Raw genomic sequence first — 72,089 nt, forward strand, 5'->3', positions numbered from 1 at the left:
ACATGGCATGCAGCTCTACGTAAATGGGGCTCTCCCGGGTTGCCTCCTCCTGGTTTCCAAGGAAGCCACTATTAAACAGGGTGGCTATGAGGTTGTGCGTTGCTGCATCCTGTTAGCCATGAACCTGAGAGATCCAGCCATGTCCTTCTCTGTGCCTTGATCTGAACTTCTCTAGAAGTAACTGGGAAGACAGAGTGGGTGGGGGCTTGAGCAGTAGGGTGACAGTGAGTCTCATACCCAGCAAATGCTCAGCCTTTGCAGGAGTATTCCAGGCGCTGCCAAACTTTTGCAGGCAGCGCCTGGACTATTCTGTCAGATTCCTTCCCAAATTGGCCCTTCATTCTTTGCAAACAGTTATTCATCACTTCTTTCATCCATCTTACTCTTGTATCTTAGACATTTTTTAAAGGCTATGCCAACCACTTTCCCAGAATATCCCCCAGTCAGCCTCTATCTTTTCCCATTATTCATAGAGTTCCTGAAACCACCTCTTCCAGGAAGTCTTCCTTGATTAACTAGAACAATGAAACTTGTGGCCTCCATCCACATGAACCCCTGATGAACTTCCCCTTTGTTTCCACAGAATGTAAATGCTGCAATTTATTTATTGTCTGATGTGTGTTTTGAATAGATTCTCAGGAAGGATGTAATAATAGTGATGTCTTTTGAGAAGCAGGATGATGTTTCACTGATATGCAAATGACTTCAACACATCAGAGCAGCAAACAAGTGTTGCTGCTATACATGTGACTTTGCAGGTAGCTGCTCAGACTTTGCCTTCAGAACCTGAACTTCTGCATCTCAGTGGTGCTGCTTATATGTGCAGCATTAGCCAGATGCTTCAGGAGTATTCATTCAACAGATGTTTACTGAGAACCTGCTATGGGCCAAGCACTGTGTCAGATACCGGGATATAGTGTCCATTGAAAACTTTCAAGACTGCTATGGAGGCCCATCAGTTTGGTGGCCCACAGTGAACCACGCCTCTCAGCATTCATGCCCTTGTATAGCCCCTGCCGGCACCCATTCTTGAATCTAAGTTGGCCTGGGACCTGCTTTAATTAATAGAATAGAGTACAGGTGATGTGCCAGACCAAGACTTAAGCCTAAGAAGACCTGGAAACTTTTGCTTTTGTGGTTTGGAGAGCCCTGAGCTATGTGTAAGGAATCCAGCTACCCTGCTGGATAAATCATGTGGAAAGGCCACTTGGAAAGGGAGAGGCACTGAGACTACAGGGTAAGAGAGAGAAACTCAGCCATCCCAAGTGCCAGCTGAACCTATCCTCCAGCCAACCTGCCAGCTGGATGCAGCCACACAAGTAACCACCAGCAAGAACGGCAGAAGAACCATCCAGCTGAGTCCAGCTCAGATTGCAGAACTGTGAGCAAGTAACCATTTGGCTGTGACTTAAAGCCACTATTTGGGGGATGATCTGTTATACAGCAATTGATAACAACACAACAACAATAACAAAATACCACACACACCATAACACCCCATAATTTCTGAAAACAAGAGAGGAGTATATGACCTTCCAAAGTGGCTTTAAGATACTTTAATAGACCAAATGCTTAGAAATTTAATACTCAAGCAGAGTTATAGTAGCAAAAGGCTTTTTTAAAAAAACTATACCATATCAAGTTCTTAGATAAGAATTAACCTGTCCCTCTTCCTTAAAAATAAGCTATAAAATTGATGCAATCCTCAAAAATTATCAACAGTTTTTTGTTTGTTTGTTTGTTTGTTTTTGGCATTTGATGCTAAAGCTCATGTCGTCTGATGCTAAAATAGCCAGGAACTTTCTGGAAAAATAACAATAATAAGTGGCAAAGGAATAGTCTTAACAGAAAATAAATATATTATAAAACTATAAATATTAAAGTGGCTTGATATGGCCATAAGAATAGAACAGTATAGAAATAGACATAAATATATATCAGATTTTATTAAATGAAAAACATGACATCTCAAATCAGTAGGGGAAAAGAGGTATTCTTAAATAAATATTATTGCAGCATGTAGTTAGTCATCTGGAAGAAAACAAAGAAATCAAATTCTCCCCCCTGAACTATTGCTCTATGGGATAGTAGGAGAAAAAAATAAACACTAACGTTAGTCCAGCTCAGAAAATCCTGTTCATTCCAATTATTTAAACAGATTTTAGAAACTAAGTCTGGCTCCTTTGGATGAGTTGGTATCTTTCAGATTTCCTTGTTCCTTACCAAGATTGCTTCTTGCACCCTAGGGCCATCTGTACGGGTTGTTGTACAATCTGTGACCCCCCTGGTTTCCATGGTAATGCTCCCCTCCACCTGGTCTCTGGGCACATCTGATATTATGGTTTATGGGATTTGGTCCAGGCTTGTGCCACACCCTCCCCCACTCCATCTCAGGTCACTTGGCTCACCTCCGCTCCCAGTGGCACTGCATTATCCCCAGGGTGACTATGACTCCTCTCCAATGTGAAGACCAATGTAGGATGATCGAATCACTCCCTGGTATCCCCCGATAGGCTGTCAGCCACCTCCATCTACTCCTCCCACAACCCCCCACATGGCAGGCCTTCTGCGAAAGAGCAGAGCTAGGACATGCTCAGGGGCTGGATTGTGGAGCGCCTCCCCAGCACTGATTTTACGCTTCTGTCTTATCATGGGGAGTGAGGAGCACAGGGACAGCGGGCTTCAAGGCTGTGTCCACTTGGAGTCCCTTCAATCTACTCTAGTCTGAGACCACTGCCCAGAGAGGGGAAGTCAGGCTCTGAGCCTACCAGCTTCCTTCTCATCTTCCCACAGCTCACTGGGGATGGGATGGGCAGTTTCCTTGTCTCCCTTCTCTTCTAGACTGTGCTGATAACCAGTCCCCAAGACTTGACTCTTCATATGTTACATGGAGGCTAATGAAATTTGGAAAACCCTTTTTTCTACAAACAAACTGTGGTATTCAGAGACTGATAGCTGATGCAGGTGGGGCCAGTGCTCCCCTCCTCATGACTGGTGGGCGGGAAGCCTCAGCCCTCAGCCTTAGACATGGAAAGCTGGGAGGAAACAAGGTTTAACTAGGGAAATAAAAGTCAGTTTAATGTTTTCAGAACATTATCCTTGTAACAGACAATACATACACTTGGAAAATGGATACAATTTTGAGCAGCAGTCAACTAAAATGATTTCTTTTATAATTTAGATTAATGTATAAACATGCCAGCAAAGAGAACAACGAATTAAATGTGTGCCACATAATTCTCTGAAAAACTTGATGGCTCAGTTGTCTGAAAGTTGCTTTGAAACCTTTCTAATTCACAGCTTGCCAATTCAGAAGTTTTTATAACTGTAATCCTGAAGAGGCAGGGCTGGTAAGGTCCCACCAGGAAGAGATGCTGGCTATGATGATTTGTATTTCCTAAGCAATTAACAGCAAAAGTACATACTGAATCTCCTTAAGATAATCAACCGCTTTAAACTGCTTTGAGTAATTTCTTAGATGCTGATCTTACCTAGGAATATTAGCTATTCATTAACTCTTGGGAAATTAAATATTTGTTGTTACCACATGTTACTATATGTCATCGAAAAAAAAAAAGAAGAGAGAGAGAGAAAGCCAGTCATTGGAAAAAAAAAAAAAAAGAGAGAAAGAGAGAGAGCCAGTGAGGGAGCAGTGGTGTAGTGGTGAGGACATCTGTGACCCAGGGCAAGGGGCCTTTGATGTGTGCCATGGGGAGGGACTGGAGGTGGAGCTCGGAGTCACACCACCTCGCTACAGTCCGCATAGCCTGCAGACCCTTAGGACAGTGGCTGGGCAGGTAGCTCCCTCACTTCTAGCTCTGCAACATGAGAATGGAGATGATAACATCTCCAACCTCATGCATTGCCTTGAGGATTAAATGCGACAATGCGTGTTCTTGGCATGTATGAAGCACTCAATACGTAGTGACTGTTAGTATTTTATTACTCTTACCTTCAGCAAATAAGTTGATTAAGATTATATTTAAACATTTACAGGGAAGTATTTTTGTACAATTCTGGGAATATAGTAGATTCTTTATATGCTTGTTTTGAAAACATGTTGCTTCCAAAAATTTTATAATTCTCTCTATTCATGGCCTTTCACCCAATTTTGCTGCACTGTTACCATTGTGGCTTCATTTAATCTCTTCCTTTACTTTGAGTAATCTTTTATCTTGAACTACCAAGAGGGGAATAAATTGTGACCTTACGTGGCTAGAATAAATCTGACATCATGGGTTTGTTTAAATTTTTTTCAAATCAGATTTAAGGGGAGATATGAAAGAGAGAAATAGTTGGGTTGGGGAAAAAAAAAAAAAACTGGTTTCTGAGAATTCTGAGACTCCGACCTGATGTATTAAATAGTGAAGGGAACCACAGGCTTATCTGCACATCGCATACGCCATTCAACGAGATCTCCGGAGAGTGTAATACCTTCACAGACAACAAATTGATCATGGTCCCTTTGTTGCCACATCTCAGCTTGTGCCTCCTCTGTGTCTTCTCTATCTGACTCTAATAACAGCTGGGGGGGGGGGGGGGGTCCTGGGCAGTGTCCCTAGCAGATTAAGTCCTATGTTTCAGGGAGGGCGAGCTTGAGAGTGTTGGACATTGAGGGGTTGGGGGGGCTACCCAGGCAGAGAGAACACAACATAAATTTATATTTTTAGCTTTTGTTCCTTTTGATTGTGAAAGACAAAACAAATGAGGATTCGTTTTAGTAAGGATTTCTAGAGAAGCAATCATTTGTCATATCTGAAAAGTTCCTTTAAAAGAATTCTTGGGTTGTGTTTATAACAAAGAGCAATTGCAGCAATTATGAAGATTTGCCAGTAAATTATAGGAATTTCTTAGGGCTCCACCATAGTTTCCGAAACCAAACAAAACAATTTCTTGCAAGCAGCTAATTCCACAGAAGTCTCAAAACCCAAGAGTTTTACTTTCATCTTCCCTCCAGGAGCCTGGAAACCTGACAGCAGTACAAGCTTACCCCCATTGCTGGCCCCTTCTTTCTGCTCCTCTTTTGTCACCCTATTGGGGTCCCAGCTGCCACTGACATCTCTTGTGACCAATGGCAGATTGCTTGTGCACAGTGTCTGTGCCTTACACATGTATATCCACACACCCTAGCACATTGTTTGGATTCACTGAGTGTTTGTAAAATAACAGAAGGAGTGATTATGAAAAGTGATTTTAAAACATTGTTTGGAATGTGATTATGAAAGATCTTAAGGCTCTGGAGCTGGGATGTGTGGGACCTGGCACAGAGGTATCCTACAAGGTGGCCAAATGTTATTATTCTACTCCCATCATCCCCTAATTTCCACATACTCTCAGGGTCAGAGGTGGGCATACGTGGCACACACAGAATATGACAAATCAGAAAGAATTCACACCGACGCGTATTTTAGCCTGCTTCCCAACACAGTTTTTCCACAAGGAAGGAAATGAAGCAAGACACACAGGTCAAACCTCCTCTTCTCCTTTTTCCCACTTACGTGTCTGGTGGAGAGACTCAGGTGTAAAGTGGTTCAAAGGAAAAGGCGCTTCAAATGTAGGAATGAAGGAACAAGGGAACTCTAGCCCAGGAAAAGCCGCTGAAGTAGCTGGTGCTGCGAAGGGCAGGGGTGGGAGGGCCCAGGGGCTGTTGGGGTGGCGCAGGCAGCAAGGGCCCTGAAGAGCCAGGGTGACCAGTGGCTACTTCATGGAAGAACTAACCTTTGGAAGAGTCTGAAGGAATGAAAGGGAGGAAGGAAGGGAGGGAGGGAGGGAGGGAAGGAATGAAAGGGAGGAAGGAAGGGAGGGAGGGAAGGAAAGAAGGAAGGAAGGGAGGGAGGGAGGGAGGGTAGGGAAGGAGGGAGGAAGGAAGGAAGGAAGGAAGGAGGAAGGAAGGGAGGGAGGGAGGGAGGGAGGCAGGGAGGAAGGAAGGAAGGAAGGAAGGGAGGGAGGGAGGGTAGGGAGGGAGGGAGGAAGGAAGGAAGGAAGGGAGGGAGGGAGGGAGGGAGGAAGGGAAGGAAGGAAGGAAGGAAGAAAGAAAGAAAGACATGCTCAAGGCTCAGATACTTACAGACTGGTGAAGGGGGGCATGGAGTGATTCCCATCCAGGTGACATCAGGGGCAGAAATGGACAGAGAACTCCAGTGCCATGTGGGCCACAGAGCCAGACATATGGGCAGCAATGAAGGCCTTAAAATCCATGACTAGTTATGAGCTCAATGGCTTGGGAGCCATTCTCTGAAATGAAGCTAGTCAAGGTGGTAATACCAACAGCCTGATCCTTCAGTCACAGGAATCAGCTCTGTTGGAGGACCCCGATGAGCCAGGTTTTCTTATCTGGCTCTCCCAGGCCTCCTAGAAGTCAAAGGAATGTAGCCAAAGGAAAAGAGGGCCAGCAGACAAATATACTTGCTAGCACCATGGAGGCAATCTGAGAGGCAAGAATGCCTTCCTCTGCTCTGATATCCTCAGAGATACAGAGTCTAGATTTCAATGTTAGTAGCCAGAAGTCTAGAGTTCTTATTCAGGGAAGTTTCCCTGTGATTTGCCCTCCGTACTTTAAGTCCCACTCCCTCGCTACCTACTCCCCACCCTACTCCCCCACCTCCTGCGATCTAACCCCATGTTCTAAGCTCAATTAATAAAGAATATGAATGCTACAAGTCATTAATGCATGAGATTTGTGATCTAGGGAAACTGACAAGTTAGAAATTTGCAATATGCAATCATTCATTCATTCAACTAATGTTAGTGGAGGGCCTGCAGGGTACAAGCAATGTAGAGATACAGCAACGAATTATAGGAGGACTCTTCAACCCTGAAGCTTCAAATGAATATAATATTAATTTCCCCAAATCCTTTCATATAAAATCCCCAGTAACCCTTTAGTGGTTCACTAGAAAGTTTTTTTCTTCATTTTTGTACACAGAGGCTTAATAATAGAATCCTTTTGCAAAATAGTCAAGGGGAGGAAAAAAAAAACTCCAAAGAAACCAAAACTAAAACTCTCAGCTGAAAACAGGCTTCAAGTCTTATCTGAAATATACTGAGATAATGGAACTGAAACCCTGGGAGAGACTCTGGGGTATAATTTGTTTCTTAATTCTCAATAATATGAAGAATAGAAGATAGTGCCAAAGAAAATTCACATTCACTTGGGTTTGTGTTACAGTTTTAAAATCATTAAAAATCAAATCTGTTTTTACGCAAGTATTACATGCACATAATTTAAAGAATGAAATCTATAGGACTTGCAACAAGAAATATCTGTCCCTTCGCCCACTTCTCCCACCTAGAGTCATCCACAAAATAAACCACTTTCCACTCTCTTAGCTGTGGTTTTCTGGCACTTACTTAATAATATCCATATTGTGCTATCTCCTGATTCAACTATTTTAGATATTTTGCCCTGACTTTCAACTGTGGTGAAGATTTCACTCTCTAACATTCCCACTTCATGGCTGATATTCAGATGGTCAGAGGTACAGCCATACATATGAGTTGTCTCATTACTGCAAAAGGAACTTCTGTACTGGTTGGTACAGAAGCTTCTGCAGTGTCCCATCTCTGCCACCCTGGGCTGCTCCAGTTCCTGTCCTGGAAAACCCCGGACTTCTTTAGGACCCAGCAGCTAAAGGGGCCCTCCAGACCCCCTGCTGCAGCCCTCTGACCACTGTCTGTCCGGACTGTCCCGTACTCGTGCTGTACTCATTGTTAATCCCCAGTTCTCTTGCCTTTCCCGTGTCACTATTCCACTTTTCTATGGAATACAGATTTGGGGTGTCCGTGATTATGTCTGTATAAATGTTGTTCACTGTGGAGCCAGTTTGTAACTAGGATCACACTCCTTTTCTTGTACAACTTTCTGCTTTTACTGTAGTAGATGATTGCCTGATACTTTATCTGGTTTGTTTCGTTGAACATCTGAATACTGTAAAATGTCTTCTTTGTTACAGTTTCCAGGTGGTTAAGACGATCACTTACGTTGTCAGTTGTATTTTCTCCTCCTGAATATGTCTCTTTTGGAGCCTTATATAGTCATATTCCAGCTTGTCTTACTGGACCTTTCAGATCTCCGGAGCAGTGACCTGCAGACTTGAATTTGCTGCTATCTTGGGGCCTCTCCTTCCTGGATCCCGTGGGCTGCTTCCATTAGGTCCAAATTATTGTGTAAACATGTCTTCAATTTTCTTAGGTTTAGACCTCAGAATTGAATTGCTGGGACATATGGTACCTGTATTTTTTCTTTGGTGATTTTGACTCTTTGTTTTTTTCCTGCACTTTCTTTCTGGGAAGGATATCAGTTAGATATTAGCCCTCTGAATTTTTTCTCTTTCTTCTCTTTTCTTTCTAATTTGCCATCTCCTAGTCTTTTTGTTTTACTCTTGGCAAAATTCATATTATCTTCCAGTTGTCCTACTGAATTTATTTCAACTTTTTCACTTTTTAATTTTCAAGAACTCTTTCTTGTTTATTAAATTCTTTAATAGATTTTTTTAATGGATACAGTATCTTATTTCATCTCTGGGAGGGCAGTAATTATTCTGGAGCTTTGCTTTGTATTTATCTCTCTGGTGTTTGTTTTTTGTTTGTTTGTTTGTTTTCTAGGTCCTAATTTCCCTTTGGGTTTTGTGTGCTTAATATTGTTTTCATGAATTCAGTTAACTAATAGGCATTGAGAAACTATCATGTGCCCTACAGGCTCTGTTTCAGGTGCATGGGATGCATCACAGCAAAGATTTCTGCCTTTGTGAGACACAGTCTTTTGGTATCTGCATCGGGAGGCTCCCTTCAAATGTCTGATGAATCTCTATTTACGTGTTTATTTTTCAAAATAAAACTTACATAAAATAAAATGCAGAAATTTTAAGTGTCTAGCTGTGGGATGTATGTATACATATGTATACAGCTGTGGGAGAACCACTCAGCTTAAGATATAGAACATTTCTGTCAGCCAAAACTATTCCCTGTGCCCATTCCCAGTTACTGTCTCCTCTCTCCCCATAGGTAACCACCATAGATTAGTTTTGTCAATTCTGTGATTTACTCTTTTGAGCCTGGCTCCTTTCATTCCGTATAATGTCTTTGGGATTCATCCATGTTACATCTATCTGTAGTTTAGTTTATTTTAATTCCTGTTTAGTATTTTTCTGTGTGTATATGCCACAATTTATTTTTTCATTCTACTATTGATGGATATTTGAGTTGCTTTCCTATTATGTCTATTCATTTTTGAGAGTGAATGTCATACAAAAATGTTTCTGGAAGCTCTGTGTGAGTGGGGCTTAGAGACTAAATGGCTCCAGAGTGGGGCAATTGGATTGGCCATTTGGATGTGTGGTTTGGGACCTCCAAATATCACTCTCTCTAGCTTTTTTCTCTGGGGGTTGTTCAGTTTCTCTAAAGAAGGATCATCAAAGATGTGCGAGCCAGGCTGCCAGTATTCTGGAACTTCAAGTCTTACCATCGCAGTGTAGAAATTCATATGCCCATTTTTTGTTCTGAGCTTCACCCTTCTCTCCAGGGCCTCTTTATTTCAATTTTTCCAGAAAACAAGCTCCTTTGGCCGGGATAATTACTGACAGTGAGTGTAGGGGAGAAGAACACAATCTCATTTTCAGGCTCTTCCATCTTATCTCAGCCTTTTGTCATGTCCTCCATTCTTCAGCTGTGCAGAGATTCTGGGGGAAAACTGGATTTTTCTTATCAATGTATCTTTCCGAAGACACTTAGGTTTGATCTCCCTCTGATCTGCTAATAATTCATTTCTCTTTCCTCCATATACTTTCTTTCTTCATATGCTATGGTTTGGGGCAATATACCTTCCGGTTTCACTTAATGAGTGTGTTTCTTTTATTCCTGCTATTTGGGGGTAAATGCTACAATAGGAAGAAAGTGGATTCGATGGATTTCCACTTCCTTTCCCCTCCTTTGCTGAAGTTAATGGCTCATCAACACAAATTCTAAGAGGTACAAAATTCTTAAGAGCTGACCCTGTCTCTCTTTACATTCACCTGTAGCAAGTCTCTTTAGACAAGACCCACATAGAGACTTACTTGATGGTCCTCCAGTACACAATGCTCTCTCACAACCACCTGCCTTGTTAAATTCTCTTCACACTGCCAGGAATCTTCCTCCCTGATTATTTACCTAAAATAGTCAAGGCTGTTCAAATGTCATCTCTTCCACAAAGACTCCCATGACCTTTCCCCAAAGTTCCCCACACATATGTCCGTGCAGCATTTGCTGCAAGCACAATCATTGTCCACATGCTTGTTCTCCTCACTAGAATATGAGATTCTTGAAGACACGTTTTGTCCTGTTTTCATTTCCTTTACTAAGCAGATAACAATAGTGCTTATGGAACACTTGCTATGTGTACTATGTGCCAAGTACTAGTCTAATGACTTTATCCTATGAACTCACTTCTCACAGCAACACTATAAGGTGGGTATTACATAACATCACCCCATGTTACATAATGAGAAAACTGCAGCACAGAGAGGTTAAGAAACTGTCCCAATTCTGTTTAACTAATAGTGGTAGAGCAGAAACCTGAACCCAGATGATCTGGCTCAGAGACTTTGCTCTGGGCCTCTCTGACTTTTGAACTAAGTAGCACCTAACATGAATTTACTTGTTGAATGGGTTATTAAATGAATGACAGTGGGTAGTTGAAACTAAGGCTTTCAACAGAAGTCAAGCAAACTCATTCTTAGAGGTAGCTACATTTTGAAGCAAATTTAACTGATTTTATTGTCTTTGTTCTCTATGCAGCTCAAGCCATAAAGACCCAAGGAAAGAGGTCTAGGAAAGTATGTCTGTTGTCTAGTGTCATGGACTGAATGTTTGTATCCCCTCAAATCCATATATTGAAGCCCTAACCCAAACCCCCTCTGCCCCCAGCGTGGCTGTACTTGAAGATGGGGCCTCTAAGGAAGTTATTAAGGTTAAATGAGCTCATATGGGTGGGGCCCTGGTATTAATGTCTTAATGTCCTTATAAGAAAACATCAGCACATCCCTACCCATAAACCCCCAAGGCAAGCATGAAAGAAGAGAAATCTCACCAGAAAGCAAAGGTCAACATTTTACTTTCTATTTTTTCTTTCAACATCCCCTGCAAATATAGACTTTCTTAGCTTTCATCGTCTTAGCTAGCTAGCTCTCAGCCTATGCAGAAATTCAATTTCTCTTCTTAAAAATGTATACTGATCAATATTATTACTGGTATCAGCCATGTATATCTTAGTTAATAATGCTACTATATTTTCTTTCCCATTTGGAACTCTGCTATAATTGTGGAGTGAAACTTTGGGGTCTCTGAAAGATTTCAAGTTTCAGCTGTCTGGGGGCTTTAAAATAAAACAAAATTTTTTTAACTATAAAAATTTCCAAACAGACACAAGAGTAGAGAGATTATAGCCTCACAAAGATGCAACATTATCAAGATTTTTGCTACATCTGCTTAGTTTATTCCTTTTCCTCTTTTTTCTTTGCTGACATATTTCAGAGCAAATCTAAGACATCAAGTCATTAGACTCTTTTCTCTTTAAAAAGGGAGACATTTTCTTATGTAATCATAATGCACTTATATCTAGAATTAACAATAATTCTTTTGTTTGCAGGCTTTTGAAGTGAAACAACTCATACAAAATTTCATACTATGAAAAAGTTAGTACTGCATTAGAATAGTAATATTCTGTAAACTCAAAAGTTTTAAAGTGAAATTGAATATGTTCTGAAATGCGAGGTGCTGACCTACCATCCAACTAAAACTGAGCTCAAGAATGCCTGAGACAACTCTTAAAAATACACAGTATCAAGATTTCAGTCTTTTATATTATTTTAATAAAAAACACACTGCTGTGTACAAATATACAGATCCCAAGTTGTAACATTAAAATACAGAGTGCCATAAAGTAGTTTTGTAAGTTTTCTTCACTGAAAGACTTTCTGTCACATTTAGACTTTTATGATTACTAAGACATAGTGAATAAAAGAAGTACAGATTTTCCAACCTCATGATTATTAAATTTTCTGCAAAGGAATGAAAGTATACAGTTATTAAAAGGGAAACAGCTAGCAAATTAGATGGCCCTGCCTATGTTGTATTAATGTAACTAAGAGACACAATAAGAGCTATAAGAAACTGTAGTTAAATGTCAGAAGTATAGGCAACATAGCTTTCTCAGACTTCTACCAATGATTCTATACTTGATATATAAACATCCTTAAATGTAAAATACTTTAGTATGATTGCATCTGTATTTGTTCCAGAATGACAATTTGTTTAATGTATTAATCTGATATATATTTTTGAACCGGAATCATCTACCAAAAAAATGAGAAATCCTGAAAAGAAACTATTAGTTCCAAGTCAAATTATGTTTAAAAGTTGAAAGGTCTATTGAAAACAAAAGTGTGGCTAAAAAAACATTGGCTACGTGCCAAGTTTTATTTCTAAGAGAAATTCTTACACAAATAATAATCTTCTTTATCTTACAAAACAAAACCAAAATATCCTAAAATCAATCCCACAAATCCAAATTAGCAGAACTTAGCATAACAAGTCAAAGCCATTCTTGCCATCCGCACATTAATTTGATAAATCAAACTGCATCCAAAAAAACCCCCCCAAACAAAAATCAACTTCATTTGCTCCTATGCAGAACTGATGACAACTTCCAGCCCTTAAATAAAGACAAATGTTACAGAGCTTTTTTTTTTTTTTTTAAAGAAAGATGTATATCCAGGAAACCCACTAGAACGTGTTACTTATGAAACACCATAAAGGCTATTAGGCAGCCAAGTGCTGATGGTATTTAAAGACAATAAAAGTTTCCATTCTTAATGCCCTTTGACGGGCTCTGTGCCAATATGCAAAAAATATGCTTTTCATTGGCTATAGATGATGAAAAGGTGAGGAAAGAAATATAATATTCCATCATACCCAAGCACAGAGCTACAATATTTGTATAAAGGAATCGCTAATTATTTGTGTTTTAAATGGAGTCCCATCTAGGTATTAGGCTATAATCTAAATGTCAATAGTGCCTAATTTTAACTCCCAAGATAAACAAAAAGAGTTTATGTATCAAGATTAATTCTCTTTGGCCTCAATGGATACCATTCTCTCTGCGGGCAGTCTTTAGTTCGCTTTCTCCTCAGCACCAAGTCAGTGGTTTTCCCAGTAGAAGTCTCTGCTGGTGTGGTTTCAATTTGTGTTATAAAGCTCTCAGGTTTAACATCTGGTTTCATGCAACAACCGGAAAAGACTTCTTGATGGACTCTCTGAAGCTGAATAATAGGCTGCATCTTTAAAACTTGGGAAAACCCATCTCCTTGTTCAATTAATGCAGGCAAGGACTTAAAAAGCAAACAGAAATACTCAACATTAATCTCAGGTTGAAACACAAACAGAGACAGACACAAAACTCGAGTATTTCAATTCTTCAGGTCAAGGTTTTTTCTAAAACCTAAGTTTTTCAGTCATGGATATTTGACTTTGCCTTAAAAATACCAATTTTAGCTGAGGAATTTTAATGAAAAGCTAAAACTTTCTTCCTTCCTTCCTTCCTTCCTCCTTCCTTCCTTCCTTCCTTCCTTCCTTCCTTCCTTTCTTTCTCTCTCTCTCTCTCTCTTTCTTTTTCTTTTCTTTTCTTTTCTTTTCTTTTCTTTTCTTTTCTTTTCTTTTCTATTCTATTCTATTCTATTCTATTCTATTCTATTCTATTCTATTCTATTCTATTCCTACAATGCCTGGTAATAAAATAAAACTTTAGCAAAACAGGAGGTAACAGAATCTCAGACCTAAAAATTTAATGTATGAAAGTCCACATTTTAGGACAGTATTTTAGAAATCTTAATCATCAAGAACAGGGATCAGCACATTTTCCAGTAAAGGGCCACAGAGTAAATATTTTAGGCTCTAAGGGCCTTACATCTCTGTCACAATTATTCAACTTTACATTCACTGTAATGTAAAGAAGCCATAGACAATAAGTAAATGAATGTACATGGCTAGGTTCCAATATAGTTGTATTTTCAAAAACAGGCAGCAGGTTGGATTTTAGCCTGGACCACCACAGTCTGCTGATTCCTGATTAAGAACCTGCTATGAGAGAAGTATAAATACCAGAAAATCATGCGATCAATACAAAGTACAAAAGAATGTTATAGAATATGATCAAAACAGGGGAAATTCTGGAGGAATTTAAAAATAATTTTCATATACTAGCAATCCAAATGTTTTCTGTTTGGATAAAATAAATGTCAAGAATATAAATAATTTTATTATAATATCAAAGCTCCAAGTTGGATATGCGGTTGATGGAAGAAATTTTTACAAACAGAGATAAGAGGGAAGTCACTCTGATTTAGCCATGATTTGGCTTAAACTGTCTGCTAACTGAAACAGCTTGTCATGGCCTATCAAATATACACTGTACATCTGCTTTAACCATTAAAGAAAAGAATGTTGCTCATCACCCAGTTACACAAAGGGTTAAGTCACAACCCTATTGATTATTTGTGTCAATACAGTATAATATAATGGCTAAGAGTATAGGCTTTGGAGCCAAATATCCAGGGTTTAAATCCTGGCACAGTTATTTATTCAGGCAATCTACTTAGACCCTCTCTGCCTTAGTTTCCTTCCTTAAAATAGGAAAATAAGAGTACTATCTCACAGGGTTACTGTAAGGATCAAATAAGGTTATATAATACATAGAGCCATTAGATGGTGGGCCTCATCCATACTAACTGCTGACTAAATGTTAGCTGGTATTAAACTGCTTGATGGATTGCTAACTCTCAGAATTAAAAATTATAGCCAGACTTTAAAGAAGCCAGCTATAATACTGGTGCTGAACAAATGGTAGTTATTCTGAATGTTACTGTCACTTAATAAATTCATTAAAGGTCTATATAAAAGACTACTGAGAATTGCTGTTATAACAGACTAAAACACATAGGAATGTTGAAAACAAATTCCAAGCTACACATGTTGTTCACTTTACAATTTAGCAGGTAGCTTTTACCTTCATGGTTTCACTCATCTCCTTAGCTATTGTTTCTCCTCTGTATATCAGGTTTTCTATACGAGCGGCTGCAAAGAAACCACCAAACAGTGTTTTAGGTTTTTTATCTACCACCACGTCATAAAAGGTATGCAGATGCTATCTGGACAACAATCTATTAGGACTATTCACCTTAGCTCAGTCTTTCTTGGAATACTTTGTAATCTATTAAATTAAGTGTCCTATTAAGTTTATCTAAATAAAAAGACTGTGAAAATGTTAGCACAGAAGAGAAAAACTAATAATTATATGTATAAAGCGACAGACAACAAAAGTTGTGCTATGAGTAGTCTTAACACTGTGTGCCCTTAAAAGAGAAGCAAATGTTTGTTCTATGTATTATCTGCCACTGTTTACTATCCTCAAGCACTATCATCATGTTTTCAAATAAATTAATATTTGTATTACTCTGAATTTTCTAAAACTAAAACATATTTGAACTTAAAGTATATAATCACACTACATCGAGAATACCTAGATGGAATTTCTGAAAAAGAAATCTGGAATAATTGTCAGTAATACTCATTTTTCTTTCCTTACATCCTCAATGCTATTCTGATTCCTAATACATTTTATTTTCTGCCAATCTTTGTTGTAAATGTTCATGGCTACTTCATAACAGAACTGCACATTTAATGATATAGGGGGATAAAAATCCTACTAAAACTCCAAGTGAAACTAGAGATAATAAAAATCACTCTATTATGAAGTAATCTACAAATTAGTTTTGCAAAGAGTGGTTCTCACCAGAAATTTCTTAAAGCCTAAGCAAGTAAGGCCACAGCTTTTACTGGCTTCAAGAGATTGGCAAATAAGCCAAGCGAAGAATTTTACAGCTGCAATTTTTCTTTTCTGACTACTTAGCTCAAAAAAGTGAGAACACATTTAGGAAAAAAAAAAAAAAGGAAATGCACAGCAAAAGCAACTGAGAGAAAGTGGGCACTCAAAGGAGAAAGGCAAAGGCAACATGATGGCTTCAGCAAAAGGGTTCTTCACCTTTTCTCTTCCCACAGATTCCTTTGGCAATTTGGTTAAGCCTGTGGACCTCTTCTCAGAATTATTTTTTAACATGTTTATTTTTTAAATTGAGGTATAATTTACATACAGTGAAATGTAGGTCTTACATGTAGCATTCAATCACCTCTGACAAATGTATACCAAAGACATGGGACATTTCCATCACCCCATAGTGTCCTTGTGCCCACTTCCAGTCAATCTTCTACACAAGAAGCAACCATTTGTCTGATTTCTATCATTATACATTAGTTTTGCTTATTCTCAACATCCAGAACAATATTTTAAAATATAATTACTTAAAAATTCTGATAGGTAATACAAGTGCTTCTTCATTAAGTTAAATAACAAGATCAAGCATCAGGTCTAATTACCATCATAAGAAAATCATGATTATAAGTAATATTGTTAGGCATCTGCAACAACTGAAACTGAAAATATCTCTGGCTTCCAGTAGCAAAAAAAAAAAAAAAAAAAAAAAAAAATTACAGGTATTGCTACTACCACCATTACCTGCATTCAAAATCGAAGGAAATGCTAGATTGCAGTTTGAGGTTAAGAAAAACAACAATGTAGTTTTTTTTTTTCCCTATCCAAGTTCATAGCCCCCTATATAAGGACCCTTACCTTAGAATAATATGCTATTTTAATTTCTTTTAAGATTTGGGGAGATCCCTCAAGAGTACTCAGGCAATTATTAAGTTTTCTCCTGGGTATGGCAAATAAATGATCCAACCTTCGGTACCCTTGTGGTATTTTGGCTTCCAGTCAGACCCACACTTATGCTCTCCTCATCAAACCTGCACACCTGTGTGGAGTTGCCCATTCTTTTAATATTTATTATGTATCTTCCACGAACAAGTACCAGCATTAGGTACTCAGAGTAAGGAAAAATGGTCTCTGCCCCTTAAAGAACTTTCAGTTTAAATGACAGAAATGCACAGAAACACACAGAAACAAACTACTTTTTCAAAATCAGCTCAACCTCAAATTCTCAAGTAAAATTTTAAGCAATGGGTCCAAGTGCTAATATGTAAAAAATGTAGTAAATATTTGCCTCATGTTTCCAAATTTGGGGGACACTGTGGACTGTATTTATTGTACATATGAAAGCATAATGGGCACATTATTTGAAAATGTAACATACTATTTAAAAATAAGTTTATCCTATGTTTCCCAACTACACGGACACTCTATCTAGATCAAGGTGGCAGGTATATATCTTTTATGTGTATGTGTGTGTACAAATTTATTAAGCTGCGCACCGTATGTTGTATTTTAATAGACACACATACACACAACAGTGAACAAAATCTTTAACATTTTCTCTAGAACATTATCTTACTTTTATGTATAGAGTAAGGCAATCATTTTCTTCTTCATTGCTATTGTATGACTCTATCATCCAAGGGATTCTTAATTTTTTTTATAAACACATGGTACTTAAAAATTTTTTTCTTCTGTAAACCCACATTGATGGGCAATAGCTGTTTTCTGTCTGTTGCACAAGCAATGACAATGTAAAAAGTGCTGAGTAGTTTGGGTTTGTGTGTAAAATGGAGTTAGGTCCCAGGCTTGGATAATTATGAACAGATTTTCTCACGTGAATGTTTGGTGGAATATTCTAAAGTTGTGCTGGACTTACAGACAGTTAGTATTCCTGGCCCCTGACTACAAAATACCAGCTGTACCCTCCCATTACTGTGGTAACTAAAAACTTCCCTCTGCTTTTTCAAAGGGCCGCTAGGGGGCAGCACTGCCTCCAGTGGGAACCTTGGTGTTCTCAGGCATCTTTCAGAACTTCCCTGGGAAGAAGAACCTCATTCTCTTCATCTTGGACTCTCTAGCGCTGAACACAGTGCCTGACACGCAGAGTAGGTGCTTGATAAGCATGATGGACCAAGGCTATGATAAAGTGTGCCACGGAGGCAGAGGAGGGTGAGGTCAATCCAATAGGTGAACTGAAAGGAGAGTAGAGCTTCACAGATGTTGTAAGAGAGCTGCCTTAAGAGGAATTGGTGCTGGATGGCAGGGGGGTGAGGGGGAATAGGAGGTGGGTGGTAGAGGATGTGCTTTATCAAAACAAGGGAATAAATCAAGAAAGGAGAAAACACAGGAACCAAGAAACATGATCCAAAACAGAAAAGAAGTAAAGGAAATTCCCAGGATGGTGAGGAAAGGAACAGACAGGATGAAAGCTTTGCAGCAGGCCTAGAGAGAACCCAGTCCAGATTAGGAGAGGAAGACAAAAGGTTCCCAGAGGAATAACCCAAGAAAAAGGAAAGGGTTTTAAAAAATGGTTTGTTGGACAACCTTAAGTGTTTACTATAGTGAGAGGAATTTTATAGTTCTGTTGAAGTGTTTGGGAAAGAATTAGTGATCGACACAACAGCAAATAAAGCAAACAGAAAAATAGAGCATTCTGAAGGGGGATGGGAAGATGTTCAAGAAAGAAAGTCCTTTCTGTCTCCTACTGAAGAACATTTACATAGTCGTAACAATATAAATGTTAAATAATACTGATTTTTTTTATAAAAATGAGAGATAAAAAGTAAAGCTGATGAGTGTAGATCATCCTTCTGAGAAACCTGGCTATGAAAAAAAAGAGTTCAGGGAAAAGAAATGATGCATGAAAGCTTTCCCTCCTTGAAACTCTGACAGCCCATTTCTGTAGTATTATGGGTGGTCACACATTGCCAAGCAATCCTATGTAATAACTTCAGCAACCCTGTGAGGGAAGCAGGTTTCATCACCCTCCTTTTTTTTTTTTTTAATTGAAGTATAGTCAGTTTACAATGTGTCAATTTCTTGTGTACAGCATAATATTTCAGTCATACATATACAAACATATATTTGTTTTCATTTTTTTTCATTATAGGTTACAAGATATTGAATATAGTTCCCTGTGCTATGCAGAAGAGCCTCCTTTTATAAAGAAACAGAAGCTGTGAGAGCTGAGAAATGTATCTGAATTGAATGAATAACTGATTAAACATTGAAAATAATTAGAACCCATAGCACATGCTCTTCTATATTCTATACTATACTCCTAAGAATATAAGTTAATGAATGGTAAAAATTAGCTTCTATATAATGAAAATCTCTTGAAATAAATTATGCCTGGTAAAGAATTAAAAATGGAACAAGTCTAGAGTTAAATTTGTTTCAACTATTAACATTACAGTACCTTCTTTTTTTAGTTAAGTGAATTAAATTCCTTTCTTTGAAAACTAAGGAGCATCAGTAATTTTAGAAATAAAACCAAACACACAAAGACTTAAAAAAATCCACAAAGGTGGGAAAACAAACACACAATTAAAAATAATCACTAAATATGTAAATATGCTGTCTGTGAATGTATCAAAAAAGCATTTACCAACATTAGGATCTGCTTAGGAAATTTCAAAATATATAAACTTTTCAATCCCTTACTTAAGATTATTTTAAATGTATTTTTCACTTTTTGTAACTAGTAAGAGCATACAGGTTCTCCTGATATAGAAACATTTGACTTAAGAAGGTCTCACCAGAAGATGGCCTGTCCCTGCCATCCAGGAGGTGGGAATGGGCTTCCCCCACAAGGGTTCCCAATGGCGCTCTCCATAGCCTTGATGGAAACATCTTCATGGCAGCGCTATTTACCTTCTCACCACAAAGGTGTTTAGGAACCCAAACTATTCTCCCCAAATCCCATTTAAACATCATGTAGTGGAACTTAATGGGCATCTGAAATGTTACTTTTATAATATTTTTCATCATAAATGTGTAGTATTTCAGCTACATTATGGGTTACACAGGTCTCTAAAGGGCAGCCTAGAAACTTACCCATTTATAATACCATTTGGAAATTTTTTTCAGGGGGGAAATGCATTTCAAGTTCCAAAGCCTGGATTAAATATCAATTTTTGAAACATAACCACTTGTAAGTGGGTGACTACCTGTAACTATTCTGACAGAGGCTTAAGCAAGTCGTCATTATTAGGAAAAAAAGGAACTAGATCTCAGTCTTCGGTTTGTAGGGTCAGCAGAAGAACTGGAATTATCATAAAGTCTACTACAGAGAAACTTAAAATAGCTCCTTGTCATCACTACATATTTAGTGAAGGACAAAAAATAATAAAAAGGGAGTCTCTTCAATTAACTTCAAAAAGCTTTTTGAAAAAGAAGATCATATGGAAGAATGATTAGTTTTACTAATAGGATCACAAAAGGTGACAAATGAAAATTCATCCTATTGGTAGACAGTTAATCAGAAGATTGCTGCAAAGTTATTAAAAAAAAATAAAGTTTGCTCTTAAAAATGTGGAAGTTAGGCACCCTTGAGTACACTGCCTTCCCTAGTTACTTGCTTTCTAAAACATAGGGAAATGAAAAAGTGGAAATGAAAGATTGAGTAATCAATCTTGTTTTGCTTTCAGGTCACTGCACTGACTAAACCAGGAAACATGAAATTCCAAAAGCCTGCACAAAATCAGAAATTCAGCAAAAAAGCATTAGCTGAGTGCTTCCTATTTCCACTCTACTTTATGAGCATGAAGGAGCAAGCAGGTGTACTATAGGATGTCTGGTTTGTACTAGTTTCTAAAAGGGTAGCTAAGGGTATGTATAAGAACCACAAATTGAAAAGTAGCATCCTTGTAGAAAATGAAACAAAAAACTAAGCAGTGATTTATGACTTTCTGGAAGATAACCTTTGCTACAAATTTAAACGGGTCTGTTTAACACACCTGCCAGGTAGCAGGTATATAATCCTCTGCATCCAATCCCACCTGCACCTCACCACCTCCTACGGTACTGAGAGCTGCATCTCGCTTAAGGTACCACATACTTTCAAACTCCTAGCTTGTGTTATCCGGCCTCAGCCAAGTCTCTAACCTCATCCTGTAATGCTCTTTCCCTCTATTCCTTCCACTACAGCCTTAGTGGTCTTTTGTTCTATAAATACTCAAGCCCATTCTTAACTTAGGAACCTTGTTCTAGCTCTTCTCTCCAGTCAAAAAAAGCTCTTCCTCTTTATTGTCACAAGACAAATTCCTTCTTGCTGCTTGCTCAGAAAAGTGTTTCCAAGCACCTAAACACATCACCCTAGCACTGATGTTACTTATTTATTTTTATAATTGTTCATACTTTTCTTTTCCCACTAGAAGGTAAATTCCATAGAGCAAGGACCTTGTCTGTGTCGCTCACCGTTAAATCCTCCACATTGAGAACAGTTCTGGCATACAGTAGACATTCAGTAAGTATGCTGAATGCATGGGTGAATAATGGTCACGCAGAAAGTATTTAGTGAGCATGGTGCTATATGCTGGCTACATGCAATGCAAACACAAAGTAAAAAAAAAAAGCTCATGGAGCTTTCAGTTCTGTGAGAAACCATAAAGAAATACACAAATACATACTGTAACAAATGTCATTAAGGAAATAAACAGGTTTTATAGTAGAAAACTGGGGAGAGGCTATTTTAACTAGGGTGGTTAGGGAAGATCTCTCTGAGGAGGTAGCATTTAACTGAGAAAGAAAAATTGAGAGACGCCAACTTCAGAAGTACTCGGGAAAAGCATGTGTGAAAGTGAGGTACTTGTAAAGAACTGAAAGATGGAACATGGGGTGAGAGCAGAAAGGAAAGTGCCTGAAATGAAGTTGGAGGGACCAGATCATGTAAGGGAATGATGAGAAGTTTGAAGTTTATTATATATATTTTTAATTGGAAGATTTTAGGATTTTAAGCAACAGAATGAAAGTTGGTTTGTGTTTTTAAGAGTAGCTATGAAAGTTCTACATGTCAAGACTTGAGGATGTGGCTAAAGCAGGACTAAAGAGAGAAATCTAAGAGATAAATCTGTACCCTTAAATGCATTTACTAAAAAATAAGACTGAAGTAAACTATCAAGCATTAAACTCAAGAAGCTAAAAATAACAGAGAAAATTCAAGAAAGCAGGAAGACCACACTAAAGATAAGATCAGAACTCAAGGAACCAGAAAATTGAAAAACAATAGAGAAACTCAATAAAACTAAAAAATGACTCTTTGGAAAGACCAATAAAAACACAGAAACCTAGAACAAAATATCAAGAAAAAAGAGAAAGCAAAAATAATATTAAGAAATAAGCATATGCGGAGTAGAGATTTTTTAAATTATAAGCAACTACTATAGTTTCATACCAATGGATTGAACACATGGATGAAAAAGACTATTTTCCAAACAAGTAGAACCAAAATTTATTCAAGAAAAAAATAAAAACCTGAAGAAATCAATAACCATTAAGTATACTAAATCAGTTAAATCAAACTTCCCCCCAATACACTAAGCTCAGACAGTTGTAAAGAAGAATCTTAACAACTTTTCAAAGAACAAATAATCCCTAATGTTTAGAAACTATTTTATGAGGGCAGCATAACCTTCATAACAAAACTGGAAAGGAACAGCATATTTTATATTTTAAAATATCACGTTCTTTTTTTTGTGACTAGAGATGCAAATTTACTATAGGTAAATATACTAAATATAAAGTATAGGTAACTTTAATTCAAATATATGAAAGAAAAAAATATACTGAGTAAAGTGGGGTTCTCTCTATGAACGCAAAGATAACAAACAGAAAAAAAAAATCTGTCAACGTTAATTCACCATACTAACAGAGTTAGAGACAAAAAGCATATGATCTAAGAGCACAAGGGAACTTTATGAGTGATGAAAAAATGTTCTATATCTGAACTGTGGTCATGGTTACATAGTTATATACATATGTCAAAACTCAAACTGTACACATAAAATGGATGTATTTTATTACATGTAAATTATACCTCAATAAAGTTGGTTAAAGAAGTATATGATCTCAGTTCATGCAAGAGAAGTGTTCAATAAAATTAAACATTTATTCATAATTTTTAAGTATCATGACCACTATCATCACTATTATTCAACATTATACTGGATATACAAAGTTAGGAAAAAGACAAAACCTAGCATTACTTGTAAATGATGTAATTATCGACAATTTTAAAAGATCTAATTGAAACTAGGTAAACCATTAAAACTAATAAGAATCCAGAAAACAAAAATCAATAGTGTTCCTAAACATGAGGAATATTCAATTATAATATGTAACCCCAAAATGTTACCATTTATAATAGCTACAAAAAGATATCTAGGAATAACAACAACAAAAAAAGATATGTAAAAATCTATGTAGAGAAATTTACAAAACACTATTTTTTTCTTATAATCATCTTTATTACATGTTTTTAAATACTTCTCTAGATGCATAACAGAGTATCTATCATATCCATTTCCTTAAATAATACTGTTCTCAATGTAGCAAGCAGGCAGCACTATAACCATCTTTATTACATGTATTTATAGAAACTATTGGGGGACATTTTGAAAACTGAAAACATTTTGAAAAACTCAAAATGACACATGTTTATAAATGGGAAGACATATATTGTTAATGTGACACTTCTTTCCAAATTTATCTACAAATTAAATGAAATTCCAATCAAATCCCAGTAAGATTATTCAAGCAATTTAACAAGTTGATTTTAACAATTCCTATGGAAGAATAAAGGGCCAAAAATAGGCAACAAAATTCGAAAGAAATTGCAAGATATCAAGACTTCTTATAAAACTAGAGAAACTTAAAAAGTGTGGTAATGGTTCAGAGACAGCAAAGTCAACCAACAAAATTAAAAAGAGAGCCCAGACATATATCTGGAGAAAACTCTAATTCAAAAAGATACTTGCACCCCAATATTCATAGCAGCACTATTTACCATAGCCAAGACATGGAAGCAACCTAAATGTTCACCAACAGATGACTGGATAAAGAAGATGTGGTATATATATGCAGTGGAATACTACTCAGCCATAAAAAATGAAATAATGCCACTTGCAGCAAGATGGATGGACCTAGTGATTATCATACTAAGTGAAGTAAGTCAGACACAGAAAGATAAATATCATATATCACGTATATGTAGAATCTAAAAAAAATGATACAAATGAACTTATTTACAAAACAGATAGATCCATGGCATGGAAAACAAACTTACGGTTACCAAAGGGGAAAGGGAGGAAGGGAGGGATAAATTAGGAGTCTGGGATCAGCAGATACAAAGTACTGCATATAAATAGGTAAACAACAATGTCTTAATGTATAACACAGGGAACTACATTCAATATCTTATAATAACCTATAATGAAAAAGAATATATATATATATATGTGTATCACTGAATCACTGTGCTGTACACCAGAAACCAACACAACATTGTAAGTCAAAGAAAGAGAGGAAAGAAAGAAAGAAAGAAAGAAAGAAAGAAAGAAAGAAAGAAAGAAAGAAAGAAAGAAAGAAAAAGAAAGAAAAGAAAAGAAAAGAAAAGAAAAGAAAAGAAAAGAAAAAGAAAAGAAAGGAAAGGAAAGGGAAGGAAAGGGAAGGAAAGGAAGGAAGGAAGGAAGGAAGGAAGAAAGGAAGAAAGAAAAAGAAAGAAAGAAAGAGGAAAGAAAGGAGAGGAGAGGGGAGGAGAGGAGAGGAAGGAAGGAAGGAAGGAAGGAAGGAAGAAAGAAAGGAAAGCAAGCCCGCCAGCCTGCCCAGCAAAGATTTTTAAACAAATGCCATTCATTGTTTATGTATACATATCTGTAAAGTAAAAGCATAAAAACATTGATAGGAAGGATACACTCAGCTTGAAGACAGTAGTTATTTCTGAAATAAGAGGAAGTGGAATGGGATGGTGGAGGGTACAAAGTTTCAACTGTATCCATAACCTTTAGTTCCTAAAAAGGTCTGATTCAAGTTTGGCAAAATGTGAAAAACTCTTAAAAATGAGTAGGTACAAAGATGTTCATCATGTTATAATCCATGCTTTCTATATGTTTGAAATATTTCAAAGAATTTTTAAAAATTCACCTCTGCCTGATGGATATGCAATGGAATGGAAGAGAACAAGAGTGAAACAGAAGACCTTCTATAAAGCATGTCTAGAAGTCCTGGCAAGAGTGAGGGTGACCTAGATTAGAGGTGATAATCGCAAGATGAAGAGGAGTGGATGAATGTGAGCTTGTATTTCAAAGGAATAATTTGTAGGATTTTCTAATGGATTGTGTGTAAGGAGTTCAGAAGAGGAAAGAACAAAGGTTGACTTCCAGCTAAAGCAAATGTAGGTGAAGGTGCCAGTTACTCAGCTGGGGAAAACTGGGAAAGGAACTAGTTGGAGGCATCAAGAATCCTGTTTTATGTTCATCTGATTTCTTCTACTCAGACATAAGCTCTTTATGTGGAGAATCTGTCTTCTTTATCTCCATATCCTGCAAAGTTCTTAACATAACCATACAAAATCATTGTTACACACATTGCCTAAGTAATGCATTTTGAAAACCAGACTGTCTTCTTATTTGAAAGTGTCAGCTTTCAAATAAACTTGATATCACTTAATACTCTAATAATAAAAGGAAAAAAATTTCTCAAGACATTCCCACAAAAATTTTACATGCAGCTTATTCAGATTTTCAGCTTCTATACAAATTTATGCTTTCTACTTTCCTCCTAAGCCATTTTAGTTTCATATGATTTTATCAGTTAAATGTATTATAAGTTATGCAGTATTATAATGTGTACCATTGTAAATGAGATAGAATTTATAATAGGGTTATTATTACATAGCATCTACTTATAAACTACTACTTTGTATTTTAGTTACAGTTTATAAAGCCCCTTATCACATGTGATTCATAACACAATCTTGATAAGTAGGCAGGACATTTCTATAAAATTTAGTGGCAAATCTGGAATTCACACCTAAAACATCAGGCTCAAAATCTAGAATTTGCCATAAAGAAACAGGCTTGAGGAAGTCAAGTGACTTGTCCAAGGACATGCAGCTAACAGAACTGTAAGTTAATTTTGTTATGTTTAAACAGCTGATGCTATTCTAAGCTTATAAACATTCTAAAAATGTACAATGACAAAAATCTCAAAATTTATCCAAAAGATAGATTTCCAGTTACTCCTTTGCGTACTTGTGAAATCAGAATCATATGATAAAGATTTTCCACTAATACTATAAAACTGTAATGGAAGGACTAAAACCATGTAGACCTTCAAAGGCCCATTTAAGTAAATCTGTTTTCCCTCCTAAGATAAAAAGGTTACCAAGTTTCTTTAGAAGATAAGTAACAATACCTAAAGAGTAATACTTCAGTATACTATGATATAAGTTTCAGTTATTATTTTTATGTTGTTCAAAATTAGAACAAGCATGTATCAATCACTGCATTTTGGCAACCATCCCTTTTTACTGAACCATGACAATTAAGTGTGAGGTCCTAGGTCCATTTTTATCGTCAAACACAGTGAATGCTGTGAATTTCACAATACCTTTATGCTTGTACTTCCTTCTCTCAGTTTATCCTGCTGGCTTGGGACATTTCGCAAAGGGCAAGGGGACGTGTTAGAAAGCAGTTCAGAATTCGACAAAGGTAAGGTATTCAAAGCCTTAAGTATAAATGTCCAATACAAATAAATCAAGGTCTTAACTGTTTTTCTAATAGTTCAGAAATGGCACTTGAGTACCAAAGGCAAATTCCAAATGCTCTCTTAGGAAGAGTGTTACAAATTTTTAAATGCGAGAATAGACTCATTTAAAAATATATATGACCCACATTTTCAGCAATGCCAGTTCTGTTGCTGGATTTACATAAGTCTGTATTAATTTTACTTCTCTGTGTTTTAGAGGATGCACCTCAAGGGAAACAGAATTGAGTTCAAAGGCATAACAAGTGTGCATATCTCTTAAGTTCAACATTGTATTTTTACTGGATTTTATTCTGTAAATGATGAGAAACCAATGAAGGTTATCACGCTGAGGAGTGACACCATGAGTGCTTTAATAGTATAACTTTGGCTGTAATGCAAAGAATGATAGCATAATAAAAAAAAATAGCAGTTACAGATGGGTAGGTGTAATAATAGACATTAGAGATTGGGATGGTGTTATAATAGTTTTAGGTCAGGAGAGAGCTTTATAAAAGTCCAGATTCCTGGGTCCCAGTCCTAGAGATTCTGAGTCAGTAGGTTCAGAGCAAGTTCTCAAAATCCTAAGTGAAAAGGGAGCTAAACACTGATAACTCTTAGTGAATTAGAACACCAAAGGGAAGAGACCTTCAAATGAGTATCAGGAACTCATAAAAATTACAAGCTCATGCTTCATTTTTACCGCAAATGAACACTGACTCACCTGGATCAGGGTCATATTTTAGGTCCAATGGATGTACAACAGGGTGGTACTGCTTCTAAACATAATATAAATTAAAACAGATTTAATGTAACCACTTAATACCTTATATAAACATTTTCTTCAGCTAATATAAGCAAATATACTATTAGTACTAGCATTCTTTTGCAAAAAAAAAACCCAAAAAACAAAACTTAGATCCCGAAATCTGTAGGGAAGAGAGAAGAAAAGAAAAAAAGACCAAACTAAGCCTGAATTATGCCTTTTGCAGTATTGTCACTTACTGCATACACTAAGAAAGAGCACCACTAAAAAGCATAAGAAAAGCAATCAAGCAAATAAAAGACACAGAGACTGAATCTTGTATTTATAAAGTACAAGGTAGTTTCCAAATTATGAATAGACTGTTTTTTAAAAGTTCACTTTAAAACAAGTGTTTGGAACTCAGAACTCATACTCCCCTAGAAACTCTATTTTAAAAAGTGGCACAACCACTAGCATGCTGGCGTTCTGAGGCTTATATACCCTGTGACACATTGGGACCACAGCAGCAGAACTATAAGAACAGGAGCCACAATTCAGGCAAAAAGAAAGAGGAAAATGTCCCTCCTTTCTCTTGCCCAAAGTAGCAGGAGCCAGAAAGTTTGTTTTTTTTTTTAAGTCGTCTTTAGTATCCTCACCTCATCCATTTTGTATCACTTTTTAAATTTCCACAGCAGTACTTCACCTAGGCCTGCCAACTTACTTTTATGCAATACAGATTACTAGGAGTTTTTTAGGGGAGGGAGAGGTAGTAATAGGGAGGGGGACACTTGAAAGAAATACATTTTGATTGTATTTCCTGAGGAAATTTTAAAAATGGCAAGGGTGGGGGTGATGGAGTGGGTTATTTCTGGGAGGACTGGCTTCTATGGAAGAAAAAAATGAAAAATTCTGCTTATAATTATTTTTTCTCATGGAATGATGGCTAAAATGCTTTAGATAAAGTACCTACCTTTACTGTCTAGAACAATTCCTGGAAGGAAAGCAACTGGAAGATTCACATGTGAAAGTATGCTAATTTCATAAACTAAGGACCAACAGTATAGCCTAATCTAAAGCAGCATGGATTTCTCATTCCAGAGGCAATGCCATTGCTAGCAAACCTACTTTTCCACCTTATCGCGATTTGGGGAGCAAAACAAATTACTCACAATCCATACAGCAAATTTTGATGTTATGAACAGGTACTCAATCTTCATCATAGATTAAACTAAAGGCTCTTCCAAAATATATTAACATAAATAATGTGCCAAAAACAAGTGACAAACAGGAGGAAAACGCTTAAAAGATAAATTTCTTTTTCCTTCCTCGTCTCAAAATTAGGTTATTAAGTCAACTTCCATCTTCAAATTCTATTTCAATACCAGCTTACTCAAAACCTACAGTGACTTAGAAGAGGAAAAATTTTTACAACAGACGAACAGTAGTAATTGAGGCAGGAAAGACAAAGAAAACAAAATGTCATTTATCCCCACTTGGATCTTATACTCTAATTTTTTTATTGTAGTAAAATAGACATTACATAATATTTACTACTTTAAAGGTAAATCGTCTTACCAGAATTTCTTGCTTTGCTTTTATGGTTTTGATGACACTTTCAAGGATCTTTCTGGGATATTGCTTACGTTTTGTGGCTATGTCTACTATGATTTCATCAAACTGGTCTTCAAGTACTTTGATATCAGAATCTATTTCAAGAGGAAAAAATAATACCAAAAAATTCCTTAAACACATTGTTTATATTCTATATGAAAATGTAATATAAAATAAACTAAATTTAGCAAACACAAAGTCTAAGGGAAACAAATATGACAAGTTAATAGATGCCCCACTTTGGTGATGGATTCATTTATTCATTGAACAATCAGTTACTGAGCACCTATGGGAAACCAGGCCTAAATCAGAGAAATACAAAAATGAACATAACATAATTCCTGCTCTCTAAGAGCTCATGGTTCAGTGGAAGAAACAGATTAACTGAAAAATAATTTAAACGCAATAGAGGTATGAACAAAATGCTATCAGGACAAAAACAATGGAACACTAACTCTGCCTTGGGAATTTAAGATTTTAAAGAGAAAGTAATACTTGAGTGGGACCTTGAAATATAAGTATAGAGCCACTGGATTAAAAAAAAAGTAGGGAAAAAAATAAAAGCGAGAAGCATTTTATGCAGAGGAAACGTATCTGTAAGATCACAGAGTCTTTGAAAAACAGAAAAAGTTCTAACTGGTTACAGGATAAAGTACAAGGAAAGAAGGGTGACAAATATAAAAGAACCACATTGTAAAGAGCATTTAACATCAGGGATGCTAACAAGTTTTGGCTTTATTACGTGCTGAACCAAAGCCGTGACAGCAGCAGTCAGGAGAGTAGCTAGATTTGAAATAGGCACAATGAATAAACGGCAGGAAAATGTAAAAGATGTGGTGACTTTACAGTTTCTCTGCTTTAGCAACAGCTTTCTTACCAGTTGCTTTCCTATGTTTTGAAACACAGTTGACCCTTGAACAACTTGGGGGTTAGGGCTGTTGACCCTCCACGCTGTCAAAAATCCAAATATAATTTCATAGTCTGCCCTCTTTATCCACAGTCTGCACCCGTGGATCCAACCAACTATAGATGATGTAGTACAGCAGCATGCGTTTAGTGAGAGGAAATAAAAAGAAAACCCGTATAAGTGGACCCTTGCAGTTAAACTCTGTGTTGTTCAACAGTCAACTGTACTGATTCTTAAACTCTAGGAGAATAATCAAGTGGGGAACTTGTCAGAAGTGCAGAAATTTTGATTCAGTAGAGGTCTCTGGAATGGGGCCCAGAAACTAAGCATCCCAGATGAAATGAATGCAGGTGATATATCAACTTTATTTTGAAAATCATTTTAAAGAGTAGCAAATATTAAGTATTAAAAATACTAAAGAGCTAGATCCTCGGCTTAACTGGTCTTATATCATACGTGTTCTGCTATGTCAAAGTCTATGCTAGAATGGATCTACTTATTTTATTGAGTAGAGCTTCCTAGGAAGAAGCCTGAAACATGTTATATATTTTGGAAACATCTTGAGACACTGCTGACATACATCAGCAGAAACATATATACCAGGTAAAGGCTGATGGGGTACATCATGTATGGATTTTCATTCGTGAAACAAGTATTTACTAAGTGCAACTAAATTACTTCTTCTGAAAGCATTATGAGATATAATCATGTCTTACTTTGAATACTCATTTAAATAAGCAGCCCCCTCCCTATATTTTGATTTATTATTTAAAAGTTCAATCCCTAGCCTGAAAGGAATATTGTTACTATTTCACAATCAGTTTTTTTAAAAAAAGTCTCCCAGCTAAAAAGCTTCTTTGTATCATGGAAAATGGTTTCTTAGCGCCACCTAATGATAAAGCTACAAAACTGAAATGTATAAATTTGAGCAGGGAACAATTAGTCATTAATTTAACAAATATGTACTGTGCACCAAGCCAAGTATTAAAAACACAGCAAAGAGGAAAAAATATATAATCCCTGCTCTCAAGGAAATTATCTTTTAATTCTTAAATGTGCCTGATCCAACCTTCTGAATTCAAGTCCTTTCAGGGTAGAGGGGCAGGGAAAGAGTTGGTTTCACTTGTGTATTCATTTTTTCACTTGTTCACTCACTTGTACAGTGATCTTGGTGAACAAAACAGACAAAAACCTCCCCCCTTGTGACGCTTACTTATTGATTCTCTGTATTAGATCAGACACAAATCTTATTAATTCTACCAGCTGAACATCTCTCGAGCCCGTCTGTTTCTCTCCTTTCCCACTGTCTTAGGGTAGGTCTTCACCATCTTTCGTTGTATTATGGCAATAATCTCCTAAGGTATGCCTGCCTTGAACTTCTCCCTTCTCCAATCCATCCCCCACCACACAGCTAGCAGGTAGCTCTCTAAAACACAAACTTTTTGTTATAGTAGTGCACCCTTATCTATGGTTTCACTTTCTACAGTTTCAGTTACCCGTGGTCAACCACAGTCTGAAAATATTAAATGGAAAATTCCAGAGATAAACAATTTGTAAGTTTTAAATTATGCGCCATTCTGAGTAGCATGATGAAATCTCATGCCATCCTGCTCTGTTCCACTTGGGACACGAATCATCCTGTTGTCCAGCATACCCTGCCCATTAATCACTTGGCAGCCACTTCGGTTAACAGATCCACTGTCACAGTATCACAGTGCTTGTGTTCAAGTAACCTTTATTTTACTTAAAAATAGCCCCAAAGCACAAGAATAGCGATTCTGGCAATTCAAATATGGCAAAGAGAAGCTGTAAAATGCTTCCACTAAGTGAAAAGATGAAAGTTTTCAACGTATTAGGAAAGGAAAAAAATTGTATGAAGAGATCTACAATAAGAATAAATCTTCTATCCATGAAATTGTGAAGAAGGAAAAAAGAAACTTGTGCTAGCTTTGCTGTCACACCTCAAACTGCAAAAGTTACAGCTGCAGTCGGTGATAAGTGCTTAGTTAAGATGGAAAAGGCATTAAATTTATACAATAATTTGAGAGTGAGGGAGAGAGATCACATACATGTAACTTTCATTACAGTATATTATTATAATTGTTCTATTTTATTTTAGTTATTGTCATTTATCTCTTCCCATGCCTAATTTCTAAACTAAAGTTTATCAAGGGTACGTATGTTTAAGAAAAAACATAGTGTACATAGGGCTTGGAGCTATCTGAGATTTCAGGGAACCACTGGACGTCCTGGACAAAATCTCCCTCAGATAAGAGGAGACAACTGTAACTGCACTTTAAAAACCTTCACCAGTATCCCCTTACCTACAAGATAAGTAAAAACTCCTTAGCATATCCTACAGGACTTTTTGTGATCTGGCCCCAGCTTCTCTCTCTGGTCACATCTGCCATTAGTTTTCCCAATTCACTTCTGACATTTTCCAAACATACCACTCCTCTGTGCCTTTGCACACGCTCTCTTCTTTGCTTCAAATGTTCTTCTTACCTCCTTTCTGTCTAGTACACTCTCATTTATTAAACCTACTCCATTAGGTCTTTCCCCACTTCCCAAAGAGAAACAGTGATTCCTTGTCCATGTCCTTCCATTAACATAGAGTTCCTAAAAGGTAAGGGCCATGTTTTTTCATCTATTTCCCGGAATTTGGCCTAGTGTCTGGCATTTATCAAGTGCCCAGGAAAGAAGGTAAAAGTATAGTTTTCTTAACTATTTCCCCTCAGAGTTATAAGGGGAAAAGGGGACAGAGAATAGCCACACTTCAGCCATCCACCCAGGCTGCCAACCTGTCAGAAAATACTTATGTTAATCTATAAATTGATGAATCAGATTGCTAAAGGCAGTCTGAACCAAACAATAAAGTGACTTCACAGAAAAAGTCAGATAAAGACACAGTAAAGGCTGTGCAGTTTGAAAATACTCCTAGGTGATGCAGATACACTCTGTCTCTCCTACTAAGTGGCAATCACTCTGATATTTTGGAAAATCCTATTTTTTTTTTTCCATCTTAATATATAAACCAGAAAGTGAAATTTGGTGGCTTTGAAGAGATAATTATAATAATCCCAAGGATTAGGTAGTAAAGAACTATCTTAATGTTGAAGAGAATAATTATAACCACAGAGAATTACTTGATAGGCTTGGAATAAGCTCAAGGATATAACTGGATAACCTGAACAGCTAGCAGTGATATCCATCTTTAGTGGTCAGATCTCTGTAATATCACCATGGGGACTGACAAAACACTCTGGTCCTCTTGTCAGGGTATCCTTTCTCCTGGACACTGCTGGAGAATTCTGCCTCTCTTTACACACTGGTCATTCTTTTTCTATTAAATTTTTTCCTTCCCACATGGACCATTTTCTTTCTATCAAAACTTTGATTTCTTTAGATATGTCAACATTATTAGTTAGGGTACAATCTAGTCTTCTCTGGACCAAAAAGAAATATTCTGTCTTTCTAAGGAGGTTTCTCCAAATACGGACCTCACCCTTTACACGGTACTTTTATAGTTTAACCTCACACTTCTAAGGGTACTTCACTATCTACTCTAAGGATTGCCAGTAAAACTACAACTTGATTTATAAAGTATTAATCATAGGAATCCTCTGGGCCTGTGTCTTCATCTGGGGATAGTTCTACAGCATTTTCCAATAAACTATTGACAACGGTGCTTTTGATTAACTAATCAGATGAAAGTCCTGCTGGGAATACCAGATAGCATATATAAAGGATCAAGGTGACCACTGTTACCTTGACTCAGCCTATGACTTCAATAGTCTTCTAGATTAGTTTTCTCTTTTTTCCAGTGAAGGAACTCCTCAAGCAAAGGACTTTAAAAAGAAGTGACACTGAAAATGGGGATTAAGAATTAGCATTCAGAGGGAGGGTATAGCTCAAGTGGTAGAGCGCATGCGTAACATGCATGAGGTCCTGGGTTCAATCCTCAGTACCTCCTCTAAAAATAAATAAAATAAACCTAATTACCCCCACTTTAAATAAATAAAATTTTAATTAATTAATTATATTAAATTTTTTAAAATTAGCATTCAAAATAATATTAACTACAAAATAACACAGAAATTAATGACAGACGGGAAAAGTTAAATCATACCCATAAAGCAACTGTCTGAAGCTTCCTGCCATGCTTGCCCATTAATGCTGACATTCTCTTGCACAGCTGATTCAAAAGTCTGCAACACATTCACAATAGTCAAGTCACTAAAAATAACTTTAAATACTGAATTAAACATTTTGGCAAAATAACAATTTCAGATTTGTGATAGAGAATACAAAGAAAAGTAACACAATAACCTATTAGTGTATTTATTATTTTCAGTAAAGGAAGGTTTCACTTCGACCACTGATTCTACCTACACTCTAGCTCTGACAGCCATTATGCTACCTATGGGAAAATGTGCCGCAAAATTTCAAAATATTATTGTATACAACAACAAAAAGTACTCCTTAAATGAAAAAAAAGAAAAGCTAACAAATTTGGACTCAGTTGAATCTCAAGGGTATTAAGTACTACGAATACACTGAATGAGTGTCAGTGTTAACAAGAGGGAAAATATACATGCTTAAAAGAAAGTGAAATTACTTTCTACTTTACATAGGATTGTACTTTTTTGAGCTGTACACTGAAGTATGTAGGAACAAAATGACACAAGATATGCAATTTGCTTTACAATAGGAAGTATAATAAATTTTTGATAACTTAAATTTTGTGATGATATGGGGTGTCCACTGAACTAGTCTACTTTTTGGTCTACTTTTTGTAAGGTTAAACATGTTCATAATACATTAAAAAATAAAAGACTAAAGGAATTTGGTAGTATCATCCAAATTTTAAATGTGTATTCCCTACAACCTAGTAATTTCACTTCTAGCAATGTATCCTAAAGGACTAGTCTCATAAAAACATAGAGGATGTGCTGGGTACGTTTATTTCAGCAGTTTGAAATTATGAAATATCGAGGGAAAAATAACAAAATCTAAATTCAAAATTAGGTAGGAATGGTTAGACATACAATATATCCATATCACACAATACTTAAAAAGAATGAAGCATTTCTCTACATAATATTGACAAACAAATAGTCAAAGCCATATTTCATTTTAAAAAAAGCAACTTGCTAACAATACAGTAGCATGACACTATTAATGTAAAAAACAAAACAAAAAAAAATTTTAAAAACAGAGAGAGAAGCCAAGAAAAAAAAAGGATTACACCTTCCAAGAGCCCTTCAAAACAGTAAGTTATTTCCAGGAAGGAAGAGGGATAGGAGAGGGAAATTCAAATACTTTTGCTTTATGTTATTCTTTATAGTGAGAATGTATTTTGTACATTTTGTATAATTAAAAATAAGCTTAAATCAAATGATAACTAATAATTATGAGATAAAGTACATATTCTACACTTTAAAGGTTTTACAAGGTAAAATCTGACTTTATATATATACTTTCAAGAATTATCTGAGAATATAAATTGTCTTTGTAATATTCTTTGCACAGTGGTACCAATACTACTTCTTTTAGAATACGCTACTATACTATATGGTTTTAGATAAAGAAGTCTCAACATAATTAAAGCCTCTGCCTTTTATCTGCTTTAATTAAAATAAAACAAGTGAATTTTTTGGTAGTTTAAGTGTATACACCTTTTATCTTCTAATTCACTTTATCATCTACTAAATAGGGTGTAACAGATTAAGCTAAGCTCCTTTTTTTCTGTAAGGTAATTAAATGTTCTAAGTACTTTAGCACTTCCTAGAAAGGGGTAAGTTCTAAGATCATTACACAACAAAACAGTCTTCTCCCAAAAAACTACGAAAAATGTCCTCAAGTATGCCTCTTACTCTTCCCTTGCTTGCAAGGAGGGAATGACTTAAGAGCCAGTGCATACAAAACTGGAATACAGAATCACAACCCAAGGAGTGTTCCTTCATTCTTCCACTTAACCTTTACTTTCTTTACACTGTGGTCATTCACACTCAGAAGCGTTCCACATTTTAATTTTTTCCTACATATAAACAGATTGTGTGCTTTCTTTTCACAGGCACCAATCCCTCAAATTTGTTATGTCTCTTCCCAAAAAACTATCTTCTTCGGGACTCTGCAAAATATTTGAGAAAGGAAGGGGAAATATATTACAAGGGTCAATGTGTGATTCTTAGTGAAGTTTATAATCAAGACAGCGTCTTTCTCTACTTCAGGCATATAGAGAAAATGTTTTCGTTGTCTTTACCAGATGTTCTAAAATAAGCAAAAGGAAAGGCTAAAAGCAAGCCTGGTGACTGACTTCCAGGACTACCCTTTCCTGGAGAATTTCTCAAGAGTCTCTAGACTAGCCACTTTGTGGCTAGTCCCAAAGGAGATGAGCTGTAAATTTAAGACATCACATATGAAAAGCTCAGTATATGAACAAAAGAATGTAAAATATCTCCTTCATTTTCCAACTATTACAAGTTAAAACGGTATCTTGGATATAGTGGGTTAAACAAAATACATTCTTAAAATTAATTTCACCCATTGTTTCTTATTTTTATGTCAAATTACATACGTGGCTCGCCTTGCATTTTTCTATCTGACAGCAGCGGTCTAGGTAATTAACAATGATACCCCACTGCCTCTAGCATCTATTTCCTTCCCTCGCGTTTCTCGGGCTGCTTTCTAACGGAGCAAGCGGCACCGTTCACTCTGTCAAAGCCTGGCGTAGGCGCTTTTTCTGACTCTTGAAACCTGGGGTGTGGAGAAAAGGGGTGATAAGACAAGAGATGGCTACTGGGCCCGTACCCACTGCGCATCTCGCAGCACGGGCTCCCGAATCTCCTCTGGCAGCGCGTCCCCGAGCTTTTGCACGAAGCGGCCGCACAGCTCTAGCATTTCCGTCACGGCCCGCTTCGAGGTGCAGCGCACCCGGAAGTCTTTTCGGGAGGTGGCAGGGACCGAGACCCTGTCGTCTATCCCGGCCACTCGTCCCACGTCCCGCGGAGGGGAAAGATCCACCAACTCAAGAGCCCTCTCCATTTTTCCAGCTTGAACTGTGGGCGGGAACTCTGGGAGCGGAAGAGCGGGTGTCCCGGGAGGAAGGAGCAAGCGTCCGGCCGGAAACTCGGCCCGCCGCGGCAGCAGCGTTCCGGCTGGGACTCCGCGGACGAGAGGAGAGCTTCAGTGGCTGCGGCCATGGGGGCGGCGGGCGTAGGGCTGGTGGACTGTCACTGCCACCTCTCCGCTCCGGACTTTGACCGCGTACGTGAGGGCGAGGCCGGGCCCGTGGGAGAGGGGAGGCCCCCGTTCTTCCCTTCAGGTTATCTTGCTCTCCTCCTTTAGGACGAAGCCTCAAATCCTCCCAGGCCTCTGTCTATGGCCCTGTGCAATTTGCTCCTTACTCCCTATTTAATCTTAGTCGCACTGATTTTTCTTTCTGATCCTGAATAAAGATAAACTTCTATCTCCACGTGGCTTTTATTTGCTGTTCCCTGCTACTGGAGTCTTTCTGCCTGCTTTGGCCCGGCTGTTTATCCACTGGCCTCACAGGTCCTGGCTGAGAATCCACTTTCCCCAGGACGCGGTCCTCAAAACACCGGCTCGCTCCGACACGCCGCATGCTCCAGTTCTAATTGGGAGAGAAGCAAACAGAAAGAACCACATACACACAAAATCGGGGTTTCAAAGTGTTTTACCCACTACATTGAAAACTAAAGGCTAATAATATAGAAGGAAGAGTGGAGTCTATTTTAGACGGAAACGTCTCAAGAAGTGACACTTAAGTTGGGGCTAGAAAGAGCCAGCCAAGCAAGGGGGTGGAAGTACGGCGGTGAGGAAAGCAGGCAGGTTGCAGGCCTCCAAACAAGGTAGAACTTGGCACTGCCAAGCTACTGGATGGAGCTTGAGCATAAAACCAGACCGAAGAGGTTTGCAGAGGATAGGTGAGGTAAATCAGTAAGGAGTTTGGATTTCATTAGAAGCACAAGGAGGATCCAGTAAAAGGTTTTTGTTTTTGTTTTTGTTTTTAAGGAGAGTAAGGAGACCTGATATCCATTTAAAAACCGTTTTGCTGATGCTGGCCCATAGATAGAAGAGAGCAGAAGTGAAAGTTAGATGCCCCGTTTGGAGGCTTTTGCAGTTTGTAGATAAGAGATGGTGGTTGCAGGGGAGTTTGAGAGCAGCAGATGGATTCAAGGCATATTTTAGAGATAGAATGTATAGTACGAGCTGAGAGGAATTGGACGTAGAAGGGGAGAGAAAGGGAGAACTTGAGGATGCTGTGGAGAGATGGTGGTGCTGTTTAATGAGATGGGGGAAAACAGGCTGGAGAGGGCAGGCAGAAGGAATAGGTTTGTTGGGGAGAAAAGAGTTCTATTTGGCACAGGTTGAAACCCAGTATCCATCCAAGTGGAGATATCATCTGGGCATTTTAAAATGTGAATCTTGGGTTCAGGAGAGAATTATAGGCTAGAGATAAAAATTGGAGACTCATTAGCAAAGTGAGCCTAGTCATGAGATCACTTAAGGTGAGTACAGAGAGAGAAGCATAAGGTCCTGAAATCAGATAGAGGAGAGACAGCCAGAATGAAAAGTAGCAGCCAGTTGCAGAGTAGTGTTTGTAGAAGCTAAGAGTGGAAAATATTTCAGGAAAGGAGTGGACAAATGAGAGGTTCCTATTGCTGCTGAGGAGGAGAGTAGGAGGACAAAGAAGTGTCCTTTATATTTGAGAATAACAATTTCTGTTATAGTGGAGTGGGAACAGAAGCCAGATTTTACTGAGAGTAAACAGAAGGTGGAGCAGCACAGGCTCTGCACATCCCTCTACCCTGTTCCTTGCCATCATTGTCATTCTTTTTTTAAAAAAAAATTAAAATTTATTTAGTTAGGTTTTTTTGAGGGGAATAATTAGGTTATTTATCTATTTAACTTTTTTTAGTGGAAATACTGGGGATTGACCCCAAGACCTCATACATGCTAAGCACCCTCTCTGCCACTGAGTTATACCCTCCCCCGTTATCATTGTCACTCTTTATGGTGCCTCAACTACATTGATCTACACAGCCAAGGAACAGGTTCTTATCTATCCAAAATAACTGTGATTACTTATGCTTATTTTAGGATCTGGATGATGTGTTGGAGAAAGCCAAGAAAGTAAGTCAATATCTATAATTGCCCTTTTTTGTTGCTTTTGTTTTCTTGCTAATTTTGATCTAAAACAGATTGAAATTTAGAGATACTATGTTGAGTTTGCCTCAGTGATAAAAAGTTAATAAAAAGTAGCATTTATTAAGTATTTACTATGTGCCAGGCAGTGAGCTACGCCTGTTCTCCGCATTATCTCATTTAATGTTTCACCACAACCCTCTGAGGAAGCTGCTATTTTATATCCAACCATTACCCACTTTGCAGATGATGAAACTAACGCCTAGAGATTATACATCTCCAAAGATGCCCATTAATAAAGCGATAGAAGATAGTCTGAATCCAGGGCACGTTCCCGCAGCCACCACGCTCACCAGCAACATGGAACAGATTCTGTCAGTTCTTAAATTAGTATTATTCTGGAGTTCTTGGAGAAATTATAAAAGTTTTCTGAAGCATTCTGATTTGTTTGGGAAAAAAATTACTAATTTTTGGAAGTGTTTATGAAATTCATTGTAACTAGCATTTTGTGGTCTTCCCTGAATGTGACAGTCAGAAATGGTTGCCAGTACACTTTTTTATACAGCCATCTTTCACTATGGGAGATTACATAGAGTTTTACACAGGCCTAATGATCTTGGGCAAGTTATTTGGCTCCATCCAAAACTCTGTCTCTTGAGCCATGCAATGGATTATAGCAGTGCCTATGTCATAGGGGTAGGTAGATTAAATGAGCTAATATTTATATTCACTGAACATAGTGCCTGAAACATAGTGACTACTCAGTGATAGCCATTTTGATTATATTGGTGGAGTGTGAGTGAGCAAGGATAACTGAAAACACAGAAGACTTTAACTTTTTATTTAATTATCTTGGATGTATGTTGTTTGAAACTCTTAACTATTCTATTCATTTTTGTTTCAGGCCAATGTTATGGTTCTTGTGGTGGTTGCTGAACATTCAGGAGAATTTGAAAAGATCATGAAGCTTTCAGAAAGGTGCTACTTCTCATTAAGAATTAGGAAGAGTTGTTAATAAGGATGCAGTTATGATGTCATATTGATAATATGTTTTTAGAGAATAAGAAGAAAAAAATCTTAAAAACATAGCGCTAAGAAAATTCCTTCCTATTTGTTCTTTAGAGTAACATTGTCTCCTAGTCTAATATTCCTGCTTTCTTAATTTCTTCTGCATTTTTAGGTATAATGGGTTTGTCCTGCCATGCTTGGGTGTTCACCCAGTTCAAGGAGTTTCACCAGAAGATCAAAGAAGTGTCACTTTAAAGGTAACAGTCCTATGAAACAAGAACCATAAAAAATGATAGCACCTTTTGACTTAGTAATCCTCCTCTTTCTGATTTATATTCCAAGGCGATAATCCAAAAGAAAATTCTGTCTTCTACAAAGATGTTCATTGCAGCATTATTTGTAATAGAGAAAAAGTAGAAACAGCCTAGAGGTTCAGAAATAAATGAATAACTAGTTAACTTGTAGAGTGTTAAATATAATGCATTTATAAAAAATGAAGATTGTAATGTTTATGTAGCAGTGTGGGAAATGTTTACAGTGTAGTGTAGGGAGAAAAGCAGGACACCAAATGGTTTATTCACTATGAGTCACATCCAGGTGAAAATATATTCTATAAGGAAAAGACTAAAGAGAAAAATATAGAAATGCTACTAGCGGTGATGATCTGGTCGAGTTATAGGCAACTTGCTTTCACATTTTCTTATCATGTTGTCACATTGCTTTGGCAAAAAAGTGATAAAATATCCAGAAAAAATAAAGATACAAGGTACAGTATTTCTTTCATTTATGTAGAGATTATACTAATAGGCATTCATTTAGATAGTCGACAAGTGTTTACTGAGCACCTACTGTATTCCAAGCACTGCTCTAAGCACTAGAGTAAAATCCCTCTCATGGAAGCTGGAGTCTAGGTGGGGGCAGACAGATGATCAGCAATTAGATACATTCACAGGAAAACTTTAGGTAATAGTAAGTGCTTTAAAGACCATGAACCAAGATTATGTGTTGGGGATTATGGATGTTGGTTTTTAGATCGTGAGGTCAAAGAAGGCCTCTCTGAGGTGGTGACACTTGAACTGCAGCCTCAATGCTACAAAGGAATTGACCATGCAAAGGGAGGGATCAGGATATTACAGGCAAAGGAAACAACCAAGCGCAAAGGTCCTAAGGTAGAAATAAGCTTGATGTGGTCTAGAAAGAGGACTGATGTGACGACAGGGAAGGGGAAGTAACGGTGATGAGGTCAGGGGATTGGGCAGGGATCACCGACCACCTCATACAGGACCTTGTTGGATTGTAGTTTACATCAATGGGGGATTTAAAGTGAGGAGTGACAGGATGTGGTTTCTGTTTTGAGAAGATCTCCTTGGCAATGGTGTGAAGAATTGATTTTGAAGAGGGCAAAAAAGGAAGAAGGGAGAATAGTTAGGAGGCTATTACAATAGTCTGTGTGAGAAACGGTGGTGGTTTGGACCAGTGGTAGCAGTGGAGCGGAAGAGAAGTGGGTGGATTTGGCATATTTTTAGCATGAGTGTAGAACTGACAGGATGGTTTAACTACAAAACTAATTAAGATATCAGCAATATTCAGGTAATTTTAGATTCTGAAAGCAGATGGGAACTCATCACATCTCAAGAAAGCCCTCTGGGAAGGACCACTGTTAAGCAGTTTTATTCCTAATGTGCTTGCAGTTCATGCCTTGGTTTAGTTTTCACGTATTGATTAGATTATAAGCTCCCAATATGTAGTACAAAGTTAGTTATGTAGAAAATATTCATTAAATTACCTTGGTTTTTAAAATGAAAATTGCCTAGCATCACACAAATCTTTCAGCATATTCCTGAATTAATTTATTTATAGTTATTATTACCAGGCAGGATTTAGGCCCCCGCCATACCCTGGGGCATCACAATTCACTGGCCACAATCTGCTGCCCCCTGCAGGCAGAGCATGTGCTGTCCAGTCGGTTCCTGTCCCTGCTTAACCCACTTCACTAGTTTCTGTTACACACCTGACCCCTGTTCTAAAGGTTCTGAAGACTAAACACTTTATTTAATAAAAAATCCGTTCTAAATATTTTAAATCATTCAGAGTAAGTGTCCCCTCCTCCCTCCCCTTTGTCCTTCTTTCTTCCTTCCCTTTCTTCCTCCTTCCCTTCCTTCTCTCGCTTTTCTTCTTTCAGCAGCATAGTGGAAACAGCATGGACTTTGAAGTCAAAGACACTTGGCCTACTGGCTTCTACAATCTGTGGCACTTAACCTTCGCCAAGTCTCAATTTCCTTATTTGTAAATCATGAATAAGTATGTAGTGGTAGTGTTCACAATCATAGGATGTAGAGGTATAGGATATTTAAAAAACCCACAATAGAACCATTAGCTGTTAAGGAACTTGAGACCTTAATGGAGGAAGTGGGAATAAAACTGAAGTTAGAAATAGACTTATGATTGTCCTTAATAAATATTTTTACATCTATTAAAATAAAATGGTAGACCACACATACAAATACATTTGTATATATTAAATTAGTGATATGAATTATGTTAATTTCTACTTACTATCCTTGGCTTGCCAGAAACTTCCAAAATATTTCATAAGAATTGTAATGGTCTCATTGTAAATTTGTTTTGCTTCTTTTTATAGATAATACATTTTCCAAGAAGCATTTTTTCCCCGTATCTGGTCTTCATCCAAATGTGCAATTTCTTTCAGACTTAAGACTTTCTAAGTGTCAAACATTTCCTGGGTAATCTCTCTAACTCCTCCAGTCCCTCTGAGGTTCCAGAGACACAGAGTAGTTTGGATGTTTGATGAGGAAAATCTTTGCCTGACATTTTGACCTACTTAGCTATCGTCAGACACCCAGGTATCTCTGATACCTGGGGTTATATACTCTTAGCTCCTGACAGTATTATTCTCCATCATTGAATCTACTGGAATGTGTAAGGCCTGAGTTTACCCTCCCTCCTCTTCTTTTCTCTTTCTCAAGATGTAATTATAAAATCTCCTGTTCTTCCCCCATCTACTCTACCTCCCTTTTCTTGATTCTCCCTTGTTCTGATTATCCTTAGTAGAAGTACCTTGAATTTACATATACTGAGACTAAAATCCTTAAAGTAGTTTAAAATATCTAGAAGCAAATATTTCATGTATTTGTCTTTCCCTTGCCTTTTTAAGTGGAGGAATTCTCTTTAAGTAGAGGTAGTAATGTCACGGAAACTAATGGTATACCATTACTTCAGTAGTTGACATGCAAGCACGTATGTGATATTTAGTATTTACATTGTTGAACCTTTAAGATAAAAATAGGCTAAGCAGGACTATAAAGACAAAAGAAATCAGTGAAAATAATGCAAATGATGTATGGAATTTTCACTGTTAAAACTCACAAACCATTAGTACCATAAGAAGAGAATGTAACTCCCCAAAACTCACTCACAAAGGTGACCCCCTGGTGGCTTTCTGCTCTCTTGCTCAGCTATTCCAGAAAATTTAAATCAGTCCTCCTAAGTGCCAGGAAATGCCTCCTAAACAGAAGAAAGTGTTCAAGTGGGAATCTTCATAAAAAGTCATGTTCTTGTAACTCAAATTTCCAGGTAGAAGTATTGACCATTATGGAAGAATTATTATTCCTCTACTTCCTCAAGATATTGAATGTACATAAAGGACCCAGTATAGCATCGTGTCTGGGATATAATAGGTGTTTATAAAATATCAATTCCCCTCTCCTATTTTAATAAATTTACTTTTTTTCTCCCAGGATTTGGATGTAGCTTTGCCCATTATTGAGAATTATAAGGATCGATTGTTGGCAATTGGAGAGGTAAATACCTACTAGCTGATCAGATGATTTCTAATTCAGACTTTCATGTGATATAGAAAGATAATCCTTAATTCAATATTGGTGATTATAATAGACTTGGATAATTAAGTTCACCCTGTTCAGAAGAAGAATAATTTGTGAGTACCTCCTTGAAAGCGCTTAGGGATAAAACAATAGAAAGCCTCACCATAGGCTTATGTTAATGGAAGAAAACTACTTTATTAACATTTCAATATACTTTGCTCTTTTTGGGTTTTTTTTGTTTTGTTTTTTTTTTACTTTTGCTTAAATAGAGTTATCTCTCTGGTTAGTTAAAATACTATGTTCAAGGATACTTTAAATAGGTTGTAGCTTATAATTAAAGGACATTTTTATTAAATAATTTATAGTTGTGAATCATTGTATCCCTTGGTAATGAACTCCACTTCTAATTAAAGATAAATGATAAGAATAACACGTTCAGAATATAGGTTATAGCAATGCATGCCAAAGTAGTATCGAGGGAAGCAGTCATTTATCATCTTCACTGTCCAATGTGGTGACCACATGCAACTGCTGAGCACTTGAAATGTGACTGGTCCAAACTGAGATGAGCTAGCAAGGTAAAAAGCATAGAGGATTTCAGAGTGCCGTCCCCCCAAAAGAGAACGTAAAATAACTCAATGATGTTTATTTGTGTGTTAAAATAATAATATTACTGTCTAATAATGATGATGGTAGTGTTTTAGTACAGTGGATTAAAGTATATTATTAAAATAATTTCACCTGTTTCTTGTTAGTGTTTTTAATGTGGCTGCTAGAAAATGTAAAGTGTATGTGACTCTTGTTAGGGCTCCCATTGTATTTCTCTTGGACAGTATTGCTCCATAGTACATCTTTTGGGGTTTGTTAAACCATAAACATGTAATTCTGTTTTATTTTTCTGTTACAGGTTGGACTAGATTTCTCCCCTAGAATTGCTGGCACTGATGAACAGAAGGAAGAGCAAAGACAAGTCCTAATCAGACAGGTCCAGTTAGCCAAAAGACTAAATTTGCCTTTGTAGGTTAATTAATCATCTTTCTTTATTAATATTTATAGAGCAAATTAAATAATGATTCTCCTGAAATGGAGCTCTGCATTTCTTTTTCTCTGAATTTCTTTAGTATAACAAAAATAATACTTTTATATTAAGTACTTAAAAGGAATTTTTTTGTTGTTAAACAGAAATGTTCACTCACGCTCAGCTGGAAGACCCACCATCAGCCTCTTAAATGAGCAAGGTATTTAGGTTCCTGAAAAAAATATGTTTAACATTTCAGTTTGACAATTCTAGTCCATGTTCTTGTACAACAAGCCATGTTTTATTTGATTTATTAAAGGGAAGGGAATGGGTTGAGGGTAGAGATGGAAATCAACTAAGATGGTTTTGCAAATCAGCCTACTATTTACAAGGTTTTCAGTGTGATTATGATTATGAGACCAGGATAAAGCAAATGAAAAACTGAATCAAGTAATTATATTCCTTAATTTAAAAATTATCAGTTCTTATATTTTAGTCAGCTTAACCAGCTGATTAGTGAGAGAGGAAAAAACAAAGCAAAGAATGGTGATATAATTGGGTTACTGTTTTGCATATTTTCTGGCTTGTACTATACAGATTGTGGCCATCGTATGTAAAATACACTGTCATCTTCACCAGTTGTTCCTGAAGTAAAAATACTTCTTACTGGATTACTTTTCAAAATGTTTAATGTGCCATTCACACTAAGAAGTATATTTTATTTTGAAACTCAGTATGTACACATTTTGGTTCTAAGACTTTGAGACTCAGTGTATACACATACAGAAAACTGACCAAAGTTTAAGAAGCAGTACATCTATATGTATGTGTGTATAGCTATCTGTAATAGGTATCATACAAGCACATGCTGGCCAGTCTTGACCCATTAAATTGATTTCATAACTTACTTATGATTGTAACCCACTAAATGTCACACCTACCATTTGAAAAACAGCACCAAACAGTGAAGTAAATGTAATTGCCTGCAACAAGAAAGTATTGTATTTCTCAGTGTTGAGGACTAACCCACTCTGGAATCACCTAGAGCATGATTTTTATACAGGCTGAGCAGCCATCCTTTGAGAACTAGAGGTAGTTTTTAGAAGCCAACTCTGACTATTGAATTTATAGGTCATTTATCTCCCTGTTTCTTCTTCCACTAGCGTTCTTGTTAAGGACAATTTGACTGCTTAAAAACCTATTAAGAACAGTAATTTGACAAGTCACAAACTTTTAGAAAAGGTATGATGGTATAGGAAGTTTAAATAATAACTTAAAAACTTGTATTTCAATTTAATTTGTTTTATTCTAAAGATTAAGAATATACTATATTTTTATTCTACTATTTGAACACTGTATTTATCTACGTTTTAGACGTCACAGAACCTTATCTTTATATCGCAGTGGCCAACATTTACTTAAAATCTGTCTTGCTCAATTTGATTAATGGGAAATCTCTCATTAAGGAAATAAAATAGGACTCTGATTTGTCTTTAATTTTTGAGAGGTGCTGACAAAGTGTTGCTTCATGCATTTGACGGTCGGCCATCTGTAGCCATGGAAGGAATAAGAGCTGGGTACTTCTTCTCAATTCCGCCTTCTATCGTTAGAAGTGGACAGGTAAATTCTCTCATTAAACTTCATTTTACACTTTGTGAAATACACTTTAAAATATGAACTTTTATTACATATTTGTGATACTTTTCTGGTTTTATTACAAAAATTAATCCTAGGTCCCTACTTCACACTTATATGAAAAGTAACTCAACAATGGATCAAAGAACTAAATGTAAGAGCTAAAATTATAAAGCTCTTAGAAGAAAACAGATATAAATCTTTATGATCTTGGACTAGGCAGTGGTTTCTTAGATACGACGCTAAAAGAACAAGCAAACCAAAGAAAAAATAGATTAAATTGGATATCATCAAAATTTAAAACTTCAACAATAAAAAGAAAATTTGAACCTTCATGCCTCAAAAGCACTATCAAGAAAGTGAAAAGATAACCCACAGAATGAGAAACATATTTGCAATTATATATCTGATAAGGGGTCTAGTGTCCAGAATATATAAAACCATTACAACTCAACAATAAAAAGACAAATAACTTGATTTAAAAATTGGCAAAGAGTTTAAATAGATATTTCTCAAAAAAAGACATACAAATGACCAATAAGCACATAAAACGATGTTCAATATCATTAGCCATTATGAAAATACAAATCAAAGGCACAATGAGTTATCACTTTACATCCACTCAGTTTCATTCCTCAGAACATTAAATATAAAGTTACCGTGTGATCCAGCAATTCCACTTTTAGGTAGATACCCAAGAGAAATGAAAACATACTTACACAAAAACTTGAACAGGAGTGTTTATAGCATTATTCATAATAGCCAAAAAGTGTAAATGTAAATGTCCATCAGCTGATGAATGGATGAACAAAATGTGTTGTACCCATGCAATGGAATATTATTCAGCCATAAAAAGAAATGAAGTACTGATTCATGCTAAAACATGGATGAACCTTGAAAACATTATGCTAAGAAAAAAGCAGCAAGACACAAAGGATCACATACTGTATCATTCCATTTGTCCAATGTCCAGACTAGGCAAATCCATAGAGACAGAAAAGTAGATCAGTGGTTGCCAGGGAAAAGAAAAACAAGGAGTGACTGCTAATAGTGGGTAAAGGGTTTCTTTCTAGGGTGATGAAAATATACTGGAATTAAACAGTGATGATGGTTGTACAACCTTGTGAATATAGTAAAAACTACTGACTTGTATACTTTTAAAGAGTGAATATCATGGCATATAAATTATACCAATGAACAATGTAACAAAAACCAATTTAGGTAATCTAACTTATTTCACCATTTTTAAGATACTTGTTTTTTCATATTTTATTGTATGTGAAATTGAGATGCATGTAACAATCAATGGCACCTTAAATTCTATGAAATACAGTAAGTTGTCTATTAATATTCAAAAACTAGTGTAAGAGTATAGAATTGAAGTATAGCCAATTTTTTAAAAAGTCTTCAATAGAGATCATTTATCTGTTTTTTTTTAATTACAATTTTTAAATTCAGGCTTAATGAGGAATACGCCTATAGTGATTCACCCTTTTTAGGTGTATAAATTTGTGTGTTTTGACAAGTATATACTGGCATGTAACTACCACCACATTCAAGATAGAGAATATTTCCATCATCCCCAAAAAATTGCTTCATGTTCCTTTCTAGTAAATCCCTCATTCTATCTCCCGTCCCAGGCAACCACTGATCTGATTTCTGTCCCTATAGTTTTGCCTTTTCTAGCATGTCATATAAATGAAATAATTTATGTAGTCTTTTGGATGTGGCTTCTTTTATTTAATGCTTTTGGGTTCATTGATGTTACTGCATGTATAAGTAGTCCATTTATTTTCATGGTTGAGTAATATGCATATCCACCTACCAGTTGATGATCATTTGAATTGTTTCAGTTTGGGACTATTATGAATAGACTTGCTGTAAACATTCACACATAGATCTTTGTTTGGACATATATTTTCATTTTTGTCACATTAATACCTGGAAGTGGTACTGCTGAGTCATAAGGTAAGTATATGTTTACCTTAATAAGAAACTGTCAAACTGATTTCCAAAGTGGCTGAATCATTTTGAAATCCCGCCAGTCATACGTCAAAGTTTTGGTTCTGCATCCTTACCAGCACTTGGTGGTGTCATTTTCTTAGCTACTGTGAGACAGGTAGAGTCATCATTCTTTGTGGTTTTCATTTACATTCCTTCAGTGGCTAATGACATTTAAAATAAGCACATCTTTTCATATTCTTAATTTCCATTCATACATCCATATGTCTCTGTTTGGTGAAGTTCCTTTCAAATATTTTGCACCTTTTGGCAGGGAGGGGCGGGGAAAGCAATACTGTTTTTCATTATTGAGTTGGCAGAGTTTTTATATATTTGGGACACAAGTCCTATATGCTGTATGTTTTGAAAATTTCTTCTCCCAGTCTTTTCATTTTCTGAAGTGTCTTTCAAAGAGCAGAAGTTCTTAATTTTGATGAACTTCTGTTGATTAGTATTTTTCTTTTAGGATTTGTACTTTTACTGTCATATCTAAAAAAAATTTATCTAACCCGAGGTCACGAAAATTTTTTCTTATATTTTCTTCTAGAAGATTTATATTTAATTTTACATTTAGGTTTGTGATCTATTTTATATATGATGTGAAGTATGAGTCAAGATTCATTTTTTGCCAGTAGATGTCTAGTTTTGGTACAATTTGTGGAAAAGACCATTCTTTCTTCCTTAAATTACTTTGGCACTTAAAAAAAAAAACTAATTGGCCTTATACCAGGGTCTGTTTCTCATTTTTCAATTCTATACCATTGATCTATCTTGGTACATGCCTGTCCTTATGCCAGTATCCCACTATCGTGATTAGATTTGTGGTAAGTTTAAAAGTCAGGTAGTATGAGTCCTCCAAGTATGTATCTATTTTCAGAATCATTTAGACTACTCCAAGTTCTTCACTTTTCCGTATGTATTAGAATCAGCTTCATAAAACTACAAAAAAGTTGACTGGGATTTTTATTGGGATTGTATTGAATCTATAGATCAATTTGGGGATAATTCACATGAACACAGTATATCTCCTTATTTGGATCTTTCATTTCTCTCATCAGTGTTTTATAATTTTTGGCATATAGAACCTACATATATTTAGTTATATTTATCCCTAGAAATTTCATATTTTTCATTCTGTTTTAAATGATACTGTTTTAAAAGTAAGTTATCAATTGTTCATTGTTAGTATATGGAAATACAGCTGATTTTTATATGTTAAACTTTCATCAAGTGACCTTGCTAAATTATTAGTTTTAGTAGAGTTTTGTAGGTTTTTTCAGGATTTTTTATATAGACAATCATGTCATCTATAAACGAAGACAGCTTTACCTTTGCTTTTCCAATATTTGTACTCTTTTATTTCTTTTTCTTGTCTTATTTCACTATAAACAACTACCAGCAGAATGTTAAATCAAAAATGGATGTTGGATTTTTGTCAAATGTTCTTTCTTTTCTATTTTTTTAAGAAACTGTTTATTTTCTGTCAATTTTATTGCCATTTTCAGTTTGTCAAATGCTTTTTCTGCATCTACTGAGATGATTATGTGTATTTTCTTTATTTTGCCATTGATTATATTATATTGATTGATTTTCTGATGTTGAACCAACCTTGCATTCCTAGGATACATTCTACTTGATCATAATATATTCTCCTTTTTATAGTTTCATTTTATTGTTTTTTAAGGTAGAATCTTAAATTATTTATTCAAAATCTCATTTGTTTTCTAATATATACATTTAATACTAGAGTTGCATTAGCACTACCCACTTCTTATACTTGCAATCCACAAATTTTGATATATGCTGTATTTTCACTTTCTTTTGGTTCAAAACATTGTATAATTTACTTTGTGAGTTTCTCTTTGACCATATCAATTGTTTAAAAGTGTGTTGTTTAATTTCCAAATACTTACAGGTTTTCCTGATATCTTTCTGTTACTGATTTCTACTTTAATTCTGTTTAATTCTAAAATCATACACTGTATGATTTTAATTCTTCTAAATTGGTTGAAATTTAATGGCCCAGTACATGGTCTGTCTTGGTGATTAGAACATATATACTTGAAAAAGAATGTGTATTCTGCTATTGTTGGGTGGTGTGTTCTTGAAATGTCAGTTAGGCCAAGTTAAATGATAATCCAAGATTATTTTTATTTTTTCTACTTTTATTATTTGTAGAGAAATTTCTTAACTAGTAGTAATCTTTAGCTGTGGTATTGTTTCTTTGCCAGAACTAAAATGCTATATATTCTAATTTTAAAGATAATATTTGTACATTGTAGAAAATGGAAAAGAGCAGATTTCAAGACAACTCAAATCCTACCACTCAGAGACAATCATTGTTAACATTGATTCAGATAAAATAAGAAGATACCTTATTCTTTTTGTTTTGTTTTGAGTCAACTTCACAGGTATTTATTTGTATTTGTAACTATGAACTGTCATTAAAATGACTGCATATTTCACAATATGAATACACCATAATTTATTTAATCATTACCTCAAGTAAAGATTAGGTTGTTTCTCATTTTTCACTGTTGTAAACTGTGCTCAGTGATTACCTTTGTACATCCACAAATACACATTTTCACTTTTGTAGTTATTGCCTATAAATGAAATCACTGAAAAAAAAAAAAGGGTATACATCTTAAATTTTTGGTTATGTTGTCATGTTTCCTTCATGGAGGTTTATACTAATTTAACTTTCATGCTACCAAAAGTGCATAAATATACCTATTTCTGTGCTTTTGAAATTTTAACCTTAAAACAGTTTATTCTAACAGTGTTCACTTTGCCTAATGTATCTCCTTCCCATTTTTTACTTTAAAAGTACAGTAGCTGCAAGAGAATTATGTTTTTGGTATAATACTCATTGTGTTCACTGTAGTCCTTAGACAGAAAATCATGAACAAAATAAAATCATCTACCACCCAATCTAAAATTTAAAATGTGCATATGAACTGTGGTTTTATAAAGCCATGAGTGATTTAAAATGAGCAGTGGAAAGAAACACTGAGTGTGGTGGTGATGGTGGTGGAGAAACAACAGAAATCTCTTCTCTGGATCTTTCAGTGGACACGTGATGTCAGGTGTTTGATTTCTTGCTAGATGTACTTCATTTTTTGCTATACTACTTTTTCGGTCCCTGGAAGCTTTGGATAATTTTTGGCAAAGAACGTTTCTGTTTAAATCTGTTAATAGTAGAATGATGAGAACATACCGAACATTTATTGATTTAATATTAAAGCATGAATTATAGGTTCTTGCAGAGTAAAATGCATTCACATCTTGGTTTAATGCTCCTTTTTTTTGGTCTTTATTTTTCATGTTTTAAACTTACTAGCTTTCTCTTTCCTCTAAGAAGCAGAAACTTGTGAAACAGTTGCCTTTAACTTCAATTTGCTTAGAAACAGATTCACCTGCACTAGGACCAGAAAAACAGGTAAATGATTTTCTGATATTTACATTATTTAAATTGTATCTTTCATTTGAACTGTTTGAACTATTTTTGGTTTAGCTGTGTTTCTCATTACAGTGTAAATATGAAGGAATCCTGTTTTAATGCTAGGTTAAGAGGTTATGTTAACTTAATTTCAGGTCTTTTCTAAATATAGCTAATTATGCTCCAAAGAATATTATTTTATATATGCCATGTCATAATTTTTGTAATATTGAAATCTAGACCAGTATAGTAAAAAGCTCATTGTCTAGAGTGAGAAAGACCTGGATTCAAATTCCATCTCTGCTGCCCACTACCTCTGTGACTTTGGGCAAGTTACTTAAGCTCTCTGAAACTGTTTCTTCTTTTATAAAATGTGGGCAAAATAATAATAAAATACTTTGAATTATTACAGTGAGGATTAAATGAAGTAATATATATGAAAGTGCCTACCAGTGTCTGGTATATAGTAGATGCTCAATAAATGTTTATTTTTATTTTAATTAGCATGTTAAAATGAGGCTCAGTTTCTTTTAGTTCAAGTACTATATCAATATGATATAGTCATAGATTTATTTATGTGATCTTTGCTGTACTTTTTGTTATTGTAGGCAAAGAATATAGAGAATCATATTTTAAATATTGGAACTATTACAAATTGCAGTTTTCTGAAAGGAAGCCACAATATCTACTTCATTTGCTTTAGACAGTGTGTGTTATAATCACCTCCCAATGTATAGCTTACTAAGTTCCCTGACTGCCCATCAGATCTGTGTCTCCATGCCTCCCAGATTTGGAGGACTGGCACTCAAGAGTCAGAGGTTTGGGAGCAGTAGTGATGTAATTTTTAGTAAATTATGATTATTTGTGATTACAATGTGAATTTTTCCTAATTAACACCCAATTAGTTACTTATTTTTATACATCAGCCCTTAAAAGAATATAGAAGACAGAGGAATGAGAAAATAAAGGACCATAACTCCAGTTATTTTTTTGTTTGAGTGTAGGACAGAATGGTACAGAATTACCTTCTTACTACTGTGTGAAATAGAAGGAGAAGAATCTAGCTTTTTCTCCCTAAACAGCAATGAATTTCAAATGCTGTTGTGACTCAGTTTTATAATTGTATTTAGATGATTTGATAAAAATAGTGAGTCTCTGGCATCTAGATTTAAACAGGTACTAAGCAGGTACTGAAAATATATATTGAATAATTGAATTTTTAAATTGCATATGCTTTTTAAGCAAAATATGATTGTTCTAGAAAATTAGAAAACATAGAAAATCATAAACAAGAAAATAGAGCCATCTACCACTGAAAGGTTACCACAATAATATAGTGGTTAAAGTGTAAACTCTCATGTCAGATTGCTCAAGTCTAAACCTCAACTGGGCTACCTACTAGCTGTTTAGGATATCTTCTTATTTATAAAAAAGGAATGCTAATAATAATAGTACCCATATCAGAGTTATTTTGAGGATTAAATGACAGATTCCATGAAAAGCTTAGAACAAAACCTTGCCTACAGCAAGCACTAAATAAATGCATGTTCTTATGTCCTAGATTTTTTTATATCCATATATGTACACGTATATATTTTTCATAAAAGTAAGATTAGCCTGAACACATCATTTCATAACGTGCTTTTATGTGATGAACATATATAAATGTCAATAAATATACTTTTCCTCATCAGGTTTAATAAATGCATAAATTTTAGTGTGTTAATATACCATAATATAGTTAACTTGATATTGTTATTTACAGTTGACCCTTGAACAATGGAGGGGTTAGAGGTGCTAACACTCATCCCGCCCCACACCGTGGAAAATCCGCATGTATTCACCCTTTGTATCTGCAGTTTTGCATCTGTGAATTCAGCCCTTGTCTTCGTGGTTCTGCATTGGTAGAGTCAACAAAGCTTGAATCTTGTGGTACTGTAGTATTTATTGGAAAAATATCTGTATGTAAGTGGACCCACACAGTTCAAACCCATATTGTTCAAGGGTCAACTATTTTATAAACAATATGTTGAATGTCCTTGAACCTAAATCTTGGTGCACATTTTTCTTTGTTTTCTTAGGCTACACTATCAAGATTATTTTTTTATCCTGCCCCTGGGGCCCCTAGATTAGGCATTCGGAGATTTTTGTTCCTTGATAGGCAGGATCAACACCCCTACTCAGCCTGGAAGTAGTTTCGAAAGATGAATCATCACCCCTCTGCACCCCTATAAGATTATGGGAATAAAATTTCTGACGGGAGAAATGAGACAGGAGGGAAGGGGGCAGGGCACAGCCATGCCCGGAATGACAGCAATTAACACCAAAATGGTGGAAGATTCAACTCCCAGTAGGCCTTGAGGATTAAGATGGCTGAAGATTTGACTTCTAGTAGACCTTGAGCTTCATTATATGCTCATTGTAGCATATCAGCATGATAAATAACATGCCCACAGACACCATGACTGTCCCAAGGCTAACCACAAAAGGTCAAAGAGTGGATGGTAGCCCAATTCCTGGGAATCCCAGCCCCTTCCCCAGGGTAGTTGGAATAGTCCTGCCACTTGTAGGCGTGGGAAGCTACAGAGCCCATAAAAACTGGCGACACTGCCCCTGGCCGCCTTTCTTGCTCCCTCCTCTTTGGAGACAGCCTGCACTCTGTGGAGTGTGTACCTACTTTTACTTTAACCTGAGCACCCAACCCCCACACCTTGTGGCCTTTCTCTTGCCGTTTGAAACAGCCTATACTCTATGCAGCATATATCTCTCTAAATAAATCTACATTTACTCAAAAAAAAAAAATTTTTTTTAAACTTAACAGTTATCTTACTCCTCTGAACATAATAATCATCCTGAGTAGATAACTTAATAATAACAATAATAATATATTTCATCAAATCTAAATACCACTAATTGTAGATGTGCCACTGTTTTGTGACCATTAGGGAAAAAAAACACTACCAATTATACTTTGATATGCCATTGAATGTCAATAAAATATATATCAATTTCAGACATGTTAAGATAGGGGCGAAGTGCATCTTTGATTCAGTGAAATAGGGGTACGTACTCTGTGTAGTCTTCCAGACACACGATGGCATTACTTGAATCAGACTGTAATGTAGCCTGTGAGGTGAAATAGCCAAGCAGCAAAGCATGACCATTACAAGCACTCATTTGAGCAACAAAGCAGAGTTAATCCATCAGTCAGGCAGGTTGCCAAGTGTGCACTATGTGCAGACTGCTTCATATGCCAGGTGCTGGGACCTCAATTATTAATACCCCAGGGCTCTTTTCAAGAGCAGCACAGACTTACAATCAACATTGTGGCCGTAGCTTACGAGCTGAAGTTCAGGGCCTTCTCAGCTTCACCTCCCCCCATTTGAAAAAAAGAAGAGCTCATCAGTTGTTTTTAGCAATTCATTTTCTTCTATTTTATCTACAGTCTCCAAGGATTGCTTTCCGTGAGTGTCATGTATGATTTAGCATATGCATTGTTCTGTTTCAGGTACGGAATGAGCCCCAAAACATTTCCATCTCAGCAGAATATATTGCCCAGGTGAAAGGGATCTCAGTGGAAGAAGTCATAGAAGTGACAACACAGAATGCACTGAAACTGTTTCCCAAGCTTCGGCACCTGCTCCCGAAATAGCTTGAAAACAAAATCAACTGCAGGGGGCAGCATTTGAGAAAAATAAATGTTCAAGCTATTGCATAGGGATATAGAAGAGTATAATTTTAGAGAAGTATTTCTCTTAGAAGTACATCTGGGCTTGGATCCTGAAATTGTGGGCTCTGATTCCATCTTGCACTGCTGCTTAATTAATGAAGCCCTTGCAGGAGATTGTGAAACACCACCGCTTCATACCTTGCCCCTTTAAATAGAACCATCATGTGAACTGAAACCATTTCTTCTGGCAAGTGTGGCTTCCACAGGTAAGAAATAAGTGCTACTGTGATGGCCTGGAATAGGTTAAAGTTTGATCCTTCACCATCTGTTTGACTTTCCACAGGATTTATCCAGTAAAATGAGAGTGTCTAGTTTCCTATACTACCATAAATCTTCTCTTTTCTGGGTTTGAAAAATTCAACTTTTAGTACTTTGAATTATTTATTTTTAAGAGAAAAAATGTACAAGGCTTTTGTATTGATCTTATATTTTGATCTGTGAAGCCAATGGTTTGTACAATCACCATTAAATACCAAGCCCCAAGTTTAGTTAATAAATTGATTTTACGTTCCAGTCTGAGTTTTTCCACATGTTTAAAACGTAAATAGCTTCATTTAAAATGTAAAGTGCATGGTGAAGGTCACAGAGGAGTGGCCAAGATGGCAGAGCAGGTGGACTCTGAGCTTGCCTCCTCGCACAAGCACACAAAATTACAACTGTTTACAGAGCATTATTGGTGAGAAAGATGGGAAGACTCACAGAGAAGGTCGTCTACAACTAAAGTTACGAGGAAGGAACAACAACGAAATGAGGTGAGTAGGAGGGGCAGAGACATGGTAGAGGCAAGACCCATACCCGCCCCAAGCAAGTGATTGATAAACAGGAGGATAATTACAATTGTAGAGGTTCTTCTCAAGAAGTGAGGGATCTGAGCCCCACATTGATCTCCCCAGCCCGGGGGTCCTACACCAAGAAGATGAGCCCCCAGAACATTTGGCTTTGAAGACCAGGGGGCTTACTTTCTGGAGACCCAGAGGGCTATGGGAAATAGAAACTCCACTCTTAAAGGGCACACACAAAATCTCACACACTCTAGGACCCAGGGCAGAAGCAGTCATTTGAAAGAAGCCTGGATCAGTCCCACCAATGGATCTTGGAGAGCCTCCCAGAGAGGCAGGAGGCAACTGGAACTCACCCTGGGGACATAGACACGAGCAGCAGAAAATCTGGGGAAACTCATTCTACCATGTGGACAATGGCGCTGGCAAGTGCCATTTTGGAATCTTTCCTCAAGTTTATTAGCATTGGGACCTGGCCCTGCCCACCAGTACTGGGATGCCTCAGGCCAAAACACTAGCTGGGAAGAGACACAGCTCCACCTACCAGCAGTCTAACACTAGACTCAGTAACCCCAGCCCCCCAACCATCCATCCCAGAGCCTGGCTCTGCCCACCAGTGGGCCAGCACCAGCCCTGGGACCCCAGGGACTCTGCAGCCAGCACCTCATGATTTGGCCTTGCTAACTAGTACCTGGCAGCTTCTGCACAAGGCAGGGCCTGGCAACCAGCCAGAGCAAAGGCAGCCACACCTACCAGACCTCCCACAGTACTCAGCCGGCCACAACAGGAGGACCCACACAGCCCACATGGGGGTTCTCCTGGAGGATATAGGTCTGATGACCAGAGAGGAGTGAGCTATCAGGGCACATAGGACATCTTCTCCATGGTCAGGAAGTGTAACCAATCTACCAAATACATAGAAATAAAAACAGAAAATTAGGCAAAATAAGATGACAGAGGAATATATTCCAAAAAAGGGAACAAGATAAAACCCCAGAAGAACTAAGTGAAGGGAAGATAGGCCATCTACCTAGTAAAGAGTTCCAGGTAATAATCAAGATATCCAGAGAACTCAGGAGAAGATTGGATGAACAGAATGAGAAGTTAGAAGTTGTTAACAAAGTTAGAAAATATAAAGAAGAACTCAAACAGATGAAATGAAAAAGACACTGGAAAGAATCAGCAGATTAAATGATACAGAGGAATGAATCAGCCAGCCAAAGTCAGAGTGGTAGGAATCACTGAAGATGAACAGAAAAAAGAAAATTGAATAAAAATCAATGAAGACAGTTTAAGAGACCTCTAGGACAACATCAAGCACACTCCAGTGTTCCCAGAAGGAGAAGAGAGAGGGAGAAATCATATCTGAAGACATAATAGCTGAAAACTTCCCTAACCTGAGAATGGAAACAGACATGTAGGTCTAGACAGAGTCCCAAGCAGGATCAACCCAAAGAGGACACCAAGACACATTGTAATTAAAATGGCAAAAATTAAAGATAAAGAGAATATGAAAAGCAGCATGGAAAAATCAAGTTATGTACACAGAAACTCCCTTAAGGCTATCAGCTGACTTTCAGCACAGACTGTGCAGGCCAGAAGAGACTGGCATGACATATTAAAAACCTACAGCCAAGAGTACTGAGGCTGGCAAGGATTTGATTCAGATTTGATGGAGAGATCAAAAGTTTTACAGACAAGGAAAAGCTAGAAAAGTTCAGCACCACCAAGCCAGCTTTATAAGAAATGCTAAAGGGACTTCCTTAAGTGAAAAAGAAAAGGCCACCACTAGAAACATGGAAGCTACGAGAGGAAAAAGCTCATTGGTAAAAGCAAATATACAGTAAAGGTAGTAAATCAACTACATATAAAAGAAGGTCAAAAAGGTAGTAAAACCATCTGTATGTGCAATAAATACACAAAACAAAAAGATATGAAACATGGTATCAAAAAAAGTAAACATGGGGGAGTGGAGTGAAAATGCAGTGTTGTTAAAATGCATTTGAACTTAAGAGATCAGCAACTTAAACTAGTCACACATAAACATTGCCATATATAAACATGGTAACCACAAACCCAAAACTCTGTAATAGATACATGCACAAAAAAAAGAAGAATCCAAACATAACACTAAAGATAGTCATCAAATCACAGGGAAGAAAGACAAATACTCATGATTTCACTTCTGTGTTATGGAGAATGGATAATCTTGCAATCTTTCATTATTTTTTAATCTGCATACTGGTTTATTTAAGTGATCTTCGATGCTTACTATATATTTGCCTTTCCTATTGTGATTTTTCTCTTTCCTATAGATTCTCACTTCTATTTAGAGAAGACCCTTCGATATTTCTTTTAGAGTAGGCCATAATGCCTCTAGGAAAATAAGATCAAAAATATTCTATCTGTTCTGACATACCTGCCCTAACTGAAAAAATCTTCCCAGAATAATGTTCTCAATGACTTCCGAAACAAATGAGCAACCTTATAAAACCAACCAATGCGTTTTGTTACCCATATCATGGGTAATGAATGATCTCTTCCTAAAGCTTATAAAAGGACAATATTTAAAGAATATAAACAATTGATAAAAGGAGAGATTTACTTTATCCTAATGAGGAGCCTTGGTTATCTAGAAATCTGAAAAGTAATTAGGCTGCAAGATTTCTGTTTATATTTCCGCATCATGACTGGTCCTATCTTTGCTGCCTTAACCAAGAGATTAGATATATGTATTGGGGGTTTTGTTCATTCTAATCTTAAAAATAATGACCAACAATAAGTAGAGGAGGAGAGCAAATGAGTTTTCTTTTTTTTTTAATGATATGCAGAATCAATGAGCCAAAAGAATTCATTTTTCATCTGGGGAAAAAAGTTCTGATGAGAAAAGTACGCTGAAAGCAAGAGACAAAAGCTATAGATTTCTCCCTGGAGCTCCCAGAGGGAGCCCTTCCTGGGGCAGGGGTTGGAAGTCGGAGAAGACAATGGAATTAAGATGCACTTGAGAGCACCAAGTTCCTGGTCAGGCCTAGGGCAGGCACCCTCCCATTCCAAAGAGGGACTAAATAATCTCCCTGGATGGAACAGGAAAGGTGATAACAATCAGCATTTTACAGGGTGCTACATTCCTCTTAACCTCAGTGAATCTTCAGGAGGAACTCTGGAGGGTCTGCCCATTCTTCTGAAATTAGCAGCCTGTTATCTCCTTCCTGGGGCATAGCCTGTGGGTTAAAGTTATTTCTCAGTAAAGAATGAATCAGCAAACAGTTTGCATCAGAGAAGTCAGTTTGTTCATTTGCTTTATACTCCTTCAAAACCGCTACCCCAAACATCCTCTTTAGTCTTTAGCTGAAGATGGAATTTATAGTGAGGGCTTCAGCCATTCTGGCAAGTTTCTCATTTTCCTGGGTCTCTCCCACGTATACACATTATTAAACTTCTTTTCTCCTATTACTCTGTCTCATGTCAATTTAATTCTTAGATCAGCCAGAAGAGCCTGGGAGGGTAAAAGAAAATTTCTTCCTCCCTGACACATACATACCCATGATAAAGTTTAATTTATAAATTAGGCATGGTAAGAGAAAAAAAATAGAACAATTAAAACAATATACTGTAATAAAAGTTATGTGAATATGGTCTCTCTCTCTCAAAATATCTTCTTGTACAAACTTAATGCCTGTTTCAACTTAACTAAGCACTTACTGCATACCATGGCCTTAACTCTTGCAGTTTGAGGTGCCACAGCAAAAGTAACACAAATTTATTTTTCCTTCTTCAAAATGTCACAGATAGACGATTTGTTCTTACCACAGATGTTAACAATCCCAGCAAATGATTTTTTCCCTTTCCTTATTGAGAAATTTCACCTTTTCATTTAAAGCAAGCATTTTTTTGTGCTTTGGGTCCATTATTAAATAAAATAAGGATTACTTGAACACAAGCAGTGTGATACTCTGACAATTGGTCTGAAAAGCAAGCCGGCCCCTAAGAGACTAATTGGTGGGACAGACTGGACGAAGGGATGATTCACATCCCAGGACAGCATGATGTCGCATTGCGCTACTCAAACCATATGAAATTTAAAACTTATGAATTGTTTATTTCTGGAATTTTCTACTTAACATTTTCAGACTGTGGTTGAGTGCAAGTAAATGAATAGTGGAAAGTGAAACCATGGATAAGTGGGGAGCTACTGTAAAGTTAATTTAAACTAATGTTACCCAGATACACAGAATAAGAAGGGGAAGGGTGACAGAATAAGGCAGAAAACCACAAGTAGTTCCATAAACCAGAAGGGTCGGGGTGGAGGGAGGAGGGAGGAGGGGATCATACAGAAATGAGGTTAGAAGGGTTGTTAATTGTATTGTTCATAACCTGCCACTCATTTACTATGCGTTTATCTCCCGTGATTCATCTCAGATTGTGCCAAAGAAAGATTGATGCTGTATTTGTAACCTATATTTGGACTGCTAGGTGTTGGGAGATAATTCCCATAGATCTCTCACATTTCTGCAGGCTTGTACCAGAGGCGCTGACAGCTTCTGTTCCAGGCTATCTCTTCAAGGGTGTCTGTATCACCAAGGGCCTTGGAAGACAGAGATAATGTCCCCACTGGGTCAAAGGGGAGGTTTATTTACTGTCTAGAATAATAAAGCGAATGTCTTCCACCAGGCAAAGGTTAGGTTTCTGAAACTCAATGGTGTACAGCTGTGAGGCAGAACCTCTGTGTGGGTGGCATGTATCTGCACACCTCCATATTGTCCCGTGGATTTTAGGGAAGTGGGGAAGGGCAAGAGGAACCAACCAAAATGCAAGGTTTGTGCTGCTTGCTGTGCTCTGAGTAATAAGTCCTGTGCCTTGGAACCAGCAGTCTTGTCTTCTATCAACGCCCGTGAAACAGGTGAACTTGACACTAAGTGTTTTGCCCTTTTTTTTTTGTCTTTTGGTGATTGCCTTTTTGAGAAGCAAAAAGTTAGTTTTGCATCCGGCTTTTTTTACATACCCTCAAACTTGAAGGATACTGTGCCCTGGCTCAGTCTAGCCAAGGTAGGATTTTAGGCCAGGTGACTGATTCATATCCCTTCCAGTATTAAAATGCTTTGGCTTATGAATCTCAGTTTTCTATGGAGGCAAAGGGGAACCAAATAAAAGGTGAATATTTCACTGATGTAAAAACAAATGTCAATAAACAGCTGGGTTCCATGCCAAGCAGTGCTCAGCTTGCCGTATGGAATAGGCTGTTAATAGGAATGGAATAGCAAGTAACCTGAACTGCAAAACAGGAACACAAGCCAGGTTAAAATTTGAAAACTAGCCTGCTATCCAAGCAGTGGTGACACAGAGGTGATAGTAGCCAAAAAGGATTTGGCCACAAGCTGAGTCTAGCAATGCCCAGTTTGGGGGTGGGCTGTGACATACAACGTGCTCTACAGGCACCTTATGTTACCTTCTCAAGTATGTACTTATTTAAATTATCAAAATCATAGCTCTAATCAGAGTACATTAATGTAATTAAGCAATAGAAGCAAGTGTTAATTTTGAGAAACTTTAATCTTCAACTTGGTTAGTGGAGTTGATCAACTTATTCCACTGATTTATAGAAACAATGTTAACTATTTAAATGTTTTAGATTAGTAAAGAGAAGATCGCTGTAAAGTGAACTTTTAGGTCATCTATTTTTGAAAGTATCTTTAATAACTCAAATTCTCTCCTCAAAACATCTAAGTCTAAATGATGGAATGAAGATGAAATATGTTTTACGTGATTCAGTATTTTCTTGGTGATCTAGTGAATAGTTTTCCTTGGCTTCTTTTATAATTAATATTTGTAAATAATTTAGACAGACATTGAAGTAGGATCAAAGAGATTGTTTTTTCTGTGTCTCTGGAGATGCACTTTATCCAAATATGGCATTATCTGAAAAATAAAAAATAAGAAGTATTTGTTATATAACTTATAATACATTTCATAGTTCCAAAATAACCATGAAGGTAGAGTGGACAAGTACTGTTTCACAGATACAGAAAGTAAGGTTTACATATGATCCAGCAATCCCTCTCCTGGGTATTTATCTGGAGGGAACTCTTAATTCAAAAAGATACATGCACCCCAGTGTTCATAACAGCACTATATACAATAGCCAAAACATGGAAGCAACTTAAATGTCCATCGACAGATGACTGGATGAAGAAGCTGTGGTATATTTATACAATGGAATACTACTTAGCCATAAAAAGAATAAAATAATGCCATTTGCAGCAACATGGATGGATCATTCTAAGTGAAGTAAGGCAGAAAGATAAAGAAAAATACTGTATGATATCACTCATATGTGGAATCTGAAAAAAAAAGGACACTATAAACTCATCTACAAAACAGAAACAGACTCGCAAACATAGTAAACAATCTTATGATTACCAGAGAAAGGGGGTGGGAAGGGATAAATTTGAGAATCTGAGATTTTCAAATGTTAGCCACAATATAAAAATAGACTTTTAAAAAAGTTTCTTTAGTATAGCACAGGGAACTATGTTCAATATCTTGTAATAACCTTTAATGAAATGAATATATGTGTGTATATGCATGACTGGGACATTATGCTGTATACCAGAAATTGACACATTATAACTGACTACAATTAAAAAAACTAAAAAAGTAAAGTTTAGAGACACTAAACGACTAAAAGCATCAGACTACTCAGTGGCAGAAGCAGAACTTGAACCCGAGTTCAGTGGATTGAATGTTTGTGTTCCCCTCCAAATTCTTATGCTGAAACCCTAATCCCAATGTGATGGTATTTGGAGGTGGGGCCTCTGGGAGGGAATTAAGTCATGAGAGTGGAGTCCTCATGAATGGGATTATAAATGCCCTTGTAGGAAGGAAGAGGCCAGAAAGCCAGCTAGCTATTTCTGCCATGTGAGAACACAGCAAGAAAACCAGGAAAAGGGCACCCCAAGAACCCAACCATGCTGGCACCCTGATCTCAGATTTCCAGCCTCCAGACCTGTGAGAAATAAATGTTTGTTGTTTAAGCCACACAATTGATGGATATCTGGATATCTTGTTATGGCGGCCTAAGCTGACTAAGACACCGAGTCTTCTGCTTTTAAGGCTAGTATGTTTAAGTAACACTGTCCCTCTTTTGGCCTCACGCCTCCAAGTGGAAGACTGAAGAGAGAGCTTGGAGATATCTAGCTAAGAAAACTCCTTCCCAGGTCTTCATATCATTATGGATAAAAGGAAAGAGGTGTCCCCAGAATTCCAAGTTTTCTCAGTAAAATCCCCAGCCTCCCTCACCCTTAGCACTCATGGTCTCGCCGCCACTTGAGACCATTAGGACTGATTTCATTCTGTCCCTTATCCCTGTTGACACTGGCTACCTCAAAGAGTCTGGGAGTTCTGGGTCATGTCACATGCCCTGGAGAGTAATCTTCATATAGCTCAAAGGGCTGCCATACATCCCCCACCCAGGACTTCCTACCGGCCCCCATCGTGCTGCTTTGTGTTTCCCCATGGCATTTACCTACCTACTGCTATTTGCCACCACCCACTAAAATACCCTGAGATTAATGAGGCAGGGATTGTATTCATTGTTGTATTGCCAAGCACAGAGAACAGCTCCTGGCAGAAAGCAGACACTCATAAATATTTGTTGAATGGATTAATAATTAAACAAGGAATGAATGAAATATGCTTCTTCCTCTAATACAGGTGTGTACAAAGGAAAAGAGTAAAGTGCCTTCTAATTTTTATTGTCTATGGCCAACAAAGTACACCTTCTTATCCTCTTCAATTTCTAAAGATTATTCTACAGCAGCAACTAAGGTGCCATGGGAAACTAGGTTTGTGAGCCATCACCCAAGGACATGGTACCAAGAGGAATGAGGTAAGGTCCATCATTATTTCTGCAAAAATATATTCCATGTCCTAAGTTTTATTCAGCCAGAAAAAAAAAATTTCCTGAGTGTCAGACACTATTCTAGGAACTGAAGAAAAAACAGTGAAAAAAATAGATACTCTCTCTGCTTTCAAGGTTAGCAATATGGAGTGACAAATACTCTGGAGGAAAAAAAACTTGGGTATGGTGTTATGGGTGCTGGGAAGTTCTTTTTATATAGAGTGGTTTCTGATTAATTGACTTTTGAATGAAGATCTGAATAAAGCAAGGGAAAGAGAGTTAGTTCCAGGTACAGGGAACAACATATGCTAAGTCCCTGAAGTGGGAACCGGAATGGTATGTCCTAGGAACAGAAAGAAAAACCATGATGGCTAGTGAAATGAGGCCAGGGAGAGTAGAGGAAATGAGGCTGAAAAGAAGAGCAGGGACTTGTTCATGGAGAGCCTGTAAACACAGGGTAAGGAGTGTGGATTTTATCCTAAGTGTGATTGAAACCATAGGCCAGTTTTGAGCAGTAAATGATGTATCTAATGTATGTTTTAAAAAGATCACTTGGCTGTTGTATGAAGAAGTAAATGTGGGAGGTAGCAAGAGTGGAGGCTGGGGGACAGTTGGGAGGCCCCTGCTATACTTTGGGAGAGAGATGATCATGATGGTAGCAGTGGTCAGATTCAGGACTGATTGTGAAGGAGGAGTTGACAGGACTTCCTGACAGATTGAATGTGGGACCTGAAACAAAGAAGAGAGTCAAAGATACCCTTAGATCACTGGCCATTTCCTGAGATGAGGGGAGGGCAGGGATGAGTATGTGTGTTTGCGGGTGAAGGATAGGAATTCTTTTTTGGCAGTGGTAAATCTGATATAACAGTAAGTAGAGGTGGCAGTCTGATAGCTGTGCCCAGTACTCAGGAGAAAGGTCGGGGCCAAAAATAGAAATATCAGTGTCATCAGACTAGAGGTGTAATAGTATGTAACAGCCTTGTAACAGGTTAAAGACCTCCCATCTGTCTAGGTTGAGACCACCTGAAAACTAAGTGTAGATGATGAGAAGAGGGCCCAGTATTGAGCTTTGGTGTTCTTCAACATTCAGAGGATGGGAGAGGGCCACCTTATATAAAGAGGATGTTATTTTCTAGTTAATGATGTTTATCATTTGATTCAACACGAACTTGTCAAGGTTCTACTAGTGCATCAAGGTGTAGAGTTCATGTCCCACCTCCTTATTTTACAAATGAGGACTTTCTGTCTGTATCTATCTGCTGGCCTCCTGGGCTAGCGGTCCTCTCATCCATTCTCAGTCTACTGTGGCACACCCAAACTTTTGGTTTGGAGTAGGATATGTTCTCTTTTGGGGTAAGTTCACCTTTGGCTGCTTTTAAGCTGATTCCTCCAATATGGATTTGTTTTCCAGTAACAGAGCCAACATTCTTACCTCCATCTATCTCTCAATTAATATAAACTCAGATTAGGAACAGAAGGGTATTATTGTTGACCTTTCCAAAACTTCACAGTATTCAGAATAAAGCAGGCACCCCCCCCAAAAAAAAATGTCAGCATCTTTCTCCATACCCAGGTACTTTCCACTTGTGGAAATAAAAAGAAAATAAGCCCCTAATAGCTTATTTATCCTTGATTAGAATTAAAGTTGAAACTGTAGAGTTTCAAGCAGAGATTAATTACAAAACCATGGGGAAAAAATTTAATAAACTTTTGAGAATACACAGTACTGGGTCATCAACAACTACCTACCATTTGTTTAGATAAGTGGTTCTCAAAATTCTTGGTCTCAGGATCCATTATACTCTTAAAAATTATTGAGGACTTTATTAAGCTTTTGTTCATGTTACCACATTAGAAATTTAAACTGAGAAAAAAATGTAAAACTCAAGAATACAAGTTCACATTCCATTAATGGTCAGAGTAATGATGTCACTGCACATTACATTGCTCCTGGAAGATTCTATTGTACTCCCATGAAAGCATGAGGATAAAAAGGCAAATAATATCTCAGTATCATCATGAAAGTAGCTTTGTTCTTATGGACCCCTGAAATAGACTTGAATATCCAGGGGACCCAGGATCACCCACTGAGAACTGCTAATTGAGGCTAAAAAAGGAAGCATATATTTATGTACCAATTACCATAACATTTAAATTAGGTGGGTACTTATTCTGTGTTTTGTCGTCATAAAGTTGAGATTCTGTTGGTCTGTTTTCTTAAAAGAAACAAAGAGCTTTTCTGCAATATTTAAAGGTTTATTTTTATGTTCCAGAATTGTTGGTTTATAGTCTTGATATCATGAATGTTGGCTATGGAAATTATAGTTGCTAGACTCTGTTTTGTAGAAAACCCTGTGTATTTATGTAAAGTGGTAAACTATGTTTGTCATAGGAGGTAGATTTTACCTTTCGCTAAAAACTTGTGAGAACTAACCTACAAGCTGTGGCTTAACTCATCTAATTCCAAGTAATTCAACCCAAATAAAAGATTGTGCAGATCTGCTTAGAATTAGAAACACTAAAGGCATTCCTCCTTGTAAAAGAGTTACTTTTTCAGTAAAATAAACAAATGACTGTTACATACTAACTTTAAACACACTGGAGAAATCTCAGTTTTCCACACTATGCTGCATTGCCCTCTCTAGCCCACTCACTAAGAACACCGGGCAAGCGTAAAGTCACAGCCTCCTCATCGAAGAAGTTAAATCTCCTATATGGCAGTTCTGTTGTTTCTGATCTAACTTAATCATTTGTTGGTTGTATTCAATATAATTATTCTCCCCTTTTTTCCCCAAATAAATGAAAAAAATACGATCAGTTTCTTGTCTTAAGAAAGAAGTATTCACAATTAAGGTATTTATCAGTTTCTCTTCCTCCTCCTCCTGCAAAATAATACCACCACCACCACCACCGCCACCACCACTGCTGCCGCTACACCCCACCCCCACCCCCACCTCCCTCCACATTTTATTATTGTTCCTCAGTGCTTCTTGATATTTATTATCAAAGTCGTATCTACTGTATCTCAATTTTGCACGTGAAATTTCGCAGAGGCAACAGAAATTGATGAGATAGAGAGGCTCTGAAGTTTTTATATTCTATTATAATTATTTATAACAACTTTTTTTCAAGATGTAGTTCTCAGGCTATCAGCATCAGAATCAGATGCTGCTGAGAATGCAGATTCCAGGACCCAAACTACAGCGTATTGAATGACCCAGCCTGGAGGTGGACCCTGGGATCCTGTAAGCCCAAGAAAATGAGAATCGCTGGTCTATGGTAGATTTTTCACCAACTAGTCTAATTTACCAATGAATTTAAAAAACTTCAGACAGATTGCCTTTCAGCAATACATATGAACCTCTTTCAACCTCAGAAATAACTCCTAACTTATAAATCCCTCCTGTTACCTGGGTGAGAATCCTACTGTAACATCTTACTTTTTAGTGGAAAGTGCCTTTTCTCCCTGTGAACAAGGAGACTCAGTTTGACCCAGGAGCTCCTGCCGCTGTCAGGAACAGGTTCTTTGATTTGGGCGTGGGGAAGGGACTTGTAGGCACCACTGAAATGCCTCTTTTGAACTCGCAGTAAGCTGATTTGGTTGCTTCTTTCCACCAAGCAGTTAGATTCACGCTTTTCATTTATCTTCTCCAGCAGATGTTGTTTGTCTGCTTTAAATTTTTCAATTAATTTACTGGTTCTGTTTACAGATGCCATTATGCTGACAAACTAATCATCAAGTGATTCTCGCTGTCCTGCAAACAAATGAAAAAAATACTGTCAGTCGCCTGCTTGACCTAGAAGCCAGTATTCGTAAGCAGGTATTTACCAGTGCCTCCAGTTACCTTTATCAGGTAACTACCTCACAATCAGGTATTTTCTCCTTCTGCAAAATATCACCACCACTGAGCACCCCAATCTTCATCCACTTTTTTTTATTGCTTTCTAAGGTCTTAATATTTCTTCAAGGGAAAAAAAATTCAAAAAGAGGGGATATTATAAGAAAATACATACTAGTTTTGAAAGTAATACTATGCATTGATTCTTGCTTTTAGGAATTTTTACTGCTTCTTCTGTTTATAAAAATATGTATGCATCGTAGGAAATTAAGAAAATATAGAAAAGTATAAGGTAAAAAACTAAAATCACTTGTGATCCAGAGACAACCCAGTTAACATTTTGGATGCTTTCCCAATAAATATCCAAAGGTAATTCATTATAAAAAGTGCAAAAAAAAAAAAAAAGACATCAAACTGGGTATGATAAAACATACATTTTAAAATATATGAGTGTTATTAACTATTCAGGAAATTTTGCTTGTCAGAAATATAAGTTTGTATTTCTAGGCATTTGAAGTACTTAAAAATCAGATATGCTGCAAAGGGAATGTAAAATATTTAAAGGACTTGTATTAACTAAGTTTTTAAATGGGCTGATTAGAGATGTTTAGTCTCAACTTAGGTGAACTGAACATTAATTTCAGAAAAAATAAGGGTGATCATTCCTTATATAATAATAATTTGATTTATAAATAGAATTCAAGGCTCATGTTGAAATCAAAAGTTGGCAGAAAGGTTTTTAATGTTTTAATTTTAGAAAATCAGTATTAACTTGAAATCTAAGTCACTATAAACATTCCTTTCAACACACAGAGGCTACTCTCAGATATTAAAAAACAACCTCACATTAACATTTTATACAAATGAACAGAACTTCCATTTACATGACTGTGATGGACTAGGTTACTCAGACAAACCATCTGGTGAAAATATTTTAAATGCTGGGGGAAAATTTTTTTTTAATTTGTTAATAACGAAATGACAAGAGAATAAGAAATGATCAGGCCTCAGATGAAGGGAAAGCAAGAACAAGGACCCAGTGAGGTAGACAGAACCTGTGCTTGCCCTGAGGACATTTTCTGATCCCAGAGGGTTAGAGAAGTAGCTTTGCTAACCTCTAGAACAAGGGACACAAAAATCAAAGCCCAAAGTGTACACACAATGGACAGTCTAAAGTAGACCTTGCCCACATTAGGTTGGGAACCAAAGGGTTACCCCCTCAGGGTAAGAGTGAACCAGAAATAAATTCACACTTGTCATCAACTCACAGGGAGAGTGTTGCCTTATTACTAACCACAGCTTTGGGGTGGAGGAGGGTCGAAATCCCTCCATGAAAAGCTATAAGAACTAGTTCATTCTTGTATACATTTTCAGCCCAAATTCATAACCAGCGTGGTTACAGGAAATGGCAAGTTGAGAAACAAGAGTGGTTGGTATAAGAAACAACAAGCTCAGAATTTAGCTGGAGGGGTTCTGGGCTGGGAAGACATCCAAGGACTTGACAAAAACAAACTCAAATAATTTCTGCAAGAACTTCATCCTAGGCCTCTGGAAACCCCCAACACTACTTTTTCAAAGGTGACAAACAGCCAAGAATAATCAGTCTAACACACAAGTAAATAAGGCATCATGAAGTGAGAACAGCAAAAACAAGCCCATGAAATCTACATACATTAGAAGCACCAGGCAGATTATACAACAATTACACATATTTTAAAGAAATATTAAACAGGTTTGCAACTGTCTTTGGGAAGCAAGAAACCAAAAAAGAATTTATAGAGATGAAAAAAATTTATGAAATAATTTTAAATTCAGTGTATGGGTTTAGCAGCAGACGTGGATTCAGATGAAGAGAGAATTAGAGGACTAGAGATAGATCGGAAGTAATTATCCTAAATGCAGCACAGGACAAAAAGAAACTATGAAAAAGTTAAATATGTGGAGGACACAGTGAGAGGTCAAACCTATGTGGAATGGGACGTGAAGAGGACAAGAATGAGACTGACACAAGATTTACATAGTTGAGAAATATCCAGAACTGATGGATGATACCAGTCCACAGACTCAAGAAGCTCAAAAAAGGGGGGGGGGGGGGGGAATCAGAATTAAAAAAAAACAACCCACACTTAGATTACAGTGAGATTTGAAAAAAATAAAAAACTAAAAGAAAATCTTTAAAGCCAACAGAGAATAAAAGTAGGGGCAGTTGGACTAACAGCTGACTCCTCATCAAGTGACAACAGAAGCTGTAGACAAAGAAATTGTATTTTCAATGTACTATATGAAGAAGTTATATGAATGCTAAGTTAGTACATAAAAAGATGCTCAGCAGTTATCCCTAATTATCAATCATTAGGGATCAATCAATACTACAATTAGATACTACTACAAACCACTAGAATGGCTAAAATTAAAAAGATTGACCAAATCAAGTGTCGGTGAAGATGTGGAGGAACTGAAACTCTCATACTCTGCTAGGGAGAGTGTAAAATGGTACAACCACTTTGGAAAACAGTTTGGCAGCTTCTTAAAAAGCTAGACATACAAACATTCAAAATTTGAAGTACAGTTTCAACTGAGTACATATTGCTTTTGCACCATCATAAAGTCAAAAAATCATACAACAAACCGTTGTTAAGTCAGGGACCATCTGTACTTTAAACATGTGCAATTTACTGTGTGTCAATTATATTTCAGTAAAGCTGTTAAATAAAATTGGGATTAGCATCTAGCACATTGCATGCTACATATCAGGTGGTTAATAAATACTTGCTGAATGAATGAAAAGTATTTTACTTATCAGACAATTTCTTTTCACTTAATATTAACATTGTGAGACTTTTTCATGCCATTATATGTGTCATTAGTAATAAAAAATGTAATATTTGATGACAGTAGTCTATCATACCAACTTACAATAATTTCTTGTTAGACTTTGAGGTTGTTTACACTTTGAACACTTTGAAGTGACAAAAAATCACACACGTTGTTTTAGGAAACCCACCAGAGTCATCAGTTTTCCATTCCTAAATACACAAAAGGAGAAGAGGTATATTTTCAAAGTTTCCTGGGCTAACCAACAAATCTTACGAAGAGGAAGTTACTTGAAGAAAATAATTGCCCTGCACAGACGGAAATGCTTTAAGGGAGAATGGAATTCCTGACTTTTTTTCTCCTCCCTCTGCCCAGAGCCAAGAGAAAGACTAGGAGCTCCTGAATGATTCTTAAGAACTGTCTCAGGCCTTTATTGCCACAATAATGATGTAAAACTCAGCAGCATGCAAAAATAAACATTTATTCTCATGCTCAATAGTGGATTGATGGGCTTCAGGCTTGAGAATCTGGGTGGGACTGACTCCTAGCTGAGGGCTGAGTTGAGGACTAATGTTAAGACGTTAGGACTAAGAGAAACAAAAAAAACCTATTTTTCTCTAATCCATTATCACAGACAGGATCTAATTCTCCTATGCTTATTTTATTCCTGGGAATTTTAAGAGCATAAAATAAACTCTTTAAGATAAAGGATATGAGAGGAAAACAAAGTTTTTTACTGAGCTGCAATTTAATTTTTCCATCTCTGGCATATACAGCCTTTCTGTTTTAGCTTTCTCTTTCCTGTCTCCCTTGTGATACAGTAAAAATGGATGTGGGGTGAGAGGAGGGCCGTGTCCCAGATCTCGGTTGAGTCATTGGGATGTGCCATGCCAAGTGTGGGTCCTGGGCTTCCTGCAGGAAAGAATTCAAGAGCAAGCCACACTTGAGGAAAAGTATATTTATTTAAAGAGATACATACTGCATAGAGTGTAGGCTGTTTCAGAAAACGAGAGAAAGGCCACGAGGTGTGGGGGTTGGGTGCTCA

General features: G+C 36.8%; 3 protein-coding genes across 5 annotated transcripts in view; 1 reads left to right on the forward strand and 2 right to left on the reverse strand.

Annotated features, from left to right (window-relative positions):
• Window positions 1-11,823: 11,823 nt before the first annotated feature.
• On the reverse strand, window positions 11,824-36,951 carry NSL1 (NSL1 component of MIS12 kinetochore complex). Its single transcript, XM_006193282.3, has 6 exons — window positions 36,679-36,951; window positions 33,995-34,073; window positions 28,923-29,053; window positions 27,327-27,381; window positions 15,038-15,105; window positions 11,824-13,364 (listed from the first exon to the last, which is right to left on the reverse strand). Exons 1-6 carry the CDS (start codon window positions 36,910-36,912, stop codon window positions 13,086-13,088), a joined length of 846 nt encoding a protein of 281 aa, XP_006193344.1. The 5' UTR covers window positions 36,913-36,951; the 3' UTR covers window positions 11,824-13,085.
• A 30-nt stretch (window positions 36,952-36,981) lies between these two features.
• Window positions 36,982-56,228, forward strand: TATDN3 (TatD DNase domain containing 3). 3 transcript variants are annotated; one of them, XM_014566503.2, is made up of 10 exons: window positions 36,982-37,134; window positions 38,992-39,024; window positions 39,941-40,014; window positions 40,217-40,301; window positions 43,803-43,865; window positions 44,797-44,906; window positions 45,072-45,127; window positions 46,415-46,527; window positions 51,887-51,985; window positions 55,494-56,228. In XM_014566503.2, the coding sequence occupies exons 1-10, from the start codon at window positions 37,069-37,071 to the stop codon at window positions 55,635-55,637; spliced, it is 843 nt and encodes a 280-aa protein (XP_014421989.1). In that variant the 5' UTR covers window positions 36,982-37,068; the 3' UTR covers window positions 55,638-56,228. The 3 variants fall into 3 exon arrangements, with proteins under 3 accessions (XP_014421989.1, XP_032322339.1, XP_006193346.1); XM_032466448.1 differs by having other exon boundaries at window positions 36,984-37,134; window positions 51,905-51,985; XM_006193284.3 differs by having other exon boundaries at window positions 36,984-37,134; window positions 51,908-51,985.
• Window positions 56,229-62,173: 5,945 nt separating this feature from the next.
• SPATA45 (spermatogenesis associated 45) overlaps window positions 62,174-72,089 on the reverse strand; it is a 12,827-nt gene continuing 2,911 nt past the window's right edge. Inside the window, exons 2-3 of the mRNA XM_032466744.1 lie at window positions 67,832-68,146; window positions 62,174-62,410 (exon numbers count right to left, since the gene is read on the reverse strand). Coding sequence (XP_032322635.1) covers window positions 62,391-62,410; window positions 67,832-68,108 — 297 coding nt within the window. The 5' untranslated portion in view covers window positions 68,109-68,146 and the 3' untranslated portion in view covers window positions 62,174-62,390. The remainder of the gene's footprint in view (window positions 62,411-67,831; window positions 68,147-72,089) is intronic.

This window comes from Camelus ferus, chromosome 23 (assembly GCF_009834535.1).
Source record: "Camelus ferus isolate YT-003-E chromosome 23, BCGSAC_Cfer_1.0, whole genome shotgun sequence".
Lineage (NCBI taxonomy): Eukaryota > Metazoa > Chordata > Mammalia > Artiodactyla > Camelidae > Camelus > Camelus ferus.

What these genes read in the sequence shown, in the direction of transcription:
- NSL1 (XM_006193282.3), bottom strand. Translation starts at nt 36,912, where the DNA reads ATGGAGAGGGCTCTTGAGTTGGTGGATCTTTCCCCTCCGCGGGACGTG. An exon ending in TGCTGCGAGATGCGCAGTGG is followed by an intron (nt 34,074 to 36,678) that starts GTACGGGCCCAG and finishes AATGTGTTGCAG; the next exon opens with ACTTTTGAATCAGCTGTGCA. An exon ending in AGATGAGTGAAACCATGAAG is followed by an intron (nt 13,365 to 15,037) that starts GTAAAAGCTACC and finishes TTGCTTTTTAAG; the next exon opens with TCCTTGCCTGCATTAATTGA.
- TATDN3 (XM_014566503.2), top strand. Translation starts at nt 37,069, where the DNA reads ATGGGGGCGGCGGGCGTAGGGCTGGTGGACTGTCACTGCCACCTCTCC. An exon ending in TGTTGGAGAAAGCCAAGAAA is followed by an intron (nt 39,025 to 39,940) that starts GTAAGTCAATAT and finishes TTTTTGTTTCAG; the next exon opens with GCCAATGTTATGGTTCTTGT. An exon ending in AAAGAAGTGTCACTTTAAAG is followed by an intron (nt 40,302 to 43,802) that starts GTAACAGTCCTA and finishes TTTTTCTCCCAG; the next exon opens with GATTTGGATGTAGCTTTGCC.